This window comes from Neoarthrinium moseri, assembly GCF_022829205.1.
Source record: "Neoarthrinium moseri strain CBS 164.80 chromosome Unknown scaffold77_Wmoseri_CBS_16480, whole genome shotgun sequence".
In the NCBI taxonomy this organism is placed as follows: domain Eukaryota; kingdom Fungi; phylum Ascomycota; class Sordariomycetes; order Amphisphaeriales; family Apiosporaceae; genus Neoarthrinium; species Neoarthrinium moseri.
The window spans coordinates 107,146-164,686 of record NW_026055191.1 but is presented as its reverse complement, the minus strand read 5'-3'; the positions used below and the strand labels follow the sequence as shown (position 1 = coordinate 164,686).

The 57,541-nt window shown below is 52.2% G+C and overlaps 14 protein-coding genes across 14 annotated transcripts; 6 read left to right on the top strand and 8 right to left on the bottom strand.

Annotated features, from left to right (window-relative positions):
- Positions 1-371: 371 nt before the first annotated feature.
- Positions 372-2,696, bottom strand: JN550_012004 (uncharacterized protein; the record flags this gene model as incomplete). The annotated part of the gene is made up of 2 exons (XM_049310432.1): positions 372-733; positions 803-2,696. 2 exons carry the CDS (start codon positions 2,694-2,696, stop codon positions 372-374), a joined length of 2,256 nt encoding a protein of 751 aa, XP_049166073.1.
- Positions 2,697-5,704: 3,008 nt separating this feature from the next.
- Positions 5,705-9,332, bottom strand: JN550_012003 (uncharacterized protein; the record flags this gene model as incomplete). The annotated part of the gene is made up of 3 exons (XM_049310431.1): positions 5,705-6,754; positions 6,885-8,647; positions 8,849-9,332. 3 exons carry the CDS (start codon positions 9,330-9,332, stop codon positions 5,705-5,707), a joined length of 3,297 nt encoding a protein of 1,098 aa, XP_049166072.1.
- A 4,486-nt stretch (positions 9,333-13,818) lies between these two features.
- On the bottom strand, positions 13,819-15,380 carry JN550_012002 (uncharacterized protein; the record flags this gene model as incomplete). The annotated part of the gene is made up of 4 exons (XM_049310430.1): positions 13,819-14,459; positions 14,526-14,873; positions 14,918-15,008; positions 15,159-15,380. 4 exons carry the CDS (start codon positions 15,378-15,380, stop codon positions 13,819-13,821), a joined length of 1,302 nt encoding a protein of 433 aa, XP_049166071.1.
- Positions 15,381-21,183: 5,803 nt separating this feature from the next.
- Positions 21,184-23,305, bottom strand: JN550_012001 (uncharacterized protein; the record flags this gene model as incomplete). Its single annotated transcript, XM_049310429.1, has 7 exons — positions 21,184-21,427; positions 21,574-21,610; positions 21,670-22,086; positions 22,141-22,338; positions 22,389-22,757; positions 23,169-23,183; positions 23,239-23,305. 7 exons carry the CDS (start codon positions 23,303-23,305, stop codon positions 21,184-21,186), a joined length of 1,347 nt encoding a protein of 448 aa, XP_049166070.1.
- Positions 23,306-26,457: 3,152 nt separating this feature from the next.
- JN550_012000 (uncharacterized protein) lies at positions 26,458-27,312 on the bottom strand (the record flags this gene model as incomplete). The annotated part of the gene is made up of 3 exons (XM_049310428.1): positions 26,458-26,930; positions 26,984-27,185; positions 27,238-27,312. 3 exons carry the CDS (start codon positions 27,310-27,312, stop codon positions 26,458-26,460), a joined length of 750 nt encoding a protein of 249 aa, XP_049166069.1.
- A 2,995-nt stretch (positions 27,313-30,307) lies between these two features.
- Positions 30,308-30,703, top strand: JN550_011999 (uncharacterized protein; the record flags this gene model as incomplete). Its single annotated transcript, XM_049310427.1, has 3 exons — positions 30,308-30,345; positions 30,408-30,564; positions 30,629-30,703. The coding sequence occupies 3 exons, from the start codon at positions 30,308-30,310 to the stop codon at positions 30,701-30,703; spliced, it is 270 nt and encodes an 89-aa protein (XP_049166068.1).
- A 470-nt stretch (positions 30,704-31,173) lies between these two features.
- Positions 31,174-32,462, bottom strand: JN550_011998 (uncharacterized protein; the record flags this gene model as incomplete). Its single annotated transcript, XM_049310426.1, has 3 exons — positions 31,174-31,663; positions 31,721-32,226; positions 32,292-32,462. The coding sequence occupies 3 exons, from the start codon at positions 32,460-32,462 to the stop codon at positions 31,174-31,176; spliced, it is 1,167 nt and encodes a 388-aa protein (XP_049166067.1).
- Positions 32,463-34,824: 2,362 nt separating this feature from the next.
- JN550_011997 (uncharacterized protein) lies at positions 34,825-35,830 on the top strand (the record flags this gene model as incomplete). Its single annotated transcript, XM_049310425.1, has 3 exons — positions 34,825-34,855; positions 34,913-35,348; positions 35,401-35,830. The coding sequence occupies 3 exons, from the start codon at positions 34,825-34,827 to the stop codon at positions 35,828-35,830; spliced, it is 897 nt and encodes a 298-aa protein (XP_049166066.1).
- A 2,304-nt stretch (positions 35,831-38,134) lies between these two features.
- On the top strand, positions 38,135-39,531 carry JN550_011996 (uncharacterized protein; the record flags this gene model as incomplete). Its single annotated transcript, XM_049310423.1, has 2 exons — positions 38,135-38,213; positions 38,492-39,531. The coding sequence occupies 2 exons, from the start codon at positions 38,135-38,137 to the stop codon at positions 39,529-39,531; spliced, it is 1,119 nt and encodes a 372-aa protein (XP_049166065.1).
- Positions 39,532-42,543: 3,012 nt separating this feature from the next.
- JN550_011995 (uncharacterized protein) lies at positions 42,544-44,228 on the top strand (the record flags this gene model as incomplete). Its single annotated transcript, XM_049310422.1, has 2 exons — positions 42,544-42,684; positions 43,155-44,228. 2 exons carry the CDS (start codon positions 42,544-42,546, stop codon positions 44,226-44,228), a joined length of 1,215 nt encoding a protein of 404 aa, XP_049166064.1.
- Positions 44,229-46,402: 2,174 nt separating this feature from the next.
- On the bottom strand, positions 46,403-51,018 carry JN550_011994 (uncharacterized protein; the record flags this gene model as incomplete). Its single annotated transcript, XM_049310421.1, has 4 exons — positions 46,403-49,097; positions 49,717-49,789; positions 49,845-50,480; positions 50,532-51,018. 4 exons carry the CDS (start codon positions 51,016-51,018, stop codon positions 46,403-46,405), a joined length of 3,891 nt encoding a protein of 1,296 aa, XP_049166063.1.
- A 277-nt stretch (positions 51,019-51,295) lies between these two features.
- Positions 51,296-52,885, top strand: JN550_011993 (uncharacterized protein; the record flags this gene model as incomplete). Its single annotated transcript, XM_049310420.1, has 2 exons — positions 51,296-51,898; positions 52,319-52,885. The coding sequence occupies 2 exons, from the start codon at positions 51,296-51,298 to the stop codon at positions 52,883-52,885; spliced, it is 1,170 nt and encodes a 389-aa protein (XP_049166062.1).
- Positions 52,886-53,174: 289 nt separating this feature from the next.
- On the bottom strand, positions 53,175-54,034 carry JN550_011992 (uncharacterized protein; the record flags this gene model as incomplete). Its single annotated transcript, XM_049310419.1, has 3 exons — positions 53,175-53,200; positions 53,261-53,941; positions 54,004-54,034. 3 exons carry the CDS (start codon positions 54,032-54,034, stop codon positions 53,175-53,177), a joined length of 738 nt encoding a protein of 245 aa, XP_049166061.1.
- A 400-nt stretch (positions 54,035-54,434) lies between these two features.
- JN550_011991 (uncharacterized protein) lies at positions 54,435-56,128 on the top strand (the record flags this gene model as incomplete). The annotated part of the gene is made up of 2 exons (XM_049310418.1): positions 54,435-55,928; positions 55,988-56,128. The coding sequence occupies 2 exons, from the start codon at positions 54,435-54,437 to the stop codon at positions 56,126-56,128; spliced, it is 1,635 nt and encodes a 544-aa protein (XP_049166060.1).
- Positions 56,129-57,541: the final 1,413 nt, after the last annotated feature.

Sequence of the window (57,541 nt, the reverse complement as noted above, 5' to 3'; positions counted from 1 at the left end):
AAAAAAAAAAAAAAAAAAAAAAAAAAAAAAAAAAAAAAAAAAAAAAGCTATCTTCGAAATGGTCGTCTTGAGCTTTGTCGAACGCATATGCTGTCCAAGTTTCAATCCTAAAGATGGGTAAATTACAAGGGGGTGCAGCACAAGTAGCAAATGTGACACAGCACCATTAGCCAGGCCCTTTGTTTGATATGATCGGCTCTTGATATTACACCATTCCTATCTATATAACACCTACTCCCCATATTTATATGATAGTCCCTATCCGTATCCTAGCCAGCTTTGTACAGATCGGTTCGTCCTCTAGTATGGTACATGAAGACTGAATGTCCCGCTAATCCAATATTCCACACGTGGTATCAATGTCCGCTTCGCTATCGGAATCCCGCATATCCTCCCGCATTACCATACCCACCGCCATACCCTACGTTGGGCAACGTGGGTTGTCTGCCCATCGGCGCAGCACTGCCCAACAGCTGGTCTCTGCTCTGGTCATTGTTGTAAGGCGTACTCGGTGTCAAGGGCCTGTTGTAAGTGGCCACAGAGTACGGGTTGGCAGGCTCGGATGTACCGAGGTAGCGCTCGGGCGACTGGCCGCGGGCCAGAGGCTGTTTGCTCTCATGGACGTTGTCGGCCAACGAGAAGGTTGTGCCCTCCTTGGAGTGCACCCGGTCGAGAAGGAGGGAGTTGCGTGCATCTAATGGGGTCAATGTGTCCATGTCACGCTGCATTTTCTCTGTTTGACATTGTCAGTAAGCTAGAATCTGTGCGTGGGCTTTCTGGAGGGCGAGTTGTTCCCACTTACCCATCTCCTTTCTGCGCTTGCGGTGAGGGTTTTCCTTGCAACAGGCGACGATAGCGTTCCATGCAATCAGCAGCGCGAGGATACCGGCAAGGGCCGACTGCACGGCGATGAGGACAACGCCAGCAACAGTCTGGGTCGTCTGTGCGATGGCAAATTCCTCCACGAAAACCAGAACGCACACCACCGAGAGAACACGTACAACCTGGATCATGATGTTGATCACGTTGCTAGACTTGCGCTCAAACGGTCGGCTCCAGAGCAGAAGTCCCAGCATAACAGCCTCGATGGCCAGCTGTGCAATCGTCTGAGCCATGCCGCTTCCATCGAGTACGGCCAGGGCGCAACCCTTGGCTAGTAGATAAACAATGACCGGCACAAACACCCACCAGTAGTCCTTCTTGTATGATTCGTAGAACAAGCTATACTTGACCCAGATGTTCTTGTCTTCGTACAGACCACGGGAGTCACCTTCGGCATTCTTGAGCTTCCGCGCGGTGCTCCAAATCTTGTAGGAGAAGAAAGCCAAGATACCAGTGAACAAGGCCAGGGTGACACCAGCCAGAGTCTTCGCAGCCCATGAGTCACCCTTTGTGAACTGGTATAGACTGATCAAGACCCAGACGCCGTACAGAAGCAGAATCAGGTGGGTGATGGCACGTGCGATGGATCCCCAGTAGTGCTTTCGGAATCCCGTCAATCCTTTCGGGAAGCTCCCGAACAGGGCCCAAGCCTCAAGGATGACCTTTACGAGTAGAATGCCAACAATAATGACCGCAATGATAATGGCAACAATCAACAGAACGGTCATATATGTGTTGGCTTGGGGTACAGCCAACTGCTCAACGTAGCCCTCAATCCCAGAGACAGCAGTCTTGAAGGTCGACTCAGTGGTTGTGGCATTTTCGGCTGTTGTGGAGGAGTTGACTGAGGTTTCCAGATCATCTCGCATGACAAGCAAGCTTGTCGCGAACTCATCCAGGGCGCGTTTGAGAATTGACTTGTCAGGAGTTGCCGTCGACCCGTCGGGGTATACCAGGGTTGCATTCTGCAAGAAATCGAAGCTGTTCTCTGTCAAATTTCCACCGGTCATGTTGCGGAAGTTGTCGATCGATCTCTCCATCGATGCCCAGGGGATGATACCGGTCGAGAAGGCAAAATTCTTCGCAAACGACTTGTATACCTGGGGGTAGTTGACCGAGTGCATGGCATTGAGCGCAAAGCCTTGAAATACACCAATGACCTCACCAAAGCTGGGGCTGACGGTTCCGGCACCGCCTCCACTGCTTGCCGCTCCGGCTCCTGAGAGCGCAGAGCCGATGGCCGAGACTCCAGAGGCAATGAGAGCTAGGCCGGCGACTCCAGCCATAATGTACGAGACGGCCGCAACGCTAGCTGTCTTGCCGTTGGTGACCTGGGATTGGATACAACCAACCTCCTTTCCGTCATCGAGAGACGTCAGGGTCAGTTGGGCGTTTGCTGCAATATCGGGAACCGAGAATGCTATTGCTGGGATCTTGTTGGCGTAATCTGAAGGAATAGCCTGGCTGCCTTTGGCACTGAACGTGCCGGATGGCACAGGACACAATTGCTCGACATAGGTGGCCGTGTCACAGGGGTTGAACTTGTTGGTATATACGTCCTGGCCGTATGCGGTTACCTTCAACTCCGCGCTCACATTCTGGACCTTGTTGCTCGTTCCCGACACGTCGAACACCACTTTCTTGTCGTCGTTGTTGTAGGTGATGTCGACGTTGTTCACCACAATGCTCGAGTCCGTATTACAGTTGGTGAAACTGCTGGTGGTCAGGACGCTATCGCCGAGAACACCTGTTGCAAAGGTTGTTGCCACAGCGGCGGCCCGCCAGATATTCCATTTCGAACTCGACCGCGCCATTCTGAAAAATAAACTAGAGTCGTGATGCAACGAATGGCAAGGAAATCGCTATGCTTCTATTCGGTATTCGATAATCAAAGAAATGTCGTCGTGGACCAGTCGTTCTAACTGTCGGGTTATCTCGACCAATTGATATCCCGTGGGCGTCTAGAGTGTTGTTGATGTTGTTATTGTTGTTGTATTGAAGATTGGACAGAAAACATTCGTTCGGTACTCGGCGGTAGCTGTATGTAGGATAGATAGATATGTCCAGGAAAAATAAGGCTTCGGACTCCCAGAGTACACAAAGAACAATGGGCAAAGAGTGAGTCCAAGAATGGAAATGTTCACTTGTTCAAAGAGGCCGAGGGTCAACCTGGAACGAAAGAAAGAAACAACGAGAGCAGGCACGCCAATTTGCCTTCGTAGTAAGGATATAAGCAAGAAAAATGAGGGTGTTGTGTGAGTAGTCGCCGGTTATCCTATGTGACAGCTGGGCACGGCGTCAAGGACGACGAGAAGGTGGTTGACGATGGCAAAGACTAGGACACAATGGCGCATATATGAAACGAGGGGACGATGGCGGGCTTGCTCTCTCTCTCCATAAACGAGTGAGGAAAAAAAGATAAGACAGCTAAAGGACGGGCGATGGGGGACGAAACTGGAGAGAAAGAGTGGTGGTCAGGGCCCCTCTGGTTGGTGAAGACGGTGTAGCAGCAGAACAACAGAGCCAGCGACGATGCAGGACCGGCCCCTGGTGTCGAATTGCCCTGATCTCACTTCATCAGCAACCCCTGAACAGATCTCGTGCTCGTCGAATGAGGACCACTCGACTGGTTCCAGACTTCAGATGGCCCCCTGCCGAGCGCCTTTTTGCTGGAGAAGCCAAGGTCGGCGGCAAGTTAGCCAGCCCACACGAAACCCACGGCAGGGGGCCCTCTGCCCGTCGCTGCAGGGCCATTGGCTGCGAGCTGCCCGTGGGCCCAGCCGAGCCGTTTTAGTAGGTGGAACCCGGCTATTTTCGAAACCGCGCCATCTGGGCCAGCGAGGCGACTGGCAGAGCGCAAATGAGGGAGCCAAGGAGCCCTCCAGCGTTCCTATGCCGTCGTCTGGGTCGCCCAGGCTGTGTGCGCGGCGCATGAAATGGGCTCTTTGTGATAGCTTCTTCATATCTTGCGCGCCTCCTGTTCTGACAAAGACGACGGGCTTACCTATGCTCAGCTCGCAGGCTCGGCCTCTGCCTCAACCCAGCTCAACTCTGCCTAGAATCCTAATCCTAACACGAGATCACAGTAGGCTACCTGCTTGGCTCACCGCTGCATAATGCTACTGGACTCCAGGGCTCCTCTGAAGATCGTGGCTTGGTGGCTTGCAACCGACCGTGGAAGCTAGCGACCCGTCCGCCGGGGAAACTGACTAACTAGAAGCTGCCGCGAGCCCCATCGGAGCGTGGCGCAGAGGTTTGGAACCACTGCGTCAGAGGGTAGCAGCGTGCCTGTCTAAGCCGCCGTTGGGTTTCCATGCGACCGGATACTTCCAAGGTCTCACTCACATTCTAGTTGCCAACCTGCCAACTTGCAAACTTGCTCCACGGCAGTCTTGGGCCGCAGATACGGGGAGTCAATGTCAGTCATTAACATATTAGGAAGTTGAGTCCCGAGAGCCGTCCGTCTGTCTGGCCATCGCGCCGGTGAGCGTCGGCTCACCACCCAAGCCTGCATGCTCACCAGCTGCCGTCAGGCCAACTCAATTTGCGAGCTGGGGGGGCATTTCTATGCACTCGCCTTGAATTGGCAACATGTGCGCCTTTCACAAGGCTAGACATGTTCACAGATCCTGCGACGCAATCGCATTGCGTCACGATACGGGAATATACTAAGCTGATCAGAATCAAACTACGAACTATAGTTGTTTATGCTATTCACTGCGAGTCAGTTTCCAGGCCTGCCAAGTACCAGGTTCTGTGGTAGATTCCCGTAGGTTCGCCACCGGGACCCATTATCCTACATATACCAGGCTATACCTCAGTTTATTTCCTGCTTTTTCAGTCTAAATAGAACGGTGTTGAGAGTGATTGAGGAAATGATAAACCAGCAAGAGTTCGTGTTGCTCGAGTTCTCGACTCAAGCGGCAACTGATCGCCTGCTACCTTCTTCCTGCTTTATCCACTTTGGAACGGCTATTAAGTGGCTGTGCAACGGCCGAAGGGTGTCTCATATTGAAAGAGTGGAGCTTGGACTTGAAGCGAAGGAAGCAAATAGCTCCCACCACTCTCCAAGATCTTGGGGAAATGAATGAGAGCCAAGGTTATCTGTCCGACCGTGCCAGCCTGTATGTCAGCCCTGCCCTGATGGTATGTTGATTTTAGATACAAAAATATGTGAAACGGAATTTTGGGTTGAATTTTTCATTTCTTTTTTTTATCTTGTTGGAGCAGGACAAGATGAACCCAGGATATCTGGCACAGTAACAAGTGAGAGACGGTAAGTATAAAGATCGGATTTGATATTTATGTAAATAGAATACTACGGCGTACGCCTCGAACCTCTCATCACCAACGTTGTTATGTGTCGGCCCCGAGAGATGCGCATGTGTGCCGTGTAAGTCATGGCCCCCTCTGTTTCGCACCTCATGAGTCGCTTCGCAATACCATTGGATCCCTTTCCCGGCACCATCATTGAGCTTCATGGCTCTGAAGTAGGAAGCTCTCCACCACGGGCATCCCTTTTAACACAGACTCCGTCTATCAGGAATGATAACCAGGAAAATGCGAAATCAAATAAACTAAATCCTAGCGCAAATAAAGGATATCTGAAGTGTACCATGAACCCGCCAGAAGCGCCAAGGGATATCACAGAAAAGAGGAAATATATGGAAAGCCTGACAAGTACTTGTGGGCAGAACCCGGTTCTCGGGTAAACAAAGACAGCCTGTGGAGCATCCGTGCAGAACACTAAGTTGTTCCCAATTCGCGAGGCAAAGTTCTGACGGGATTAACGTTGTGCGGACGAACCGTGCTCGGACGGAGCCTAATGCTGATAGAACCCATTGTTGCCTTGATGGGGAGAGTGTGAGTATGGTGACACTGAACCCTGGTTGCTGTACTGGTCCACGTTGGATATAACGGGGTTCTGCATCGTGTCAAAGGGAATTTGGCCTCCGCTCGTATCCTGAAGGCCCAATGGGTTAAATGATGGGAATGGCTCCAGTTGCCCCTGCATTTGCAAGTATGCATTGCCGCTGTGGCTATATGGTGGACCAGCCGAGACAGGCAACTGTTGGTATGGTGGTTGAGAGAAGCCTGGGGTAACTTGGTTCATGACCATGTCTCCAGCAGGGTTATGGTTGATGCCAGAGAAATGGGAATTTGTTGGGTTCGGATTGTAGAACGACTGCACATGATTATGTGCACTGTTTGGGAAGCCGTACGCAATTTGTGGACTGTAGTCTATGGGGTTAGAGAACGCATGAGGTCGCTGGGGCGTAGCTACAGGAGCTTCTTGTTTCACTGGTGTAGAAATCGAGTTGAAGCTTCGTGGCGGCGGATCCTGGATAGGACTGATGACCGTATCTTCCTGGAGGTCCTTCGCAGCAACGAGTCTTAGCACGGGTAGGCTGATGTGCTCCATGTGCTTTGCGAGATGCACTGTCAACTTCTTCCAGGTTGGAAAGGTCTTCCCACAGAACCGGCAAGGCTCATCCTGTGGTCGCCCAGATGTTTCGACGTGGCACTTCTCAACTTTTTGCCAGGTAGGATCAGCGCCGCCAGCCTTCTTGATAGCTGCTTTGGTCTTCACTTTGGGTTCGGCGAATTTGTGCTCACGAACAAGATGTTGTAGAAAGTTGTCGCGTCTGTAGCAGGTGTGTCTGCAATCGTCCACGTCGCACATCCACCATTCGAGGTGGCGATGGCCCTCGTTCTCATGACGGACCCAGTCTGCTTTCCTTTTAAACATTTTTGGGTCACGGCATCTGTCCCAGGTGCAAGTAAAGGGTTGGACGTCCTCATGGACGTGTTTAGTCCAGTCTGAAGGCTTGACAAACTTGCGAGCGTTGAAACATATCTGGCACTCGAATTCCTTAAGCATCAGGTCAGCAAACAACTTCCAGCAAGTGAAGGAACTCTCATGTTTGTGTGCGTAGCGCCAGCAGATACAGACCGGCCATGGGGCATGGTTGGGATAGAGCAGAGTCCAAAGTGGCACTTACAGCGGGTAGCACAGTCGTGGGTGGCATAGGGATACCCATTGGAAAACTTTCCGCGTTGATCCCGCCTTCAAGAGGTGTGGTATCGCCGTCTGAAGAATCAGGTCGAAGTGATAAGGGGTCACCACCACGAATGTCACCTCTACTATCCAAAGGCATCGCAGCTCCCCCCTGTTCAAGGCAGAAAGCACCGGACTGACATTGTCGTGAGCGGGTAGCCCCCAGATGTTTGATCTTCTGGTTCTGAAGGTTCTTGTATCGAACGACCATTTGGTGTGCAATGCGCTCGACCAGGTACCCGTTGGTATTGGAGAGTGTAGGATTAAGACGGAGAATGTGTTGCTGGAAGCCCTCAAAGTTGGGGACGATCTCATCAGCTCTGGTGTTAGCAGTCTTCATATCAGCGTCGTCGAAACCCTCGTCATCGTCATCGTCATCGTCGTCTGCATCAAGCCCTGGCTGAGACTTGGCCAACTGTGCAACAGGGGGGCCGCCGGCCTTCTTCAGCATGCCTACAATATTGGGGTGTGACGCCTCCGTCCTCGGTATCTCTGTCTTGCTCCTTGGTCTTCTCAGAGTATTCTTGACAGGACCCAAGCCGAATGGGCTTTTGGGGGATGCCATAGAGCTAGCGCTTATCGAACCATTCCTAGCGTGTGCTGCTCCAATGGATGCAGCACCGGTAGCCATACTAACGATTGCAGTATTGAGACTCGGCATCTGTTTCTGCTTGATGCCCCAACTCGAGGTACGACTCGGTGGAGCCAAGCTATCTCGGGATTCTCTTCGTTCGCCTTGGTTCGACTCCTCGGACACCATCTCATCCCCGTTGGTACCCTTGCGCTTGAGGAGTTGGCTTGCACTTGGCCTTCTCACGATGGCAGGTATCTTCCTGAGCAGACTAGACCGACGAGGCGAGGAGGAGTCACCTCTGATTGACAGTTTCTTGAAGAGATTGCCACTGATGATGCCCTCCGAATCAATGATGCTGGGTAAGCTCCGTCGGCGGGTTCCCCATGTGGCGGCGTGAGAGACGACGGATTCGTTATCGTGGCACATCCTTTCAAACCTTTCTATTGCGGCTTGCGAGCTTTCCGGCTGATGTCTCCTCGAGTCTATCTGCGATATAGGATGGATCATTGGCGAGTCACCCCAATTGCGGTGGGGCAACATATCCAGATCAGTCTCATTTAAGCCGTTATAGCGCGCGTCTGCAGTTGCATCCTCATTCGACCCTAGCCTATAGTAGACCTGGCCCGGTGCGTGTCTATTCACTGTTTTGTGGCCGAGTGGTATCTCGGTATCAGGAATGTTATCACGCTCTTGTGCGCTTTGGTTGGTGGTTGGATTTGCAGTGCCCGCGGTCGATGGATCGCCCGTTTGCCCAACTGTATCGGACACCCACGAGGCAATTTCCAGGTTTTTATCGTCCACTTTACGAGCGGAGGCTAGCTGGTTGATACTCACTGTCTCTCCTGGCGGTCGGCTCTCGGGATCAAGACCTCGCTGACCAGTTGTAGTATCAGGAAGCCAATTCCCGCGGTTGTCCCGCGAAACGCTGGGTGCGGATCCATGGAGAGTTTCCACGGAGAGAGCGTCATCGTTGTTCAGGCGTAGGCTAAGTGAATCCTGCAATGATGGGCTGAACGATCTCTCAGCAGTATGCACGGGATCCTCCCCGTCTTTACCCCATACCGAGACTGTCACACGTGGACTAGTCATGGTAATGGCGGCTGGAGCAGGGCTGTCAGCACTGGACCAACTCCCTAAGTTCACAGAATGTCAGCCAAAGATGTAGAGCACCAAAGATGGTACGCTAAGGTGGAGTTGAATCCAGTTGGGTAGGAATATGACAAGCCGCTGAGCCAAGAAATATTGCATCCTCCGATTAAGACTTCTCGACCGCCCACACAAAGGAGAGCCGAGGATTCCTTCGTGATTGAAGTAGCAAACAAGAGGGAACTGACCTGCGTTTGTGTCTGGTGTAAGTTGAGGGGCCGACACACTCGGCTCTATCGAGGTGTGGTCCGGAGACAAGGGAGAGCCCGACTGTCCATAGAAGGGATCACTAGTGGGCCTTTGGTTCCAATCCTGCTGCAGCTCTGGCGTTAATGAGGTCGGGTCCTCAAGGAAAGAAGGCGTTCCACCCTCGAAATTGTTAAAGTCGACGCCAAAGAAGGGGTCCTCGACGTCGCTGCTGAAGTCGCTGGGGTAGATGCTCAGGGTCGAAGTGGACTCTGCAGGCGTGTGTGAGTTGGTGGCAGGTGAGGCCGAGTTACTCCGATTATGAGACGAGAAGGGCGACAGCAACTGCTGGGTGTCAGAAGCGGCGGGATGGTTGAAGTTGGTACTGCGCGGGTCAGCGTGGTGGGGTTCGGGGCCCGGTTCACGATCGTCCAGATGGCCGTGGAGCGACGCTGGAGAGACCGTATAAGAGTATGTCGATGACATGGTATGGCCTATCCAGGTGGGTGAATGGAGGTCGGTATATAGGAATCAAGCGGGAGGGACTAGGACCGTTCAGCTCCTAGCAGTGTGTTGTCGCTGCAGCATATTCTCGAGCGAGCGCGCAGCGTTCGAGCCAAAGCCTTGCGACACTTCGAGGAAATGCGCTCAAGAATGGTCTTCTGGTCCGCAGAACTCGGGGAGTTGTATCTAAATCTCACAGAACTTGTCGCGAACAGATCCTCTCTGCAAAACAGACAAGTGTGAAGTTCATCGATTGTACGAGGCGTGTTCCGCGGGAGAGGAGCCGGTTGTGTCTTCAGATCTGACGGGTGCTTAGGAAGTGCGATGGTGGAGTGTGGGAGTCTTGACCCGCCACGGGTCAAGGTGGAAATACTCCAGTTCTAGTGGTGCACTAGAAGTCGACCAGGGGGGGGCTCAAAAAGGCGATCCGGTCAAGATGTACCGATAGGGCGACGGGTGTTCGCGATTATGGCTGCGATGAGCTTGAGAGTACCTGGGTGAGGCAGGGAGAATGATGTGGCAGAAGAAAGAGGCACGGGGCTGGACGAGGTGTCCCAAAGGGCAGACCGCGGGCAGAATCGCCATGAGATTCAGAGTTACTGCGGCTCAACGTGAAGTAACTCGACGTGCGAACTATTGGACCGTCCCCATCATTCGGTCATCACCAGCCCACCGAGGCGTTTCCCGCGCCATTGGACAGGGGCTGTTAGGCATACTTCTCAGCCCCAGGAGCCGGGATGTCTCGCATTGGCTGACTGGGCGTTTACCGATGCTTTAACAAGCCATACCGCATACAGAGAGGTGAGCAAAGGATTGACGGAATGTGGACTGTCCAACACCTTCAGTGTGGCTGTACGGGCCATATTGGTATGCAAGAATCATGGCGCGGGTAAGGTGGGCGAAATTGATTTGCTTCGTTTTGCCGTAATGTCGTTCGTCCATGACGCTTGAGTTAGTATAGGTAGCATACAGCCATACAGGCCTACAGGCGAGCGAGACTGGTGCGTGTCGAGGTGCTGCCACTCGGCCACCCTACCAGTCTCAATCCTAAGTACATATAATCATTACGGCACATCTGCTTTCGGTGCAGAGAGGCCAGATGGCACCAGAGCGTTTCGCTCCTGCAGAGGAGACCCCACGTCGAGGTTTTGCGAAACTACTCGTACAAAGCCATGACGGCTTTCGAGCCACCCTTAGTAGCCTCGAAAACAACATGTTTCTGAAGGCTGTTTAGCTTTGAATATGACAATGTCTTTCTTCACTGGCGCCATGCCTGCCGACGGAATCTGTGCACCGCCACAGCGAGCGGCATTGTTATGTCACACAGGACAAGCATTAGTCGACAGTAGGCGGACTGGCAGTCCAGCGCACCTTGATAGATGAGTCGGGTTGGGGTGCATGACCGCGGCGCAGAATCTACCCAGCTACAATCAGCCTGGGGAGCATTTGTTGCACGACGGGTGTCGAAACTGTCGTATCTGGATGGAGATGCAGCATGGTGCGCGATCCAAAAACAGAACCAACCCTGCCACGGCCGCCTTGTGATCGGCACCGATCTGACGTTCCGCGGCAGTCAGGGCCCCAACAGCTCAAACATCGCGGCGTGATGTAACCCCCGCTGGGCCTGGTTTGTCCAATCATGTGGGTGGATTTCGATTCCACTGGACAGGCCCCGATTTAATCGCCTTGTTTGCGATTGTTAAACGGGCCAAGATAGCTGTCAGTTTCGCAGGAAAACGTATTTCTGGGAGTCTACTGATGCGGAATTTTCCCCGTTCCGCCGCGGCCGCCACGACAGAAAGGACCTTCGGTGAGAGCTGAATTAAGGTTGCTCCCTTTCAGGATTAGGGCCACTACTAACTTAGGCCCAAGGCTCGAGGTTTCTTCTCCACGACCAAAGCCGCGGGTAACATCCAACGTCGCTTTGATCTAGGCATGCCAATATCTTTGGCATTTGTAACTCCACCTCTCGACGTGTGAGAACCACAAGGTAGCCCATCATGTTCAAGGTAAGCTCCACTAGAAAGGAGCTCTGCAACGGCTTCGTTCCGCCTGCAAGCTTCCGACGCTCCGGGGACTCGAGTCGCTAATGTGCGCATAGCCCCATCCTGAAGAGTACGTCAACACCAGACTCAGACGCTCCTTATTCATGCTTCTTCATGCTGTCCCTACAGAGGCCGACAGAGGGAAAGCAATATGTGCATAACCCCCACGCATGACTCAGCCGTGCTGCAAACTTCCCAGCTTTCTCGAAACCGTCGAGGACCTTCACTAACCTTCGATACTGCAGTCATCTGCATTTAAGGCTACATCGTGCCAGATCCGTGGTGCTTACCTCTGATGAGTGAGTGGGCTTCATTCAGCGGTCTGTTCCTAGTCAAACAAGACGCCGCTAATGCCGGGAAACCCATGTCCAGGCTGGTAGAGATCCGAGCGGCACAGCGGACATTTGAAGGCGCATATATACGCACCGCCTTGTCTCAGTTCAGCTTCGCGCTTGTCATTCTCAAGATCTTCACTTCCGAATTCTATGCCATCGGCGCATTGTTTTCTCTCTATGGTACGGCTATCATGGTGGTAGCTATATACCGTCGATACCATGGAAACCGGCAGTTCTTCACTACGACGGATGATGTCGGCGAGAAGCAGAAGAGGTTCCGTACAAGCGGGAACAGTGTTCTTCTCCTAACGATCATAAGTTTATGCGCCTATATAACTCTGCTGGTACTCACGTGGCAATTAGAATCATAATATCCAGCTCTACGAGAGCAGAAATGCTACCAATGCGTTCTCAATTGCTTTTACCTGATGCAGCCTAAATGGATGAATTGCTCGGGGTGTGTTTGTCTCGTAGATTCGAATCATGTCGCATCTATATCGAGATCTCTTGGAGGCGATAATCAGCGATTGTAGAAACCCCATCATATCCTTCAAGGGCACGTGTCCAAGCCCGCATCCAGGGCCCACCGGGATACTTGCAACGCTTGAGATGGGATCTATAATACCTACTAGGGGTTGAGAACATCGGATGAGCACGAGAAAAGAATGCCTAACACATCAGAAGGTTTCCTGAAGGATTAGGCTTCTCAGAGTCTTTGGGTGGCAGGTCAACCTGTCGACCAAGACCGTTCCTACAAAGTGACATGTGCAAGCTCAAGCCGGATCGCATTTTGGACACAAGGCCAAAGTGATAGACGCAGTCTGGCAATCCATGTGTATTGCAATAATTATGGCTCTCCCGGCGCGCGCGAGATTATCTCCAATGCGGAAAGTAGTATACAGAACACTGATGCTAAACAACTTTGGATGAGGTACACAGACGCATTAAATTAAATCAAGGGAGATCATAAGCGAGTGCGATGTAAAATTCAACTGGTTTAATCTAGATTCAACTCGATGGTAAACTAAACAAAGCAAAGATATATATAGAGATACTGCAAAGCATTAAACTTTTAGAAGACCACTGTACCCGAGCTATGCCCCCTTCACCCAATGGATGCTTAAGGAAAATAAATGAATAGCACTCCTCTCAATCGCCAACGACAGTAGAAGAGGCGGGAGAACGACTACCGAGGACGGGACCGATAGGACGGGATCACCCAGAACCTGGCCGCCTCTGCATCTTCTCTACTGGACCAATCCCCTCAGCTCAGACACGTCCTCTATAAGTGGCTGTAGCTGGCACCATTGGCCGAAGTTGATCACATCCTGACCATTGACGTCGCTCAGGCCCGACGTCGGCGAGGTTCTCCGCATAAGAGTATTCCACAATAGACATGTTCTCCCTGTCTTTATTGCACAATCTCCCGTTCTGTAGATATTTTTCTTTTGAGTACGGGACTGCGAGTCTTAGTCCGTCTTAGGCCTGAGCAGTCACAATCAATCACATGATTATACGCCTACACTCGGAGACCAAAGGACGTCCCATCTGAAGGCGGCTCCCACGATTTGCAACCCATAGAAGTACATCCCAGTACAGAGTTTCTTGGACCTTTTCTCGTCGTCGATTCGCGCCGTTCAATCGTCTGCGTCTCGGGAACGGTAATTTCGGGTGGCGCCAAAAGTGGTTGGCTGTATCGAACCTGCGATTGTGGTCGCGCAGCTAGTCGAGTGTTTCATTCGAGGGTCTGACCGATTCCAGGTCCTAGGAAATCTCAGGCGCGGTTGGGGACTGAAAGGCTTTGATGTTCCCGCGTAGAAGATCCTGTTTCGCATCGCGATGCGTCGCAAATTTGTGCTGCGCTTGGGCTCCGATCGCCCCCTTTCAATGCTTCAAATTATCATGCACGCTGCTCCTCCCCAAAGCCGACTCAAGAACAAAGAAAATTTTGTGAGATAATACAACGTCAGTTGCCTTCGAAAAAGCAATGCCTCTGCCTCAAGACATTGTCCAGTAAGTGCGTCCATGGCTCGATGCGAGAGGCAAGCAACATTTACCCTTGCTGTTGACATACAAAGTCCCGAGGGATTATCTGCTTCCGTAATAGCCGCTGTGAGGATGATCGCCACCCGAAGACTCGTTATGGCCTGTGTTACCATACCAGGCGTCGTAGCCGTCACCGGATTTCGAATAAGCATATGGCTGCTGCCAGGTTCCATAGCTCGAGGGTGGAATAGCACCGGCTGAAAGCGATGCATGAGGGTCCATGGTGGTGCCTGGTACGCTTGCAACGTGTGGAATCGACGTGGTGATGGGTGTCGGATACATGGTGGAGGCAGCAGATGCTCTTCTGTCGTAGGACCTGCCGGGCGGTTCTCCTATCTGAGACGCAGGTGTGTACGACTGCGAGGCTTCGCCTCCGTAAGATAAGGACCTTGCAGGAGGTGCCCCTGGATACGGCGCCCAAGCCACGTCTTCGGGTCGAGAACTGGCGACATCGCCTCCTCCTGGTGTGCCAATTGGTGGCGCTGCTGGCCAGCCGGAAGAATGATGCTGAGGAGTGTAGGGAGAGAAGGCCGGTGTTATAGGGGATTCGTGCGGGTAGGTTCTCCATGAAGCGCCAGCATCCCCAGGAGCCTTCACGGAGCTAGGACTCGTGTCTGCTGGGATCCAGTTGGCCACACCGTGACCATAATCGAAGGTTCTACCACTGGAAGCACTTGAAGACACTGAGGTCTCTTAGCACCTGTCGCAAGAAGCTTGCGTGTTTGGAACGTCCAGGGAGGGTCACTTACTTTTAGGATCTGCTGGGTATGTTTCCGGCTTCAAGGAGGGAGGACCCATGTTCTGGATCGAGGGGATAGTCGCCAGATGCGCATATGACTGATGGGACGAAACATCAGGTGGGTGCCCGGTCGCGACTGCGGGTGAAGATGATGCCGAAGCGATCTTAGTTCCCGCGGGCGGCCTTGCCCCTGGCTTTTGTCCGGGAACGGGAGCGGGTTCCTGGCCAACACTATAGAAACTACAGTCTTTCTTCAATCGGATGCAGTTCGCACAGCGACCTTGAACGTCGTTTGGCTGTGGCATGCATCTGATCTTCCTGCGACGACAATGGCCTTCATCCTTGCGATTCAGCCACACTTCCACCAAGCAATCAGTGATGGTCAGGGAGGTAGCAACTTACCACAGGCAACCGAAGTTCGATGGTAGCCGAGTTTGTTACGCTTCTTATCGCCGGCAGGACCGAATTGGCCATGGTCGGCTTCGTTTGTCCCCTGTGGCCTCACGTTAGGGGTCGATTTGTATCTTTTCAACTTGAAGGCTTTGGACAGAGAATCTCGGCGTTGGGCGAGGGTCATGATGCTTTCCCGAGATGGGATAACGGGCTGTGCGGGAGGTACTGTCGGGACTTGTTGGTTTCTTACCTCCATGGAGGAAGAGGCCGAGGCTGGATAGCTAGACAGGTAGCCGGGATGGTGAAGGTCCATTTCGGCGCCATGGTGGTGCGGCGGAGGCGGATACTGATACGACATTATGTCTGTCATCAGACCTAGAGATTTGCGAGGATCACTGCTGGTTTTAATGGTAGCTCCCCACGGGGTGAAGAGCGCCTGTGCCTGGGATGGTAGCGGAGCGGCGATGGCCATGAACGATACTGCGTCGCGCAAGGATCCTTAGGGGAGCAGGAGTGATATTCCGCCCACACTCTTGCAGAAGATGGGCAGTGGCAATTTGCCTCTAATACCAAACTTCTGCAACTTCGGGCTGTTGGTATTCCGGTGTATGGAGATGGCACACCTCTTTTGGAGGAACCTCGCCAGATGCCCTGGTTGTCCCCTAGGACCTGGAAGCTTGGAAGAGGATATCCTCGAGGGGAAATGCACCGAAGGACGGCGGAGAGTGAGAGAAACGAGCCAATAGAGTTCGCGAGATCGGTTGCAGTACTGGAACCAGACTTTGGAAGCGGCCACACAAAAATAACCCAGCTCTCATTCGAGAGAGCAGTGGCAAGGATACTTGCTTGACGCGGCACGACTTGGTGTATGATACGACAGCGCATGCGTTATTCCACACTTGAGAAATCGCTGCACCTGGGACACTGCTGAACTGGACAGCAAGGATATTGCGATATCTGTTTTTGGAAGCGTTGGTCCAGGGCGGCTCGGAAGCGGAGTTGATGCTTGATCAAGTCTGAAGCACCATCTGCAGGGTCGAGGAGTATGGTCGTCCCAAACTTCTATTCGCAAAGGAGAGTCGAAAAGATTAATAAAGGGCGAACGCTGTTCTTCTTTTCTCTCCAATGCTATAGGTTGGGATTTGCTATTTGGCGGCGAAGATCCAATTGAGACTCGGTATCACGTAACGAATGAGTAGACGACGACGGTTATTGGATTTACGCCACTCAGAAGCCTATGTTTCGAACTAGGAAAAGCTCGAAGACCTTGTTGTTGTAACGCGATAGGGAGGCGCGTGTGGTCTATCCAAAAGCAGTGAAGGAGCGGTCCGTTTTTGGCTGACGTCGGATGGCTTTGCAAGCCTCAAGGCAAAGAAAGCGGTGTTGCACAAGATACAAGAGTCCTGTAGAGTATGGTGTAGGCTCTTGGTCCGACTCCTGCGCCCCTCGGCGGACTTTCCTTGCGGATAGGTAGTAAGGTCCGTCCCGAAGAGCAATGACAGGGACTATGCGTGCTCAATTTTCAACTGAAAACTCTGGGAGCAGCAGTGCCCACAACGTGCAGCAAAGGAGCGAGAAGAAAAAGAAACGATTCAAGATCCGATAAAAGTCTAGTAAATGTGCATCTTGGACGGATACATTGTTATGGCAAGAAAGCTGGCAGATCCCTGGAACTTGGACTGACTATTTCCTATTATCCTTTTGCCTCGACTTCGAGGGCTGAAACCGCAGGAAAATCACAACAAAGTAGCTCATTGGAAAGGCTAAGAGACTGAGAGGTTCTTGCTTCTACAGCAACCCCTTCATCTATGATGTCCGGGCCTAACGAGCATCTAGAAGAATTAACCGACTTGATATCGATCATACGGTTGCTCGAGACCATGGGGTAATCCTTCGCAGTCGCCTAGGTACCTGTTCTATTACAACCGGTCGTCCCATAATAGCCAATGGACACCAGCTAGTCTCCATGTGCCTAGACGACGATTATGCGGGTGAGAGGTACCCGACAGGCTATGTTTGGGTACTGGATGTGCCAGATAAACTCGTGTGGAGTTTGCCGGATGTACTGAACTCCCGCATCATGATATATCCCTTCCATCTGATCTTTTTAAGATCGATGTGCCTCAGATCGCCCCAGGTTGGGACCCTGGACTAGGACGCGCTACCGTAACATCGACTTGCCAAATGTGACCACGGGTGATACTGGGGGCCGAAGCGCTTGTATTTTGAGTATCAAGCTAAGAATAACATTCCTTAGCCTCCTGTGGTGTCACGCTGGTGCGTGGCTGTTGGTCGGTGGTTACTGGCCCTCGCTTCATTTCTTTTGAGAAGTCTATTTTGTTCGACATCTCGCTCAGGGTGCAGGGCTTCTTCCATGAGGTCAATTCCCAATTCTGCAACTGAACCCCTGCTCAAGGCCTGTCAAAGCCTGTTGATCCCGGCGCCAGAAAGGTGTCAAAGCACCCACATCGGATGAAGAAACCCTGCCAAATCGGCCTTGCCTGCCATGCTGCCATTCGAGATGGCACCCCTTGCTCCGATTCACAACTGCCATCCTCTTATGCTCAGAGATATGGCCCCAGTGACATCGCGTTGGAGGAACTCCATTGGAGAGACTGGGACGCGGCGGCAACCCGGGAAGATACATTTACCATTGCTTCTGCCGATGAGCCTCTGGCGTACTAGGGTACGTACCAAGCTTCCCTTTTTCTGGATTAACCCGTCCTGCCTGTAGTGACACTACCTGTTCCTGACATTTAATCTATGTGATATGGATGGCTCGACCACAGATGGACCGAATGGCTTTATCCGCACGTCGTCAGTTTCTGACGTCGTCTACGTGCTCCGCATTTTCCATTCGCGTTGCCAGTCAGCGAGTACAGAGTGCCCCCAAGAAAGAGCTCATATTTGGGCCGCGAAGCCTGTTTGAGAAATACGGTTTCTGAGCAGCAAAGGTCTAGTTATACAGCGTTGCTCAATTTGCACACTAGCCGCGGCACAAATCTCTGCTGCTGCATGCGACCCGAAGCGAAGCATTGGCCTAGTGTATACATCAGAGCAACTTCGGACGGTACTAGCAACAGATGGCACTGGTTCCAGCAGGTTGGTAAATGCCTGGAGGCGTTCGAAGCCAGATCTTGATCGCCAGATTATGCAACGCTGCAGTGGTAACCGCACTACCGGCAGGTCACATACGTAGGGATCCGACGTCGCAGTCCGTTGTGACTAGCAGACAATTGCATGCACTCGGCTGTACCCGCTTGCGATTCGGATCGTCCACCTGTAACAGACACCAGTCGGATGAGCTTTAAGTTCACACTCCTTCCCAGCATCTGAACTTTGCTGGTTTTGCTATAGGATGTGGCCTGCAATAGTTACATGACAACAACCCCACTCGGGTCCGAACTGCCTGTCGTCTGATGACGGTCATGTAACAGCATGGCTGCGTGATCCACGAGTTAGTGCTCAAGATCGTAATGCTCTAGAAGGAAGTGCATAGTCTCCCTGCAAGATAAGACGAACCCGATCTGTTATGCACAGTAGGTATCCTCATCCTGGGTGTCGATCAGGTGATGTGCAACATGGGGAGGCCTCATTGTGGCACCGATCAGGGTTGACTTGGCAAATCGCATCCTGGGTTTGCACGATGTGCGAGATGCGGCTGAAGCTTTACAAGTCGCGTGGATCTAGTGGTCGGCGATCAAACTCGACTTCAACGTTGCGATCCTAGCGATTACTCCCCTCGCGAGTTATCCTCAGAAATCCAGTAAGGGATGTGAAGCCACATCGCATGAGTAAAGTCCTCGATCTTCATGCAGCACTCTCCTTGCTTCTTCGCCGAATGCTCAACTGTTGGTAGGTCGACAGGCCAGCACTTGGGTCTAACGTGTTAGTAGAACGCCCAGTATGCCGATTGGACCCTTTCTATGGCTCATGCCCAATGGGCGCGGCGTTGGTTTCGTATTGGTGGGCCTTCCAAAGCGGAAATAAAGGAGGGAAACTGTAATGACCTTATATGTGACTCTGAATAGAAAAGGAAATACAAATGCAGAGTAGCCACTTGAGAAGGCAACTAGCGTTGGAAGTTGAAGCCCGCTACAACTGGGATCTTGGGGAGAAAGACTCTGCGGCGCCGCCGGCTAGTGGCCCCCACCACTCCATGTATGCACCAACCACCAACTTCTATAGGCGGTGCGGTGTGGTATGCAGCATACTATCTCCGAGATCGAACCTAGAGCTGCATTTGGCGCCTGCTTTGGTCCGCAGTTTGCCTTACAAGACCTGGGCAAATCCTGCGCCATCCGCACCGAGGTTCGGCAGCCTGTCTGGTTGTTTGGGAACGGGAGCGGGAGAACCCAGAGCGCCCCGTTAGGATGTTGTGCTCGTCGCATAATCGTTCGTCCCCTGACGTCCTTGGCGCACGGCCTCGGCTCCTCGGAAGAACTCCTGGTGACATGCGGCAGATCAGCGCGTTGGTCAATCATCGTTGCATGACACCTGCTCTCGCCAAGGCAATGCACAAAGTGACGAGGCTGGTGATGGGTGTCTGTTGTGCTGTACGTACCATGGCACACGTACAACTCTTGTCGACAAAGCAAGGTCCTTACCTTACTTGTGCCTTCGTGTCTGCTTGCCGACTTCTCCAAACCCCAGTCTACCTAGGTCTTCCTGTTCTCTGAGTTCTGGATTGATTACCCTTTAGCCAGAATGCGAACAGAGATCTATACCCCTGGAGAGGCGTTCGCCAATTCATTGCACCAGCATCTGGAAAATCGGTGAGCGGCCCGAGACTGGGAAGGATTTTGTCCTGATTATTTAGAGGGGGCCTCCTAATCAGGACAGGCCTGACCGCTTGAGAGATGTCCGTCATTCCGTGAGGTAACGCCACAGCATACGGTGAGAAAAGCAAAACTAAAAACAAGGAATAAGCCTCTCCCATACGGATATGTCCTGTCCGTCCCTCGACTAGTGAGGTTGGAACAGGTAAGGGATCATCAGCCATGCCACTTCATAATGCATCAAGGGACCGCAGATTACTGCAAACCCCCCTTTCAGTTTTCCACATGGAACTCGAACGGGATGACGGCACTGGTAGTTTTGATGTTGCCCAGCTCCAATCAGTAAAGCTGAGTGCATTCACTTACCGTAGCTAGATGGTCACAGGCTCTATGCTGGCGGGACTTCCAAGGAGCCTTTGGTAATGTGTAGGCTGAAATAACAATGAACGGATGGGGGCTTTTCGGAAGTATGTCCCGAGTGTAATCTACCTGGGTTCCCTGTCGACTAAATCCCACTCCTCGAGAAAACTAATGTGCGACTCGAGATACTCCCGTTGCAGAAACATGACAAGGCCTTGGTGTAGATTCCCAGCCGAACGGAGATCTCCATCGCCAGGGTGGTATCTACCAGCAAGGGAATACACGTGGCGGCGGGACCTTTGACATAAGTGTCTTACGATGATACTTTAGTGTTCTCCCTTGCCGGAGCTGGATCTGGGCATTAGGCGATATATAGACAGTGGCACAGTATCAAACTTTCCATGGTCTAGCGGAATGCAGTGGACTGCAGTAGTTACCGAGACAAAAACCAAGCTACGATGACAAGTTTGATATCCTCAGAACGCCTTCTATACGCTAATTGGCTACATGTGGGTTTATTGGCCATAAAGCACATACGTAAGCCTATTCCCTTCGTATTCACGAGGAGAACAATCCCTTGCCACAGAAAGCATTGACTTGACCTGGGGTTGATACGTACCGCGCAACACTTGTCACGGGTTCAGGACCACTCTTTGCTGCCAGCCCACCTACCCAATCCTAGTTGATGACTTGACTGCATCACGCTGACCTCCACTTATTGTTGACGCTGAGGTCTAACTTTTCCGGAAGCCATTGACTGCGTTGCTGCTCTGAAACCTTGGGGGGAGGCGGTCTCTTCGCGATGTGGAGGTCCCTGTGTCAGTCGATAGCATCCTAGCGTTCCTCGCCTCTATCACTGCTATATGTGGTGGTTAAATTGACTCTTCTGAGTTCCATTTGAGAAAGCACACGAAATACAAGATGGTTGTCCGATGTAAATAATCCAATACCCCCGACGGTGCATTCATCTATTGATCTTGGGGCAATACAGTTATCAAACCATTGTCAAACCGCTTGCCACGTCCCGTTCAAACTGTATCCTCAGTTCACCTGGGTTAAAGTTTTGGGTATCGCCATTTGTAGTCATCCTCGCTCTAGTCAGTACATTTTCTCATCAGTCGATCTGGACAAGAGCAATTATCGGACTGCCGTCTTATCTCGTCGAAATAAATTTCGCAACGAATATATCCTAACTGCCCACTTCGAAGACGCGGAAGATGGCTCATCATTGGCTCCTTCGTCGCTACCTGACGAGCAAAGTGTAGTCCGCGTGGAGTCTATCTGATCCACTGGAGGATCAATGAAGGTCGCTTGCATGAAACCCAGAAATGTGTCAACCTCTCGTGTGGTCGTCATTGCACCAACGCTTGCCCGAACAATGCTATGGATTCAAAATATCAGCCTTGGATGCGCAATCGCTGTAAATAAGTAACTTGCCCTGTTGGTAGCCGATGTACGACTGGTATCCCATGCGGGCCGCAGTGATGGCCAGCAGACAGAGCCCTCTCCGTCATCCATGGCTCATACCCCAGAGCGGAGAATATGCCGCCTGGGTTGCACACGCCTTCGCATTGCAAGCCATAAGTCAGTCTCCTATGTAACTTCCAGATTTTGTGCACCTACCACCAGACCTGATGAATATTCCTGCATTGTTTGCTAAACGCTCAACCTCTGTATACGGTACGTACTGACCATTGGCGGTCTTGACGTTGAAAGCAATGACAGGGCCTTGTTTGGCTGAGTCGCTCACGCCTTGTGCACTTCCGCAGTATATACGACAGACTGCGCGACCATTAACATGTTGCAGCCGAGCAAGACCACTGTAAAGGCGGGCAGTCAGACGCGAGGTGTGTATCGAGATGAATTCCATAGACTTGAAAAGCCTCCTGTGGACGGTTAAGGCTTCACCCAACGCAAGTATGCTGTGGAAAGGGAGTGTCCCATCTTCGAGGCCATCATGAAGCCTATACGGAAGAACCTGTGGCCCTTTCGACCGATGCCAACTCTGGCCGCCCATCGTGCCCACCATGGTCACAGTCCCTTTGAGTTACTTGCATTAGTTAACGCAGGTCCACGTATTGATGGCTGGCTTACCTCCACCAAAGTATTTCCTCAGTGTTAAGATATGACCCGACTCTTTTCTAATGACCAACGCACCAAGATCTGGAAACCCAAAAATCTTGTAGAGCGATAAGCAAGTGAAGTCAGGGGCTTCATCAACGTTGCCAAAGACCTTGTTCATGGGACTTGTCATGGCCAAAGCAGCCGCATCAAACAGGGTATCTTGGATGTCTGTGTTGAGCCGGAAGTCAGGAGACAGAGAATTAAGAGGGGTTACATACATGTGTTCTGTAGATGCTCTGAATGTCTCACGTGGCCATTCCATGACAGTGGCAACCTCCTCCCACACATGTTTGACTGGCCTGGATACGCGAATAGAGCAAGGTCACTCTCTCCGAAGTGATTTATGCCAGCAGTGCCGGGAGATTGTAGCCACCTCTCGACCTCTGTGTCACTTCCGAAGCAGTGATGTCGCCCATGCGTGTACTCTCTCACGCCAACTAGACTAGTATGTGCATCTCTATGGTATCCGTACCAGAAGCGCCCGGATTGGGACTTCTCAGCGAGATCTCTGAAAGACTCTGCCACGAGCTTAATGGCTGCTGTTGCGTTGGCAACAAAGACCAGGTCGAAATGCTTTGGATCCGCACCTAGAAAATACAACATATCTTGTCGTACTTCGTCAACCATCGTGCCCGAGAGCTTGGCGGGAAGATTCTCCGAATGGGGATTCTGAAAAGCTCAAAGTTAGCAAATACAAGATCGCCGTAGCAAGGGTGAGACCTAAAGCCCCTTTTCTAGTACATATGATTGTGCATTTCGAAGGCTCAAAAGAAGGAAGGGCTTACACCCTAGAGATTAGACGCCATCTTGTGTGTAAATCCTTCTATCGCTGATTTAGCGTACATCGTAGCACCGCTATCTGTTAACATGTCTGGTGAGTAAAATCCTCCGCTGCAAACAGAACCATAAATTCTCCTTTTGGGATGGCCAGCGGCCTAAATCTGTGGTTCCAGCTTGGAAGACAGACGCCAAAGCTCAAGGCAGTAGTCAACACTCACGATCTAAGTAAACCCCTGGATGACTATGTCAGCTTCTGTGCTCGAGAGCATGATGAAATGAGTTACACACCATGTTTCATGTGAGGATACTCTTTTAGGCGTATATCCTCCACTCTGTCGCCATAGGTGTCTTTCATGGTGAATTTCTGATAAGCTTGATGATTCTCAAGTGGAAGCTAAAAATAACGCTTCGACGACGACGTGGAGGGGCCTTTTATCTCTCAGTGTCACAGTCTTTCATTCCAAAAGAGGTTATGCTCATATATGGGGCGCAATAGTGATGTGATAATTTCCTGACTATTAAATGCAAACGGACGCGAGATTGGCCTTACATATAGTATTTAAAATGGGGCCTTCTGCTACCACACAGATAGCGCCAGTACTCACTTGGCCAATCTTACCTGCTGGGGTACCCTCAACTCAGGATACTGTACTGGTAGAAGAGAATTGAAACCGTAGGAAAGTTACCAGTGTAAGCAGCAAGCCGCCACCAAGCACCACTCGTATAGCACACAGACTAAGCCTAGTTGTAATATTTATATGATCTCAGTCAGATATCATCAGATGCCTAAGCCGCATCCGGGTATAAGTGTCTCACCCACCTTTGAGCTACCCACAGTTCCGGGCTCGTCATCGCTCTCCACAATGAAACGTCTTGCACACTTTTCGATAGGTGTTCTACACCGAACGCTGTCTTGGTAATTGATTCGCTTGCCAGAAGAGCCTCCTAAATATATCATTGGCCTGATTGCGTGACCGGCTGTACCAACTAACACACATTCCGGTGGCATTGCTGGGAGGCGTCATACTATGATGTGCCAACGATGTTGTGAGTTACAGCCATCAGGTCATCTTAGCATTGACGAGCCAAATTACATAGACGAAACCTTCGGGTCAGCTTCAAGGACAACTACTCACATCAAATTAATTTGAAAAACACCAAACGATAGTCAACAATACACAAGGTCGAATTCTCTTCGCGACTCACCACATGGAGACCCAGAGCTGATTAGGGTGCAGTGGATATCGCTTTACAACCTTGGACGGATAGCATCAGGCATGGCCCCATCTCGTCTCCTGATTGACACGGAAATTCAACACGCTGCGCCATCCAACAGGAAAGCTTCGATGACTCTTGCGGAGATGTGACCAGACCGGGGTAACATGCACTCTCAACCCAAATAAGAAGATCCTAGGAACAGAGAGCGAATGACACCTTGTAGACAGGCCCTGTCGCCTAATCGGGACGGCCTCACCTATGGTCTATTAGGGTCTATTGCGGATGTGTCTGATCGAGGCTTCTTGGCAAGGCTCCAATGGAAATAGGCGATGGATTTTACCCAAGTCATGCGCTCTCACTAATGGGCTTGAAGCGTGTCTCTATACTGGTCCATGGCTTTTGTAAAGATCAGTTGTTGAAGAGGTAAAACTTGACACCTTTATCGTAGACTGTAATTCCCAAATTTCAGAAACAGCTTATCACATACGTCCAACTACTCTATGAATAATTGCTTAACCTACCAACGTCTTGGCTATCTAGTTTACTTTAGAAGATCCGGAGGCTTCCCCGGCCTCATGAACCGAGTATTGCCTTTGATGAACATCGTCCTTGCCGGGTTCAGCTTAGGAAACTTTTGCGAAGCAAGGGGACCGTCAGACCCCTGCATCTCCCGAGGTGGCTGGCTGTGAACGGCCATTTGGAGCATTGATCGCCGGCCATATTTTCAAGCCAAAGCCAAGTTTGGACCATCGTGTTCAATTGAACAACTGGTAGGAGCCTCGGAATTCTCAAGCCGCAACTGGTGTGGGCGGGAATTACGGCCGGCAGCTGTGGTTGGTATTGGCCCATAACCATAAGCGCTGGGTCGCAGGGGAAACAACTGACGTCGAAAGAACAAGACAGTGCCTAAACGACGTTCTTTGGTTTGTTGGCCATTACTATCAGGTGAGCGCCCTGCATGCACAGGTTACGAACGTCCCCTCAACGCTCGCCATGTACTCTTGATTGGATCTGTACATGACCAATGGCACCCGGGCAAGCACTATATGTGCCTTGCGAACCATTAACACCACATCCTCGCGGGTCGCTGCATACCGCCAGCATTTCCGCGGCATGGGCCTTGCAACTTTTGCTGGTCCAAAGCTGACAATACGACCATGCAATGCGCAGACGTCAAGCAGTATCGTGGAGTGGTGGCAGCTACTTTCTCGTTGAGCCCTGGTAGCGCTGGTCGTGGTTGATTTGGGGGGTAATTACCAATTGGTGACCACACCAAACGTGGTCTTGCAGTGACCCTTGAACGAACATATGATGCAACGCTAACCCCACGCGTAAATCAACCTTCACACAGTCACAGAGTCCAAGATGAGCTTCCTTCACCGGTGACCTTACAGCACGTACATATCCCACTCCTGTTTTAATGTTACAGTGCGTACAGAGGGATGACCCCATAAGCTTAGACCCTAATGAGACCCCAAGATGTGATTGCTGCAGGAAAACAGACATCATTCGTGAGAGCTTTCGGTTATCGATATACTTGTCCCGGGTTCCACGCTGCCTTCCTGGCCCCTCTGTCGCTGTCGACGAGGCGAATGGCTGTGGGCTACTCGTTTTGGGAGGCGTTGATGGAGCTTTGACCGGAAGGCGTTCTACGCGGCAACCGACAAGCCGGAAGCCAGCCTTATAGTTTGACATGAAACGCCGGTTCTTGGCACGGGGCCCGTCGCAGATCGTCCGAGCTTATTTGAAGGGTTTAGTTCAGGGGTAGCTCCTTCTCCGACGTCCCCTTGAACTATTACACAGGACAAAGTCTAAGTTAGCGTGTATATGGGAGCTGTCGGTACCAAGCCTAGCAATCTTGATACCTGGTTTCCTAGCCAGCTTCGTGCGGCAAGGAATGCCGGGACTTTCATGGCAGGCAACGGTAGATGATAGCAGAACGGATAGAATAAATTGAGTATGTGCACAGACAACATAGATCACGGTCTCTTTGCTGTTAGTGGAAACAATTCAGCTGTGTCGGAATTTTTTAATTTAATTCTTTTTGGCCAGTATCAACAAATTAGTGCCAAATTTGCAGGTGGTCTTCCCGGTAAAGAAGTCTTTCCAGTCCATCATCTAACCTGCACACATGAAGTCATTATCTCTAATTACGAATAATAGAGTTTTGAACACAGGACAAATTGGGTGTCATGCCCAGCAACCAAACGCCATCCCATGCAAAAACCGAGCATCTCCTGAGAATACAAAATTGTGCTCTGATCATTCAAGCTTCCAGTGTTGACCGGCTTAGACCAGAAAGGCGGCCGCAACGCCGACAGCGAAGAAGCTCTGGATTAGGACTCCGGAACCGAGAGTAACCGCACCGGCAGTGATCGGGGATGACGAGGGCTGCGAGGATGGCTGAGTGGTCGGCTTAATCCCCCCAGTCGTGGCGTAGGTTGGAGTGCTGTTGCCGTAGCCAGATCCAGCGAAGTTGGCGCAGGAGATTCTCGTCTTGTTCGAGAAGTGGATGACGAAGCTACGGTCGGGGATGGAGTTGTTCACGCCGACATTGAGAGAGCTGAATTCGTCGTGATATTTTGCCTCGAACGGGTCCGAAGTAATCTTTCCATACTTGCCGCTGAGGTCACCAACCTGGCAGGTCTCGGGAAGTTTACTGTCGCAGACGGGGTCTTCGCCGCGAACGAAAGGGTCAAGGTGGGCTGCGGTCGCGGTACAGTTGCCGTCCGCGGGAACTACTTTGTCATGGATGTGGTACGCTGGGTGAGATTAGCAATGAACTCGCAAGTGGAGCGCCATTGATTTGACTTACTGAAAGGGCCGCCCTCTTTGGGGAGGTTAGAGAACTTGACAGTGTACTCAACGCCAACACCATTGGGACTCGATTTGACGGAGATGGATCCCTTGACGTTGCCATCGAGGCTACCAGTCTTCCAAAATGCCTGCTCGGGGAGAGTGGCTCTGATCTCCTTGCCGACAGGGTTGTTGGTGACGACAGTAGCGTTACCAAGTTTCTGTGTGCACTTGCTTAGTGCTGTGTATCAGGAACATCTTGGTATGACTTACACCAGTGACCGGGCCTTGCGCAAGGACGTTGCCGGCCAGGAGGGTCGAGAGGGACGCGATTGTCGAGACACGCATATTGCCGAGCTTCCGGGTTACTGCAGTATCTTCGAGGACTAGGAAGTGTGTTCCGTAGAACTAGGTGACAATATCGAGCTGATGGAGCGTGGCACAGTTGCTGATCAGTTCAGTAGGAATGGTTCTTAGGATCGCGGTGAGTAAATGAGGATGCTTTTGCTGCTTGTAATACTTGACAAGAGAAGTGAATGGTCCCAGCGATGGGGATGGACAGTGTAAATCAATGGGAAGGGACGGGTGAATCTACTGACAGAACGGGAAAGCAAGGACGGACAACCTGGGCCAAAGCATCGGGGGGCCGGCAGGACTTATATTCACGGGACAACGAAGCACAACCTAGGCTATCCAACAACGCCCACCCGAAATGCTGCACACATGGCGGGTCAGGTACCTACCGGTTTCTTTGTCCCATGGGGGGCGAGGCTGGGGAAATTGGCCGCAGCTGCAAGATCTAGGCGCAATGATGAGAGCACTATGGATCCTTGCATCATCGATTGACGAAGGATGCTACCGTAATATGCATAGCACAAAGAAAAGGCCAGTCGAAATCAAGTCCCGACGAATCACAAGCGAGGCGCAAGTCAATCAATGTCTTAATGGAGAACGGATGCCAAGCCTGTTGCCCCTGGCCTTTATCCGAACTGGCGGACGTAGCAGACCTCACCATGGCTCACTTGGCTTTGACATCGCAGAGCATGCCCTGAGACTGGTCGTTTGGCCTTTTGAGGCCGTCGACCCAATCCAGGTTACCTACGAGTGCGGTGTGGTAGACATCAGATGAATTGAACTGAGAACACATATCTGACGTCCGAGCGTGCCTACCTGTACCTGAGATCCAGAAGCCGCTTGAGGCCGGTCCGGGACACGAAGGCTGAGAGCTCAAAGTACAACATTCGTTTCACACTCGTTTGTAGCCTATAGCAACTGCAGGTTAGCCCTGAAATTGTGCTGTAGACAGCCAGCCCCAGTCAGTCAGCCAGCCAGCCACGGGCGCTTTTTCGGAGAACTTGGCAACATGTAGCTTGCCAGGTTGGGGGCCAACGAGGTCAACGACATTCTCCCTGTGTGCCGAGCCATGGACGCGTACCATAGTACCTGGCGTGATTCATGTTGATAGCCAAGGACAAACTTGATAGATGTTTGCGTCTTCCAACAAGGGAGTCATATGAGAGTGGATGCGGGTAACAGTGCCGTGTGATGATGGTGATCGACTTCCAACTTTGCTTGAAGACTGAAATTGGTCTGCCGCTTGGTTGACGCAGATCTGAACTATCCCCTCCCTGTAAGTGCCCCTGGACCCTGGCAACGGCATCCCTGGATCAAGGGCACTTAGAACTAGACCTGCACGTACCAGCCAGCCATCGCTTTCGCGGGGCTGCAGCTGCTCAGCCCCCCCGCTGGTTGTTTGGTTGAGCCTGTCAGCCAACAGCCTCTTGGCAAGGTCGCCTGGCTGTCTCACTGATGGGAGGAACCTAACCGGATGGCCGGGCTCTCTCCTGCGAAATGTTTCAACAGCGATTGTTTCGCGCCAAGCATCTCCACGCCGTTGCTGCCGAGGGGCCTGCGCCATCGATGCCAGTGTTCCACGACAGTGGCCCGGCCGCTCTTCGCCAATGACACCTTTCGATTGGCGCCTACAGTCGGATTTCACAGACCCTGGAGACAACCTTGGAAATCTCAGCCTAAATTTGGCAGTTCTATTTCTGCTTGTCAGCCCTTATTTTGGCTGCCTGCCTTGCCCATGCTGCCCGCTTACACAAGCTGCCCAGTCGGTGACTGGGCTCTTGCGTCGTGGTGCAACTCGCCCGGGAGAACAGGAGCCGGTACCCGTGACTGTTAAGACAATAACCCGCATCGGCGCTCTTCAATGCCCCAAATAGGTGGGAATTGCAGTGGACGGGTTGTCAAGATACCTGGGTATTGGTGCAAGTGTACTGAGCATTTGGCTGTCTTGCTATGCACGATGCAGCTGCCCCTTCCGGCCACTGCCGCCAAGCGGCTGCCCTCTGCTTGCCGACCGACCCAAGTCTACAACGTTATGCGATGACGTTCCTTGCGTAGATCCAAGCGAGATGCCCCGTTTCAGAAACATTGAATGGCCATTTCGATGAACTAGGTGACTGTGCCTTCGCGATCGACGTTCATCAACTGTACTCAAGCCTTGCCAATGAGGTCTTCAGTCTTGTGCTCTACATCTATGGAATCCCGTCAAAATGAGCTACTCATGTGGCATCGGAGGAACTCATCGGGTGATATAGTCCTGTGACAGCAAGCGGCAGCAGATGAAGACAATTTAATTAAGGCGGCATATGTTGTTCAAGGCAAGCACCAAAGAATCGACTCTGGAACAACATTTGTAGACGCGGCTGCCATGGACCCTTTCTCGGCACATGATCACTTTTCAATAGCAGGACAAGAACCTCACCCGAGCTACAGTGCGGGGCTCTCCCAATAAATTTTACTTTCCTATTGTCGTGACCTCTGCCGTTCAAGCGACTTGTTGTCCGGCCACTACATGGAAGTAGAGGAGAAGATGTGAGAATGGGGTGTGGCCGGCAGCAACCGCCGTAGTGTTGTGCGACCAAGATACAGTGCGCAGGGATCCAACAAAAGAAGCAGACCGAGATGCGGACGAGGCCTCCCCATGCTGTAGCATTGTTGACTGGATACACGGATCGTGAACGCAAAACGGCTGGTCTGCACTTTGATTGAACGAGTCCGGTGGTAACTCGAGCGCGCTGTGCTCTGTCTGGCTTTATGAGGCTGATGGCACAGCAAGGAGCACGAGGCCCACCTCGTCACCCAAGGCCGAGCGAGCTTGGGCCACCCAACACTCCGGAACCGACTGACTTCATCGCCGACGACCAGCTTCTAAAGCCCAGCATCATCAACACTTTGCTATCGCGGCATCAGCAAGACAACCGACGACGACCAGGAAGCTTCTTCGCCCTCCCTCCACTCGAACCCCGGATCGTTCTGATACCGCTCCGCAGCCATGAAGCCCGTTGTCGGTTCCATGCAAGCATGGTCTTGGTAAGGACTCCCGGCACACCTGCATCCGCGTTCACAACAGGGACTGACCAACATCTCCGCAGCGTCGTCATCTCGGCATTCGCGATCCTCATCCTTTCGGTCATCGGCGCCCTGTTTCGAAGCGGACATCATGAGATGACAGGCGATGTGGAGGACCCTGCGCTCGACGCGCGTGGCGAGATCGCGGGCACCATCTTCATCGCCGTGATCGTCTATGCGGTACGTACTGCATTACATGACGGGGTCCCCCGCTGGGCCGTGGTGCTGATATATCTATGTTTAGGGCTTCCTGGTGTTCTGTGGTCTGCAGGGCATGCTGCACCTGCGGGAGTCGAGAAGGGGCGCCATTGCGCTGTAGGGCGGGAGCGTTGGTTAGGTGGGATTTAGAGATCATTCATTCGGAAATACACGGCGTTCAGGATCATTTTAAGTGCTTTTTCGCATGAGCGATCGGTTACTGCTACAAGCTGGTGAAGGTCCCTGGGGAGAGTCGGTTCCCCGCGCCTCTATTCAGACCCAAGTCGGCAAACCCGTCGTCCAGCTTAGACGTCCGCCACGGCGATATGGAGGGGTCGGCCAAATACGGCGTCGGGCGTACCCCAGTGTATAGAAAGGGTCGTCGAGGTATACTTCCAAGCAAGTTGCTGGCGAAGTGGCACTGGAACTTGTATTTGATGTAGAAACAGTGGAGACTCATTGTAATGGAATGCAACCAATTTCAGTCAGCCTCGCTTCTTCGCAAGCACTAATGATTCAAGGACTTTGTATATCTGATGGAAATCTAAGTTTGCAGAGATTTGAACTGAATCCTCGTAGTCGCCTTGTCTATCAGCCTTCACTGGCCAATGGTCCTTCTCTGCTCCTCGTAGATGAGGCAACCTCGATTGTTGTCCTGACGTTAACCCCATCAGCTACTTCAGCAGCTTCATGGCCTCCACCCTCAACATCCCAGCTCAGCCCCTGTAAGTGCGCTGCACCATATTCCACAGAAGCTCTGTTGGGTTGGAGCTCCACATCTGAGTCGGCCGAGCGTGGAAGTACTTGGTTGGGGTGGGCTTCGGATTTTCGAACATGACGCGTGATATACCATCGCTTCAAGCGCGAGCTCTGACCCACCGACCCGTATCGTCTGCTGCCCGTGGATCCAAACCCGGCGCGCTTGAATAGGGGCCTGATGGTTGCAATACATCCTGCCATGATCCCTAGCGATGGTTCAATCACCGACCACACAGCGAGGTCTATAGTCGCGTAGAGAAAGTCGGCAGAAATTACAATCTTCTTGACATAGACTATGCGGACCATCAGAGCTAACCCGGCGCTAAATGCATCATGAGTTTAGCAGGCGAAAGCAAATCTGATGACAGAAGATACTTACACAAGTCCCATACTCAGGAGAATGGCAATGCTGACTTTGGTTCGACGGTTGATGCTCACGTTCCAAAGCATCGCTATCGGCAACAAGCCTAGCATCCAATCCGATACGGCACTAACGGCACTGTGAACTATCGTGGCGATAGGCACAACGTTGTTATCCATACACGTACCCGCTGACCCAGCTTGGCGGGATGGTCCTTCCCAGAAATAGGAGGGCGGCACACATTGAAAAGTCATAAGGAAGAAGTAAACCAAAGAAGTTACCCATATGATGCCCAGGTTGACTCGGATTACCCATATGTGCCACGGCTTCACGACCAACCGCAGTAGAAAAATTGCAATGGAGGTGCGAATGATGCCCGAGAGCGGTGCGTATAGAACCTCGCAGAGATACCATCCTCGTAACGCGATGGCGACGCCGTCCAGCGTCAGTTCGCTTGTGTGTTTACCCGTTCCTCCCATAGCTACTCCACATACAGCAATGATGGCGTACGCAGTGTATACTAGCTTGATGCCCAGATTTGTAAGCCGGACCATATATTCATAAGATATCGGTGTGAGAGGTAACATACCAAGCCGACTAGCATTAGCCAGTCATCAATTAGCACATTCCTTGTCATCAATAGCTTGACGTAGGCGCGCATGCTGCACACTATCCATGCAAAGAACAAGAAGACGAGCTGGCCGATAACGAGTCGTGTGCCGCCAGGGTTGACGTCGAACCCAAGGTTGCGATTTGACATGGTCATCACTAGTATAGTCCTGAGAATGACACGGCCACGTCTTTTTACGATATCTCGAACGGCAGAGCAATGTTTTAGTGTCAAGGAATCTTGTTCTGATATATATCCGCAGTGAGTCCTTCCTTCTTGCCTGCCAAGATCCCGAGCCCTGGTTGGGAACCATGCTCCCGTTGATGCTTCTTCTGCAGTCCGGAACGGCGGGATGGAACATGTCAAGTCTTGTGAAGCAAGGTTCATTCTGCTTCTGGAGGACAACCAGGAGTCCATTGTATGAACGTGCGGCACTTACGCTACCTATAGTCCAGCCAGGCTCAGATACTTGCTAGCAGACTCAATCTGCCGCGTGAGACAATTTGCAATGCATGTGATCGTGACTCCCCTCACCTCCGCTGATCTTTCCAGGGTGCTTGGTGAAGACCTAAGTTTGTCGTCTACCGTTGGAAAAAGAAAAGTCGACCGAGGGGCAGGCTGGGTGCATAACTGGTGGTAATGCGCAGCTCGGTGGAATTGTTCATCACATAGCTCGCTTCGAAAGAACCCCTCCCAAGAGACTAAGCGAGACCCTTGGCAGGATGACTGATCAATTTAAATTAAAATAAAGCTACGATTATACCGAGGAATGTGTGTCCCTTGGTTCAACCCGGCGTTCCTGAAGCGCGCACAGGCCCTCTGAGTGAGTGGAAGGGAAAAAGCAACCACTCCCCGGCGTGTCAGTCTGTCACATCTCTCTTGAAAGCCCGGAACCATACGATTGCCCAGTTGCTTCGTTCGACTTTGAGAGACACTCATGTCACCCTTCATTGTGTGGCAAAATGATCAAGTAGCTGTATTATTCCACCACCAGCCCATTTTCTTGCGTCCACAAAAATCACATTATGTCTTTCTACCCACTATGCAACTTGATGACAGTCAATTTACTCTCACTATCCACTTATGTTGAAGAAGCAACGTATTTGGCAGGCATCGTCGTACCATACTCAAGGTCGGTAGATGGTGCGGCAGTAGCTCTTACCTGGAAGTAGCAGCTGCTCCGTTGATGAACTCAAATATATGGCTCAAATCTACAGCTTGTGGGCACCAACTTGTCTAGGTATTTGTGATAGTAATCCAATCCCACCCTAAGCGCGTCCGGCCGTTGAGCTGTCACATTGTGGTTCCCACGAGGGAACAGGGCCTTCAAATGGCCTGTGGGGTCGCGTGCGAGATCTGTCTCAGATCTTAGCGAGACCCAATACTCAACTATGGACTGTTACCCAAGGTCGGTGGTTGTATAGCTGTGTCAACACAAGTGTGTGCAGTACCAGATTCGAAAGGGTTGGCCGCGCACTGACTTGATCCCGGCATGAACGATCGTGCTGCTACAAGAGAAACCGCGCTTGACTTCAAATTTGCCACTATACACCCATTGTGGAAGCCAATTGTAAACTGAAATGGAGCATTCTGTACTGGATTCTTGGTTTCGTGCTTGTCTGAAGAATTCTCGGTCCCAAGGTTGGTGATGAAGCTACATCCAACACGTAACTGGGTCTGCTTTGACAAATTGTCGGGATCTAAGTTTGGCCTGGTGGGCTTACGAACGTTTGTTTGCCTGAATTGGAAATGAGAAACTGTCGGGGCTGCATATTAATACAACATACCTACAACGGTCCTGAAGGAAAGGTTCTCGAGGAAATTCAGAGTATCGCGGCTGAAGAGACTAGTGCTGCTCTGTAGTCGTAGAAAGTGAATTTAATCCCCTGCTAGCACTGTGCGCCTGTTGCCTGTATACTGAGTTGGGTGGCAAGCAAGCTTATCAGGAATAGGGCAGTATGACTAAAATTCGAGGAAAGCTATCGGGGTAAGTTGAAACAAAGCTTCTGCATCACTTCAAGCCAACATAGGCAATAGTTGAGGGTAACGATCGCGGCTCCGCCTGGATGTGATGTGGTTGTGGGGGGCCTGCCCAGGTCGCCAATCAGCGCCTGGTGCAACTGCACCACGAGCCAAGCGTAGTCCTCGTCGTTCCAGTTTGCCAGTAGTTAACCGTCCGAAAGGATTTCTGCGTGCCGCGTTGCCTTCTGTGCGCTATGCATCGGAGCAATTGGTCCTGAAGCGATGCGTGGAACATCTGAGGTGCAAACACGAAAAGCGGCTCTTACCTCGCAATGATGTCATTACTCCCAATGAGACCCATCATCGCGATGAACCACGTCAAGCAGTCATCGACACAACTTTTGAACCGAAACTCCAAATAGTGTGGCTCTGTTCATAATAAAACTATCTAATTCTGCTCAGAAACCGAAAGGGATTCCGGCCAAACATTCGTTGTTGACCACCACACTCTTCGCCTAAGCATTCTCACCACTTACCTGCTATCGTCACTATGTCGTCAGAATCTCAACAGTTTCAAACAGGTAGGACATGATATTTCCAAGAATCCTCAAGTATTTCCATACCTAAGCCGAACACAGGTTGGAAACCCCCCGTGACGGATCAGGAATTTCCCGGCAAGGAGCACAAGTTACCTGTTAAAGCACAATACGAAGACTTGCCCGATGGTCAGGGTGGTTTCACAAAGTACAAGGCCGCCGGGAAGTTAAAGGGCAAGAAGGCTATCATCACTGGAGGAGATTCTGGGATCGGTCGAGCAACTGCTCTTCTCTTTGCTCTTGAGGGCGCAGATTCATTCATTGCCTATCTACCTGACGAGCAGAAGGATGCCGACGAAACAAAGAAGCTGGTAGAGGAGCGAGGCCAGAAGTGCCACCTCTTCCCGACTGATCTCACGGAAAGAAAGAACTGCGAAAAAGTTGTCTCTGAGGCAGTCGAGGCCATGGGGGGCATTGATATCCTGTTCAACAACCATGCGTACCAGATGATGGTGAACGACATTTCGGAACTGTCGGAGTGAGTCAAAGTGCTAATCGTCCTCCCCTTTTTTGGATACTAACCGAGGTAGGGATCAATGGGTTCACACATTCAACACCAACATCCACCCTTTCTTCTATCTGTCGAAGTACTCGCTACCGCACATGAAATCAGGGGCTTCCATCATCAATAATGCAAGCATCAACGCGTACATTGGCCGTCCTGACCTCCTTGACTACACATCTACCAAGGGTGCTATCATCTCCTTCACTCGTGGACTCAGTAATCAATTCGTCAGCAAGGGAATCCGTGTCAACGCTATTGCCCCAGGCCCTGTCTGGACGCCGTTGATCCCCGCAACGATGAACCAAGAGGCACAGGAGCAGTTCACTGCTCCGATGGGACGACCTTCTCAACCTAGCGAGATAGCCAGCACTGTTGTATTTCTAGCGGCGCCAGACAGTTCATCAATTAGCGGCCAGACAATTCACTGCAACGGCGGCACCATCGTTAATGGCTAACGGTAGAGATGCCTTAATAGAAAGATAATATATAGATATCGCTATGCCAAAGCAAATTTTACTATGACGTCTTTTCCTTACGAACTGATTCTTCGCACTGTAGTGAAGCTATACTTTGGTAGTACCGAGACATTACTGCTCTGTATTATTTGGGAGGCAACGTTCGTTGGACGTTACCCAGGACCTTGATTTTGCTTGATATTGTCATCCAATCATCTTCATGTTCCAGAGAGTTTATCCATAACTTTTGCCACTGCACAGGGCTATTCAGTTGGCCGCGCCAGACACGGTCCAAGAATCCTTCAGCATTTATAGAAGTGGCACCGGATAGGTAGGCTAAGAAAAGTTCATATCACTTCTCAGAAACAAGCAACTTTTCTCAGAGTTGCGAATGTGCCAACTTCTCAACCGTATATCACCCCTTAGTCAACATGACCGGTCCCATTCGCCATATTGATTTGCGGTCAGTCTAGCTATGTACTGTATTAAGCCAATCACGTAGCCAATGTCGAGACCTGAGGCCCAAATCAGGGAATGCAGTTCACACATCAAACATGCATACCAAAAGTCTCTTGAAACATACACATCAAACATGCATACCAAAATGTTTCAAGAGACTTTTGGCAGCAAGAACCTGGATTCATTGACTCATAGTCTTCAGTTGAATGCGCTCTGTCCATATGCGCTAACTTGAAGATTGGCGCACATCTACAATTTCTTCTGCCCCTTGGCCAAACACAGTCACTTTCTGCAGCTGATTTTCTGTCGCAACCGTAGCTGAACATTTATAACTTTGCCACTTTAGTAAGTCTTGGTTAGAGAATGTGCGTTAAATAGGACAACCGCTGCCTTCCCATTTACTGTGCTTACCAATGTATATTTCTTCACCCACTGCCCAGTCGGTATCGAAGGGTAGTGTTCGGTAGGCTGATTAGATGAGTTCATCTGCCGCAACAATTGGTGCATGGATGTGCTGGATAATGGTAAATGACAGTCAATGAACTAAAACCCTGCGCGTTTGGCGACGATCACCGAGTGCGTGTTTAATTTAGTAACTACTATCGGGAGAGTTAGTTTCAATGCCAGGTTTGACTTCTGGGTACCTGAATACCTTCTCGAGCGGCACGTCCCATGTGATTTGTACTCCAACCTCAGTTCCTTCCACCTAGCGCTATTCTAAGACCGTGATGCTTCTTCACTCTTTTGTAACCCATGGTCCGGCTTTCAAATTCGGATATGTATCTTCACCGCTATTGTACTGCAACGATGGGCTGTTTAGTATATATTGTGCTGTAAACGATTTCATGAAAGCCTGTCGTCGTAGTGCCTCTCTACGTGTTGTTAGAAATGGCAAATCAATCATTACGGCTAAAGTAATTGATAGAATATCTCTTGAACTTCTGCCGTGTTTGGGACAACAATTCACATAATCAGACATCTGTAAACAACCGTGTCAGAAGATTAATGACCTGCCCTGCTTGCAACTCTTGATATGTCCATCAATATTCACTCCGATTCACTCAAGTCTCCTTCTGTGACTGTTGACCAGGCATACTATTACTCTGAAATTGGAAAATATTTAAACTCCGTACTGCCTGCGCAATAATGAGTAGGACTTTCCCCAATAGCCTGAAGAGAACGGATGTGACAATCGCTCTTCACTAGGAGAACTGATCCCGTGGGCTTTCATCTGATCCCGTGGATTCACTGGCCTATGCAATGTAAGCAAACACAATCTCATCTCTACCCGATTGTTCTCTATTCACCAGTCCTCAGTCTCGCCACCACCCGATTGTTCTCTATTCACTAGTCCTCTCCGTAAGTTTACATCTACCAACAATGCCAGGAGAAACTATAAAAGCAGGGCCCTGGTGGTATTCTTCTCTTCTTTCCCACCTCTTCCCTTTCAGTCGACCTCGCATCATCAGCTTAACTAGATGTGAGTGGTCGTACACCACCAATGCATGCCCGCGAGTCGCATCCGATCTCTTCTGTCACGAATCACACATCATCGGCTTCATCACTTCGGGTTTCATACACCCCATATCACATGGTTCCCTCGAATTCGACTTCCGCTCAGCACGGGGTATAGATTCAGACCTCACTTTCAACGCAAATCCTCCCACCCAGGTGAAGCTATTGCAACGCAGAAGACCAGCAACCCCGCCCCTCTTCACATTCACTATACCAAGATTTGCCTCCGCGCGGTCGGGGTCCTGGTACTACCACCATTTACTGTAAGCTGCCACCTACCACGGTTAGAATCTCCAGTTTGACTAACAGAAAAGGAGCTGAATCACCACAATGAGTCTTCACACCAACTTCACCAAGGTGACCCGCAGGGGTGCCTATTGCGACCTCTGCAACCGACGTAACCAGAGAGGTAAATATACTGGTCCGAAGGATCTGTCAATCCCCCAAAAGGCGTATGCACACACCGTGCTTGGCCATTCTTCTCCAAACCGATACCATCTTTATTCTGTCGGAAAGAAGAGGGCTATGGCGATGTAGGATGAGTCGTTTGATTCACGATCACCGTACCTACTGTAGATCAACCATCATCTTCCTCTACTGTGCTATCATCAGCGTCATTGCAACTCCAATCATTGTGCTACAAACATACTCTCGGAGAGGAAAGGTTTACTAACCGACCTACTCTAGTCATGCAAAAATGCGTTGGCTGCGGCCTCTGCACTTGCACCACCTGCCACGAGGCCGGAAGATACGACTCGAATCACGACCTGGCAGCCCGAGCTGATCTCGACTGGACGCCAGTTGGGGTCCCTGCAGCGTCCTGGGTGGCTGGTCAGACCTCGGGCGGTCAAGCTACTCCCCCAGCAAGCTCTACGGCACCACGTGGGAGCAGGGCCGTTGGTCGCAGCGCAGCGAACAACACAGGGCCCGGCCAGGCGTCTGGTTCTTTGCCCACGGCTGGCACAGTGCCGCAAGGCAGGCCACAGCTTCCTGGCGCTTTGTCTGGTCAGTCGAGGTCACCGCTAATGGACGACGATGGCAGAGGACTTGTGCGCGAGCCGAGAAGACATGTCTTGGCCCCGCCTGCCGATGGTGTGCCGCGCGGTGGACAACCAATGTCTGAAGGAGGAAGTGGAAGAGGAGGATTTCCGCGTGAGAGAAGAAACACCATCTCAGATCAGCCGATTCGATCCTCTGCAAGGTTGCGCGCCGACCAAACCATTGCCGCCTATTCGGACAGCGGCCCAGCATCATGTGGTGGCGTGGCATTACCTCAGGCACAGAGTTTCGAACGCCAGGACCGGTTCATGGTCCATGATGAGCTGAGGCGGCAATGGACAACGAATCCCGATATCCTGGCCACGAAGCAGAACGAGGGAGTTTCCGCCGCCTTTCAGCAACTGGAGTCGTCAGTGGCGCTTCAGGGTATGCGAAGGCCGGCCGGTTGGAGAGCAGCAGCCAGACAGTGGCTGGGATATACTCGAGAAAGCGAGAGGCGGGCGGCAGAGAGAAACACCTGGCAACAGCAGCAGGCTCAGCCGTCATCTCCTGCGACCAGCAGCGGTCAAGCTGGTGGCTCTCGTGGTGGCTCTCGTGGTGGCTCCCGTGGTGGCTCTTCTCAGCAACAGTCCACGCTCGTTGCACAACGTGAACAAGGTGAACAGGATCTGGACTTCTCTCAGGAGCCCGGTGACTCTCGGGATTCTCGCAACGCTAACTACCGCTGAGTATACGACCATATCGGCGTGCTCTATTACGTTGTGCCAATAAGGGATTTTGACAAAAGGAAAATAATGCTGCCATCGGCGACAGCATGACATGCGTGCTCTGCTCCACGTTTGTTAAGGGGGCAAATCCTTGTCTGGAGCACAGTTTGAGAAGGCCTTATATTTGCCCTCGCCGTTTATATTGTATGTGGACAGCGCGTACCCCAATGGTACATAGAAGTGGGCAGCCAAGTCTTCTATAAATCACCAGCTGGCGTTTGGAGTCACCTTTCCGGATCCAACTCAAACCGGCCAACAAAAGCGGATCTGCGCAAACTCACACGAATTAACTATCACCTATGTTTCTGAACAATTTCGTACACTGGCGAGGCGGCTTGTGCCAAAGGCAAGGTTCCTCGTGTACCTCAGACCACAGCATCAGCTCTCACAGTGCTGGTGGGGAAGTTCTTGCGCATTTGGACTTAGGGGATTTGGAAGAGGTCCGGTAATGACTATATAGACGACCTGCTCCTCACGGGCACGGGGAGTGTCCTCGTGGACGTGAGTTCATACAAGGCTAAGACAGATTCTTTATGTGCTCGAACCTCGTTGATAGTGCGAGACTGCCATAATTTGACCACCATTTCCTATCTATATCCTGCAACATAGTGAGTATTGTAACGGGGTCCTCCAACAATTTTGATTGGCGTGAGCACGGAAATGAAGTTTGGTGTTCTGCCAACGATTCAATCCTGTTAATAGCACACCCTGGAGCTCGATTCTTTATGTAGGACTCTGGGTCTTTCACTCATATGGAGAGGCCGATTTCAAATGAATTGTGCGGTGTGTGGATAGCTTCAGTGCTGGATCCGAATAGGAGTATAGCTAAACCCCACTGCACAGTACGCGCACCGTGCTATGGAAGCCGCTCCACGCCCACCAATATCGAACAGGGTTCCGTTTCATCGTGGCGTTACAATGCAACAGCCATATCGCCAACTATCAATTGCCCGTGGTCAAAGGTGAAATGAGGCTCAATCTGCCGCCGTGTGACTAAGCGGGGGATTTGTTCAGCTTTCCTGCCGCGGTAGGTTATATATTGCTTTGCCTGCGTAGATGAAACGAAGCCGATCTCCGAGCTGCAGGGCAGGTGACATGGGAGTTTGGGAGTGCTCACGGAACTCATATCAGTCTTGGCATATTGGTCCGAGCAGTCTCGATAAAAGCAAGGCCAACCGCCAGGCTCGCATTGTTCTTTCGATCAGGTTTGTCGAAGATTCTGCCACCGACTCTGCACCAAGATGCGGCTGCCGGGATTGAGCAGGGATCTTAAGATTCTCTCCTCTTTGTGGGGTGTGACCAGCATTCCACCCACTCTCGAGAGTGCATGTCAGCAGGTGGTGTTGAGCCAGAGCACCACGCATATACTTTAGATAGAAGCAGTACACGACTACGACCTGTGGAGGCACACTGGCGGGTCACCAGGTCTGGAAGATGGTGACGGGATATTGGGAAACGGTGAAGCTAGAAACGGCTCCGACTGTGGCCAGCCAATGAGAGCTCGGTCGCAGAGGGGGCCACAGTAAGTTCGCGAGTCATTGGCCAATTCCTGCTGCATCTAATTAAACGCGTGTGACCCAGGACGCGCTCTCGACGCGTCTCGACGCGTCAAATCGACTTCAACTTCGTCGTCTGCCCCTCTTTTCCCACTTTTAGCCAGCCGACAGACTGAAGCGGTGCCCCCCTCCATCGCGCTCCTCCTGCTCTGTCACCAAGGGCACTTGATTCTCGAGCCGTGAGGGCAATCTGTGGTGAAGTAGTAAGTGCTCGCAGAATGCGGCAGATCTGCCAATCATCTCGGTGTGCCGCATTCTTCATGACTTGCAGCTGAGACATCTTCATCTGGCAGTAGTTCGTGATGCCCAAGCACTCCACGAATGGTCACACTTGTAGACAGGTCCGTCCGTTGGAGTGGGCACCATTGTCGCTGATCAAGCCAATGTCTGGAAGACTGCTGCCGTTCATATGAAGTTTGCCTTGCTACCCCACCATCGATCTCATTTCTGTATCATCACGATGCAAGGGCAAACGGGCTGGGCTGGATCTGTATCGGACGTGCATTTGCTTCTTGGGGAGTAGGGAAAGAAAGAGAGATTCAGAAACAATGACGCACACATCATACCATAGTATATGACTATCACTATCAAAGGATTCATCTATGCGACGGATGGAAGCCATGCAGAAGCAAGCCTTGATCGAGAATCCGCCTCTGGATCTTGCCTCGAGACCTGGTTTGGAATCCTCTACCATGTTGATATCCCGGCGTATGACATTGCCTATGACGACGAAGGGCCCGGAGACCGACTTAGTTCAAGCAGGTCTGGCCATCGGAGAAATAAGGGAGATCACACACGGGGCGATGGGGCCTGAATGGTCCCCCAAGCGAGACTAGTCGTAGGGTGTGAGTGGTAATCTAGCAATCTGTCAAACCCTGCCTGTTGCGCGAGTCGCTTCTACCCTGGGGTCACACAGAAAACCGTTTTTACCTGGCTCGGCTGCTTCACCGAAAGTCAGGTGTCGTCAAAGCGAGCCCAAGGGCCGGCAAGGTGTCTGAGACAGGTGAGTACGGAGTATATGTAACTACCTAGATACCCACAGCACGCGAGGCCGTGACAGAGCAGAACATCGGCCGGCCAGGCAAAGGGAGCGGGCAATGGAATCGTTTTAGTAGCTGCCGCCAGAAGCCTCTGAATGACAAACCTGATGGCAGAGACACACACACACAGAGAGAGAGAGAGTCGGTCTGGAGAATTTCGTAGAATTGCCTAGGAACGATCCGGTGGTCAGCGCAATTTGGACCGGACGCCAAAGTAGTCGCTTGTCTTCCGACGGCGCCCATCTACCCATCTGCTAGCCATCTACTAGACTATCCAGAGGCAGCTGCCAGAATTTAGCCCAGAAGCTCCCTCTGATCCCTCTGGTCCCTCTGCCCCCTATCGAAAACGGATGGTGAATGCAGGCTAGGATGAAGCCATGACTCTCACGAGCCGTCGAGACAGCCATCCAGGTGGGCTATCTGGGCTCGAGCTGGCTAAGAGTCGCGCAAAGAGGCACCTTGGTAACTCGTACGAAGTCGACGGTGAGGCAGGTGAAGAGCTTCCAGTCAAGCAGGCAGTGTGCAGGCCCCCCCTGGCAAGCCATGTAACCCTTCGACCATGTACCGGCGACGCAAACCTGAGCGGTCAGGGGCCAGGGCTTTCCCACTATTGGCCCACTGGCTCCCTGGCACCCGATCCGGCAGTAGCGCGAGCAAGGCCCTGGGGCCCTCTGTGGCCCACCACACCTCGCTGGATCCTCCCGCCCCGTTCGTCACCCCCTCGATGGGCTTGCCTAGGGGGCGTGGCAGGCGGGCAGGCGGGCAGGCTGGCGGGCAGGCTGGGATGACAGCTCCCCTTCCAACCCTTCCAACCCTTCCAACCCCCCTGCCCACTGGCCTGGCCTGGCTCCCAGGCTCCTTGGGGGGCCCTCGGGTCTCTTATTAGGCGCATTAAGTCCTTGTCGCCCCGACGTCTCCCGCAGAAAGCCTCTCTCCTTCCTACAACCCACACTTGCGACCCGTTACTCGACCAACCCGTTCATGACAGAACAACACGCTCTGCCCTTTTCCTCGTCGCAAGGCTGTCGCACGTCGACCGCGCTTCTTGAAGCCTTCTAGAACACCCGGCTACGCTCATCTGCGACCTGCATCGCTCGAACTCAAAAAAGTCGCGTCGCGCATCGGTCGCATTCCCGCCGTGGCCCGTGTCGCAAAACTACGAACCTTCGACCTACACCTCACTACTCGCCGCGCACCGCCTCTTGGACACTTGGGAGCGCTGCTCTACACCCTGGACAAGATGTTGATGCCGTCCGCTCTCTCCTGCGACTCGTCGCACCAACCTGGCCCCCGACTTCAATCGGCTCTCTTCTCCTCGCCTCCCGCCAGCCCACCTACCACCGCCCATAATCCCATCAGCAACATCTTCAGCACGTGTCGCGCGCTGCAGTCGATGCTGACGGGCCCCGCGACAAGCACTCTCAACCACAACGACAATGTCGCCCCCCAGAGGCAACTCCCTACACCGCCAATGGCCCACGCGCAGCTGCCACCCTTGAAGCTGCGTCTGCGCTCGCGCAAGGCCGACGCCAACAGCGACGCCATGGGTCGCAAAAAGGTCGTCAAGCGCTCAGCCGCGCCACCCCGCGGAGCAAATAAGAGGCGCAGGGCCATGGATGACGATATGGGTCGCGATGATGACATCGACAGCGACCTCGACATTGATGCGACCGACAATGAAGCCACTGCAGACCAGGCACCCTCTGGGCCGCGCACACCCAAGCGAGCTCGTCTTGCGCCAGAGGTGATACCTCTTGGCCTCGAGCGCGCCGACTTCCACAACCTACAAAACACCACAGAACGACCAGACAGCACTGCAGAGACGGAAGAGGTCGATCTGGAGGTGGATGGAGAGGAGTGGAGTACAGAGGAGGACAGGATTCTGGTCGAGCTAATTCTCGACAAGCTCAAGCTGACAAAGACGGACTGGCAGGACTGCGCACGCAGCCTGGGCAAGGACAGACATAGCCTTGGTCGGAGATGGAAGAGTCTCATGGTCAATGGGGATGTCGGCCTCAAGTCTAGGAGTCGGAGAGGCAAGATTCACGGAACCTGGCGGTGATGGCTACGTTTCGTTTACACTTCTATTACTGGACCGAGATGTTTCTTTTACTATGTTTTCATCGGAATTTAGAAGGTCACCACAGCCTCATTCTAGAAAGGAAGACCAAGGCGTTCAGGTTTACAGGACCAACAGGATACGGACCGGAAGCACTTATGATATCCCAATTTCGCGCACTGTGCGCCTGCTAGTTAGTTACTCATGATCGAATGGGAGCACTTTCTTGATCGATTGAATCAGAACACCAATCTTTCCAAACTTTGTCTGCAATTATTGATTCCAACGACTGTCCGTGACGAGTAGCTGCTTTGTCTCTGCCCCTCTGCTCTGGCGCATTTCTCCAGCGCTTGACCCGAAACTAGCTGCACATCACCTTATGCAGGGCACGGATGGCTTGCTGTCTCAGGCCATTGACAGATCCCGTTTTACCCCAGACCCCGTGCGCCCATATCGATACTAGACTAGGAGCAAGAAAAGAAACGGAATGAAAACGAATGGTAATAGAAACTCGCGCGCTCCGCAGACGACCGCAAACGAGGGATGAGGAAATAGTGGAGGGTAGGAGGCTGGCATCCAACGCAAACGGCCGGCGACCGGGCAGGGAGCAGAGCTCGAGGCGATCGCTAGGCTGGTGGGAGAGAAGACCCTTGAACTCGGATCACCCAGGGACGCGTGGAAAACTTCAGGGACCGCTAGCGAATTTTTTTCAGGGTCTTCGGGGTGGTTAGCGAGGTGCCTTTTGGTTTAGTGAGCTTTGCGAGTTCGCGAGTTAGGCCAGATGGGTGATAGAGTTGGAACCAAAATTTTACCAGCAACCCCCCGGAGGGGCTTGGTTTGGCGGGACCTTCCCCCCCAGGGATCGTTCGTCTGGGCTTGGCTTCATTCCCGACCATCTGGAGAGGTCGGAAGCCGGAAACGGTGGTTGGGCAGGAAGGAAACTCGGACCAGCAGGTGTCCTTCCTCTCCCATCGTGCCTCTGGGGAAACACGAGCCTGTTCCGGGCACGCTCTGGAATGCGGGATTTACTAGGCCGCGCAAGCAATGGTCCCTCGCCCAATGCTCCACCCAGCTTCTCTTCCTAATCAGCAGCATCCTCGGGAGGCGGCAGAGGGAGGAAAAGGGGGAAGCTTTGCCAAAGGTGCTCTCTCGGGCCAATGCCGAACCGAGGGAGACGAGCTAAGAACTTATCTCAGTGAGACTCGCGGGTCGAGACAGGCGCTTACTATTGTGAGATCTTTCCGCTCGCGATGAATTCGGCAAAGCTTGTTGCTCCCTTGTGGCGGCTAAGAGGACCATACTCCGCCGTAGGTCCCGTCCCATCTTGGTACTAGTGATCAACAGCTATGTGGTGTGTCTGTTGTTCCCAGCCACTAGAGCTTTACGCCACCCATCGTGAACCATACCTGCTCTAGAAACAAGAGCAAGAATCCCAGAGTACAATAGTCGGAGCCCGGAAGCTAACCAGGGGCACGCGGATGGGATTGTCTGAGACTCACTAGCCGAAGATCCTATTCATGATAGTTGTTGTAGGCGTTGAAGGACTTGGAGGTGTGACGTTGTTCGTAGAGGCCATTGCAAGTTGATTTGTATGGCCTGTGACCGTAACTATCCAAGGCGAAGGGTGGTCAGTATCCAATCAGTGGCCCATAGGCAGTATACTTTATAACTGTCTTACACCAGAAGCCACTAAGAGTGCAGCGTTCCTCGATTTCGCCGCCTATGCTCAATTGTAAGATCAAGTCAGTTGGGGTGATCAGTTCAGAGACATCTATCCCTTGCAAAGTACATGACCGGGAAATGGGAGATGTTCTGATGTTTTACCGCGTCGTACAACATATAGCGGCGTAGCATGCTTTCTATCATGTGTCAGCCTACTTGCACAATGGCACATCCAGGGGATCACATGACGATGTAGATAAAATGCGATGTTCGACAAGCATTTGACGGCATTGCCATAAAATGACTATTTTGAGCGGTGCAACAGTTCAATTCCTGTCATGTTACAGTAGACACCACTGATGTATATCGAATCTTTCAAGCCATATCCAGCACGAAGGTCTCGTGAGTGCAAACCGCAGACCGAACGCCGCCTTCAGCAGTCGACCTTACACCTAGCAACTTAATTAATATATCGCAGTGATCACTGCAGACTCCTCCTGACTTCAGCTCCGTCATCAATCATCCTCTATGTCGTCATCACTTATAACCAGGGACTGTACAGAAAGTACAGGCACCGTGTCTTCCTTCTTTGTGCGGATTCCCATTCTTTTCCTTGGGGATGACTCTTCCGTAGGTTTATCTGTTGACCACGCTTCGCCATCAGCGGCATTCGTTTCCTCGCCTTCGACAGCTTCATCATCTCCCGCTCCGTTGATGCCGGAAAACGAAACAATTCTTTCAAGTTCCTTCAGCTCGAATCTGTTTGTGGGGGTTTTCTTACGTCGGGCAATATGTGTCATATAAGGGAGACGTTCAAGAAGTAGCTCATTCCGGGCAGCACTTCCGAGTGACAGAAGAGGAGCGGCCTGCTTCTGTTCCTGGGTAGACTCTCTGCGTTGATCAAAGGGCTTCTGCGAGCCCTGCTTGTTGATCCAGCCACCTACGTCGGTTGCTTTAGGCTTTCGAAATGCTGAGGCTCCATCTGTAAGGTTATGTGTCGTTCCTTCTTCTTCCCCTTTCAAGAGCCTTGTGGACCAGAGATCCAGGACACTCTCCAACTCCTCTTTGTCCCTCCAGAGTTTCAAGCTGGTAGGGTAGAACATCTTAAATGCATCACCTCCGCCTCTATGTGAAGTTGTTCCGATCCGTTTCACGGGATTCGGCAGCGAGAAAAGAAGCCCACGTGTGGCGACATGAAAAGTGATCTCGTCCTGTCGTAATATATGGCTTGCCGAGTCTCTGCCACCAAAGCCCCCAGAACCGAACCCTCTTCCGCCGAAGAATATATCAGACGACGGACACAACAGGTCACTCTCAGAGAGGTATTCGACACATTCGTTGATGTAGTCGACTGATGAGGAGAGATCAGCGGGTCCTGTAGGAGCGCAGGACAGAACGTAGTTCTCATGTAGGGCGGATATGAAAGTGTGGGTATCAGTCCCTGTCTCGTCTATGAGGTTGTCGACAATGATTTCTGACTTCTTGGAACGAGAATGATGGGCCATGAAGCTTGGCAATAGCTCAGCTCTGCCTTCTTCAGTCGTCGTTGGCATTGGTGCCTCGTGTCTTTTGTTATACATTACTTTGCCAACGGCGTGAAAAATGCCCAAGCTCGCTTCCCTCTGCGAGATGAGCTCTAACGTTTCCTCCTCGGCTTTTGTCAAGGCCACGTTGCTCTTGAGACTCCTTTTAGGCTTGGCGAACGTGATCCTGGAACCCCAATCCGTATCGGCGTCGCCTTTCAAGCACAGGAACTCGAGTGAAGAGACCGCACTTCTGATATCTCCGATCTCGCCCAGTCGCTTGAGCACCACAGGCCCTGGACTGCGCTTCCGACCAGACTTTCGTGCTTCCTTCTGAACTATAAGCTCCAGAGCTGCTGCAAGAAGCGTTGGGGCGATTGCGTTGAACTCGATGACCCCTGCGCCTGGATGTCTCGTGATCTCAGGACCAAGTAGTCGATGCGCTGTGAAACTGTCTGCTGATGCCGAGGTCGTTGTTAGTAGTGTTTCTGATATTACCATGACAACAGGCGTAATAGGATCCTTTGCCGACGGCTGTCCGAACGCAGCTAGCGACGGGGTATTGGCGACGAGATACGACATGACGACGCTCCGAAATGACTGAAGTGCAGAAGACGACCGCGTAAATGTATTGGGAAACTCTTCGATCATGACGATCTTGCGAGAGTTATTACTGCCCTTGCCAGCCAAGGGGCCTGAATTTGGCATTGAGTCCGAGTCGATCTCCAACTGACTGAATCTCCCGCTCCTGCCCATGAACTCCTCAAACTGTGCTGAAGCGGACTGAAATCCAAGGCCACCGGAGGATGTTGGGTTTCTCCACTCAAGCAGCTCGCAGCCCATGTCTTTGGCAAGCAGTCGCAGCGTGGTGGTCTTGCCTGTTCCTGCAGCCCCTTTTAGAATCAACAGCCGCTGCCTCATCCTACCTGCCATGACGTCGTCAAGCCATTTACGCACGTCTGCCACTTTCCTCTTGTGCACTGCGAGCTCGTCGAGGTTTACAGGCCCGAAGCGTTCTGACCAAGGTCTCTGGTCGTCGTCTAACGCCGGGTTGCGAGAAGGCTGCGAAAGCCGCGGAGGCTTCAGAAATCGTTGGCTTGCTGTCAGAGATGATTCCAAGCTGTTCTGTGCTGTCTCTTTAAACCGCTTCTGCGCGTTCTTCCCAATGTGGCTCGCAGTGGCGGCCCTATGCTCCATAACCCCATCATCGTCATCGGATATCGGGTCGCTCAAGATGTCTTCCAGTTTGGTCGGTGAAGCTGCGGGGGCTCGCTCGGCTTGCCTAGAGAACAACGTCTTCAGGTCTGCAGTCTTGCCTTTGGCCTCGGGCTTTGTCTTGCTCGCTCGAGTTCGCGGCTTCTCGGGACTCGTGCTAGCACTCTTCTTCCCGTTGCTAGCCGAGCCATTGCTCATCGGCTGCAGAGATTTGACTGCGAATCTGGCATTCTGACTGCCGGTGCTGGACGTCGGTCTCTGTGCCTTCCTCGTGACTGGACTGGGAGATGCCGATGCCGGTCTCGCCCCGTTCGACGTAGAATACCCGGGTCGGTCGGGAGAGGAGAAAAGGTAATTCGCGAGGGTGTTTGCTGGTTTTGATTTCGTCTCCCCTTCGTCATCGGACGTGACTACATTGCGCTTCTGGCGCTTGGCTGGCGGTGGCATCGCAAACCAGTAAATGGCCAGGTGACTGCATTTGTTGGTGGTTCAGCGGCGGCGGGCCAGCTGGGAAGGAAGTTCGCATGAAGGCGCGCAACTGATAGGGGAATACAGCCAGCCTCAGGGTGGGGATCGACCTTAGGCAGATATCATGGCAATTGTTGGCTTTCTGTTGCAATGCGATGGTTCGGGAACGTCTTCGACAGTTTCAGGCTGTGGTTTGGGTGTCGATTGGTGGCTGCCCACTTAGCTGCACCGCGGAGACGCGTCGTCGCTGCCGTTTCTGAGATGCGTTGTCAGGTGATTGGCTATCACCCATTAAACAAGGCTAAACTGCAATTATGTATTCTTTTCACAGCGCCACCGGGTGCATATATATTGATGACGAATATCAAACTGGGTTCTTTTGCAAACCTCAATTGCCTTCTTCTTTTTACACTTGCTTGATTGGTCGCATTCTGGTTAGGCTGAGCATACATACACAACTGAAGCCCCGACATCAGCTGGTGAGCCTAATCTCACTCTCTCAACTCTCATGCATTCTGTATTTACAAAACTGGACGGAAAACGACTAGGCCACAAGAGACATTTTGTGTTCATTGAATGCCAACAAGAATCAATGTGCCCAACCCTGGAAATCATCAACAAACCTAACGGCCGAAGCAAGGTACTTTTCATGAACGTCACCCCAAGTTCTGGCCGCCTCTTTCATCGCTCGGATTGCTGCAGTCATATTAGTCCTTCATCTATTCAGTAGCTTCTCGGCGCTATGACATACCTTTCACAAAATGAGGATCCGTACAATAGGGGCCTTTCAATGCCCTGTCCTCGACGTAATTCCATTGCTTCCCCGCAACGTCCCCCGGTCGGATATAATCAGGGTCGATCTTGGGCCTCAGTTCGGCAACGTAGACGGCAATGGTCAATAGCCACCACTGTCGAACCAAGCTTACATGGAACTTCTTCGGTGTGAAAGGCAGTAAGATCCTCACAGCGTGGCTTGTGGTAAGCACATGGCAGACGAAGAAATTGTACGAGTGAGTTCCTGGCGGGACTGACGCAACGAGGAATGCCACTGCGGCCTCCTGTGAGTCCTGGAATTGCTTAACAGGGTTCTCGAGAGACCAGGCATTCCAGTACTCCAAGACCAAATCCTCATGCTTGTCAAATAGGGCTGCGATGTTCTCGTAACCCGGCTCCTTAAAGAGGCCGTCGAAACGTTTATCACTGGCCATCTTCTCAAAGAGCTCCATGGGTGATGTCGATTGAATCAAGGATGTTTTCGTATAGGCCGGATCGTCTAGATATTTGTGGAGGAAGTTGTACTGCGTGGCTGCCAGTCCCAAAGCCTCCATGGCAATTTCTTGACTGGCCATCTCGAAAGCGTAGCCCAAATGAATCAGAGGATGCCCAACTGGAAAATGTTAGGTCTGCAACTTGTGTGTACATCAGAGGGAGAACCTACCTCCGCCAATGAGGCCGTTCACCAAGGGCTTCTCGCCGTGGAACAGGTACTCATCCACAACTTTCTTCCAGTCGTACTTGTGCCGCATAGCTAAGGAGTCCTCGAAGAAATCCACATACGCCCGTTGGTACTTCTCGTCACCCAAGAAATCTCGCCAGTCGCCCTCCGTGACCTCCTGAGGTGACGGCTCCCATGGCTCGAGCTCTTTCGCCTCGACACTGTATATCTCATGCAACTGCTGCTCGTTTGCTCCAAGAAGATACGCCGAGCACAGGATATGGGGTAGATGATTGTGGTACTGCAAGTGGTGATACAGGATAGAGTGGTTGACATGGTTGGCTCTCAGAAGGTGCTTCAGCGTCCTGGGACGTTTCTCTGGAGCTGTCTCCACATTGTGAACCTCAACTGGTGAGATGTCGATGGACTGCGGTCCCTTGCCGCCGACAAAGCGGTTGACGATTGGGATGTAGGAGAATAGAGAAGCCATATTGCGCTCTGGTCCAGGGAATCTCCGGCCTTGGTACCCTTCCGAGCTGTTCTACAAACTCGCTCTTGTTGATGCTGAGTTGCAAGCTGATGTCCCCAAAGCTTGGGATATCTGTAAAGTGGGGATGAATGATGCAAAAGCGGGAGCGCTAGTCTTGCCGAGGCTTAGTGCGACTGCTTAAACGTTCGACGCGTTTGCTGCCAGCCTCACCGTCAAGGCCTGAATGTTTCATCAGCGGGCGAGCATAGGCGGTATACTGCTAACCTCAACCGCAACCATGTCAGGTCCCCCGAGGATATTGATCTACGCCGAGCTTCTTTCCAATATACGACAAGTCTCGGTGGGATGTTCACTGCCGTCTCCATGCTCGGCCACGACAAAGGCAGACGTGTCTGTGGATGGGCTGACCCTCACCATCCGGCACGAGGATGACCAGCAATCGGTGCGGCTCCCCGGGCGCGTCACAGCGTCGCAGACTTTGCCCATTCATATTGAAGGCGCGTTGGGCATCTCTTGGAGGTTGCCTCTGGCTTCTGCGCCAAGTACCATGCCGCTCCCGCGTCTGGAGGCTCAAGCAGTTCCGTGGTCGGCTAACGAACTCCAAGCGGGGTGCGCTATGAACTGTCGGTCGTGCGGATCTGTCATTCTCCCAAAAGGAGTTGTCAAGGTATGGAAGGACTTGCCGAGCGAGAACTGGGCTGAGATGATGGAGTTCTGGCACTGCCACAAACCTCACAGCCACGACCATGATGAGTCGGCCGAGGGCGACCTCGCTGGCAGAGGGTATGGTGCCAACTCACGCATCTCGGCACAGGCAGGCGTAGGCTTCGTGGACTTGACATCGTTTCTATCTCTGGATAAGGACTGCACAAACCTTTCGGTAAGTCTTCGTTTCCTAGTATGTCACTGCATTTCATGAGGATAGCTCCCTTGGGTATATAGAAGGTGGCCAAGCCAGCAACTTCTGCTTGCCTCCAGTGGCGTGGTCACCGATACTCATACCCTATATCGAATTACTATGGAGTTCTTATCAACGGCTTTGGTTGTCGAACCCTGGCTTCCGGCTATGGGATCGGCATCTGGTGGCTTAAGGACTTAGCCTCCACAATCCACCAGGGATTTCTTTGGATGTGGAATTCTTGGGATTGAGTAGAGGCATATTTTGCATTGTGAAACGATCTTGGCTATGTACTTAGACCCTGAACCTCTAATAGACATTCTTTGCTGCGGACCAACCCATGTTTTCGTTGTCACTCCGCTCCTACCCAGCGCTCATCGCAGGCTAATGAAAACAATGTAGACCCGCCACCCTAAAGACCTTGTAAATTCCGGACATGCAGACACAGCACCAAAGAACCGCGCCGCTGTTCACTGCAGCACATGCAACACCGAGCTGGGTGTCCTCCACGAGGACTTGGTGTCGGCCACTCTGTTCAAGTGGCAGCTGTCCACCTCTGCACAGCCCCAGCCCAGTCTCGCCAACTGTGTGAGCTCGATGCTGATGGCGACGCTCGCACGCTCCGGCTGCTCCAAATCGATCATAACACCGGCGGGAGATCCGTCCCCGTCCGGGCCGCTCTTGCACATATGGCTGTTCAATAGCAACATCAGCTTCACGTCGACAGAGCTGGGGGGTGATGATTCTGTTTCCGCCATCAAAGTCCTGTATCGTATGATTGGCAGGGATGAGGCAGATCGGATAAGCGAGACCTTGACGTCAGATGTCCAAGAAATCTCCCTGCCTCGCCCGGCTGTGGAAGGGACCAAAGGACTTCTACAACAAAGCAGTGCGCTCTTGCCAGTACGCGATCGGCAGTTCAAGGAGTGGACTGTAGGGTTGCTGGAGAAATGGCAGGGCCAGATTTGAGGCTTCATCATCGAAAAGGGGTAGGGAATAACTCCATGAGAGTAGCCTCCGTTTACTTGACGAGTAGTCACGCGTAGCAATTGCCCAAAACAAGTAATTCAGCTGAGCATTAGTGGCCATGCCCTTGAAAACCTGCTGTCCTTTGGTCACATGGATACCGTCAACGCTCGAGTAAATCTGAAAGTTCTTTTGGACTATGGCACAGGGTGTTATTCACACGGGTGGGTAACAACAAAGGGAACTCTGTCTCTGCTTCGCGGGAGTATCTCTCTATCCATTATTCCACCGTCTATTGGGACTTTGACGAGACGATTCCTGGGGATGCGTTAGTTTCCGCAGTACTGAGTGTGATTTTGGGGACGACGGGGGCCTTACTCTCGACGTCAGCCACGCTCTGCTGCAGGATCTGCTGCAGGACCTTAGGGTTCTCCAGCTCCTTGGTGACCTTGGCAATGATGTTCTCGGCCAGCTCCTTCTGCTGGCGCTGCTTGACCTGGCCCTCGTAGCGGACCCACGAGTCCAAGACGGTCTTGGCCTCGGCAGCCAGGGCAGTGGACTGCTCCAGCTCGTAGGCCTTGGCCTCAAGCTCGGCGGTCTCCTTGGAGACGGCGAAGAGGGCCTTGGTGGTGTCAACGACGCCGCCCATCTGCTGGACGTTGTCGATGCGATCCTTGACGGCCTGGGTGTGGTCGGCACGGGCGGCGTTCAGGATGCCCTTGATCTTCTGGTTCTGAGCCTCGGCCCACTCCTTGTACATGGGGCCACCGTACTTGATGAGGGCACCCCAGACGCTCAGCAGACAGAAGGCGACGACGGTCTCCTCGTTGACGACATAGTACTCGTTGCTGATGGCGTAGGCGGACAGACCGGCGGCGGAGGACAGGATGGCGGTCTTGGAGACCAGCGAGCTGCCGGGCAGAGAGTCGATGAGGGACTGGGCCTTGGTCTTGGGGTCGGCCTTCTCGGGGACGTTGGAGGAGGCGTGGCGGCTTGCGCTGATGGAGGCCAGGGCCGGGAGAGCGCGCTGGGAGACAGCCGGTCGGAGGCGGGCAGCCCCTGGGGAGGGTGGTGAGCTCGGCCGGGGGCCAATTGGGCGCGCACAAGAGGTGTGTACTTACCGACGGCGCTTCGTGCCAAGCGGGAGGCCATTGTGCGATGAGAAGTGATGGGGATTGCGGGTGTTCAGGATTGCTGTAGCTCGGATCGGACTGAGGTTATTTTCGTTGCGGGTCGCCTTCTGGGACGTCGGCCGCTCGGCACTACCAATTTTCCTGGACGAGCTGCTGTCCACGGGTTCCCAGGTTTCCCAGTTCCCGCCCGCTCCTGATTTTGCCGGGGGAATGGGGAGGCCGGGAGAAAGCGATTTGCAGCTGGCCTGCTCCACCCGCCCGCGGGCTGCCTGCCAGCTGCAGTCAGCCTTGTCGGGCGATCCCTGCGGATCCCCCGTCCGAGGCTGTGGATTTTTCCCAAGTGAAAATAAAATTTCCAGCGCTCACCACCCGTCGCAGTGCAATCAGCTGTTTTCCTGCAGAGCTCCCAGAAAATCGCCATGCCGGGAAAAATCGCGGAAGCTCCTCTCAAGAGGAAGCGGTCCAAGGATGCCGAACAGCCAAAGAAGCGTGCCCGGTCTGAAAGCAACGCCAGCAGCGACGACCACGATCCGCAGGCCGACATCCTGCTCCTCGAGAACGAGATATTAGAGTCCAAGAAACACTACAACAACATCACAAAGCTCCTGGAGATTGCGCAAGACACGGAACATGAGGAAACTGCCCTCGTCGCGACCGTGTCGCTGTGCAGAGTTTTCCTGCGCCTGTTGGCTGCCGGCAGCCTGGCGAGAACTCCGGGCCAGTCGGAAAAGGACATTGTGGTTGTCCAGTGGCTCAAGGGAAAGCTTTCAGAGTACAAGCAGCTCACGCTTGCTGCATTGGCCAAAGAGGATACAGCGTCTACGGCGTTGACCTTGGCGATGCGGGTTCTCAAAGCCGAGGGGCAACACCTGAGCAGCAAGGAAGAGTACTCTTTCCCCAAGGCCTTTCTCACCGAGATCGTGGGCACTCTGGTCAGAAGAGCGTCGGAGGACGTGCGCCAAGAGTTCTGTGAGAAGTTCATGGCTGAATTCGGCGATGTGCGCTTCTACACCTTCAAAGCTCTAAAGGACGTTCTCACAGAGGATGCTGAGGGCCGTACGCCGGAGGACCTCTTTGACAATGCGTTTGACATGCTTTCATTCTTTGAGGATGTGCCAGACTCGGCTGAGGACCTCGGCGAATTCTACATCAGTGAGCCCAAGAAGAAGAACCACCCGGTCGCCTCACTTACACAACAAAAGAAGCAAGGCCAGGAAGCGTGGCTTGCTCTTTTACGCCTCGGCCCCGATCGAGCCCAAAGAAAACAGGTCTTAGAGATTATGACACAGTCAATTGCTCCTTGGTTCACGAAGCCTGAACTGCTGGCCGACTTCCTGACGGATTCGTACAACGCCGGTGGTTCTATATCGCTGCTCGCCCTCTCGGGTGTCTTCTACCTCATCCAGCATAGAAACCTGGACTACCCGTCCTTTTACCGCAAGCTGTACTCACTCATCGATGCAGAAATCTTACACTCGAAGCACAGGTCAAGATTTCTCCGACTTCTGGATACTTTCCTTGGCTCCAGTCATTTGCCGGCAGTCTTGGTTGCAAGTTTCATCAAGCGGCTAGCGAGATTGTGCCTGAACGCTCCCCCAGCTGCCATAGTTGCCATAATACCTTGGATTTACAACTTGTTCAAAAAACATCCATTGTGTACCTTCATGATTCACCGTGAGGTTCGGACACAAGAGGAGAAAGACTTGATCCAAAACGAGGGGTTGGCTGACCCCTTCGATGCCGAGGAAGAGGACCCTATGGAGACGCAAGCCATCGACAGTTGCTTGTGGGAAGTCGTGCAATTACAGTCACATTACCATCCCAACGTTGCCACGATTGCAAAGATCATATCAGAGCAATTCACTAAGCAGTCGTACAACATTGAAGACTTCCTTGATCATTCGTATAGCAGTGTAAGTCGATCGGCCAACTCTTGCACCTCAATCTCTCGCCGCTAATGCTTTCTCTCTAGTTACTGGATGCCGAGCTTTCAAAGCAAATCAAGAAGGCACCTGTTGTGGAATTCATGATACCAAAACGGATCCTTCTGCCACATGACCCAACATCCGGAGTAGAGGACAACCTCATCACCAAGTTGTGGGATTTCCAGTAGTACCAGAAACGATGCATGGCCATGTCACCAGCAGGGTGTTTGTGTCATAGAGTGCAGTCTACGAAGCAGTCTGCCCAATTTGACAATGTTATTCCAAGGTCTTGTCGCCGGGCACCTTCAGCGTCTCGATACGGAATAAAACTAGTACCTGATTTGGTTGTTGAGCTCCGGACTTGGCCTCATGAGCGGTGACCGCCACCTCTTTCTTGGTGTCATACAGGTTCCCCTGACATGCGAGCTGGCGTCTGAGCTATCGCAAGAACCCACCGCGGAACCAGCCGAATTCAACTCAGTCGGCAAGACAGTACCAGAATACCAAAGCCTACATCACATGCTACCGACAACGAGTCAATCGAGTCTGGGCTATGAGTTGTTCGATGCTCCAGTGCTTTGATAATCGTACACATAATCTATGGAGTCAGATGATAAGCGCAGACAACTCGGCCACGCAGCCGTTGGGTTGACAGCAGATTGTTGGGCTGATCAAGGGTTCCTGCCATGAACTATTAGGGATGCGTGATACGGCCGGAACCGAGTTCCGGTCACTTAGATTGGGGCGCAAGGTATGGCATCGTCATCCTATCAACTCCTAGTTTTGGAGGATACACAGTGTTGGAAGTCACCTTTGGAGGGCGTAGCACGGGGCAGCTATACTACTTTCAGGGTTGACGTTGGGCAAGAATGGATGCGTTTCAGAAGTCCAAAGTCTCTGAGCGATGACTGGTCCAGGGCCTGTGGAAGGATTTGAACGACGGACTGGATCTGCGGGTTTCAAGGGCGATACTGGCTCCAAAACGCCATGGGAATGAATTCCCAGCCTGCCGGTTCTACACCGCCATGTCCGTCGAGGCTGGGGCTCCTTCACAACTCCAGCCAACTATAGCAAACACCGATTTCGGCTAGCTTGACAAGTCATAAGAAAACGAAACGGGATCTATCTCGATGGAAAAAAAAAAGCAAGCAGACCGTCGGCTACCAGCTCATTTGGGCCAGCCCGTAAATGCTCGTGATTGCTAAGTCATGATGACTCCAACCATGGCAGCAGTCTTACAAGAATAGCTTTGCCAGAGCTGATGTCACCAGCACTCAGTGGGGACATCCAGGTGCCTCCCTTCGCTCACACAGACCTGCCGCTTTCCGTGAAGCCTTGCTTGCAAAGACCATGATTGCCTGGCGAGAAACCTATGGGATCTAGCATGATGAGATTCCAGCCTAGGTTACTTAGCCATGCCGTGCTGGAGAGCATCCTTTCCAAGTCCTCCTAGTCTTCCGAAAGTGATACTTGCTCTCATTAACTACAACGATTAGTATTGCTAGTGCATCTGTCATGACCAAGCAAGCGCCACATGAAGTTGCATCGTGATAGTAAAACAGGTTCCCCAACTGCCGTAGCACCTACCTCCATTCCCACAA